The 72,089-nt window shown below is 37.3% G+C and overlaps 1 protein-coding gene and 1 non-coding gene across 5 annotated transcripts; both read right to left on the bottom strand.

Annotated features, from left to right (window-relative positions):
• Window positions 1-43,180: 43,180 nt before the first annotated feature.
• LOC141671357 (heterogeneous nuclear ribonucleoprotein Q) lies at window positions 43,181-49,142 on the bottom strand. Of its 4 annotated transcripts, none has more exons than XM_074477573.1 (9): window positions 48,990-49,142; window positions 47,637-48,078; window positions 47,376-47,492; window positions 47,117-47,257; window positions 46,838-47,014; window positions 44,487-44,691; window positions 43,814-43,992; window positions 43,632-43,717; window positions 43,181-43,544 (listed from the first exon to the last, which is right to left on the bottom strand). In XM_074477573.1, exons 2-9 carry the CDS (start codon window positions 48,012-48,014, stop codon window positions 43,406-43,408), a joined length of 1,422 nt encoding a protein of 473 aa, XP_074333674.1. In that variant the 5' UTR covers window positions 48,015-48,078; window positions 48,990-49,142; the 3' UTR covers window positions 43,181-43,405. The 4 variants fall into 4 exon arrangements, with proteins under 4 accessions (XP_074333674.1, XP_074333670.1, XP_074333672.1 ...); XM_074477569.1 differs by having other exon boundaries at window positions 43,632-43,720; XM_074477571.1 differs by having other exon boundaries at window positions 43,632-43,720; window positions 47,637-48,099; window positions 48,990-49,102.
• Window positions 49,143-53,776: 4,634 nt separating this feature from the next.
• On the bottom strand, window positions 53,777-53,883 carry LOC141675888 (small nucleolar RNA R71). Its single transcript, XR_012556515.1, has one exon. It is a non-coding gene; the product is annotated as a small nucleolar RNA R71 (small nucleolar RNA).
• Window positions 53,884-72,089: the final 18,206 nt, after the last annotated feature.

A 72,089-nucleotide genomic window follows, 5' to 3' on the forward strand; every position in this document is an offset into this window, starting at 1 on the left:
CCATCTCAAGTTCATGAGTCTTGAGCATTCCATAGATTTCATCAAGAGTTGTTTCATCAAGATTGTAGTTGTCTCTTATTGTTGTTGCCTTCAAATCCCAACATTCAGGAAGAGCTAACAGGAATTTAAGGTTTGTATCTTCAAGATCATACTCCTTATTAACCAATGACAAGTCATTCAAGAGTTTGACAAATCTATCATATACATCAGTCAATGACTCATTAGTCCTAGAGTCAAAGTGTTCATACTCTTGAGTGAGTATTGTCTTCCTGTTCTTCTTAACTGTTTCAGTTCCTTGACACCTTGTCTCCAGTGCATCCCATATCTCCTTAGCAGTCTTGCAGTTGATTACCCTGTTAGACATTACATTATCAATGGCACTATGCAATAAGTGTCGTACCTTGGCATCCTTAGCAATAGATGCTATATCTTCAGCAGTGTAATCACTATTTTCCTTTGGTACGGTTTTTGCTGCTTCACCTACAACTACAACAGCGAGCTTGGTAGGTTTGTGAGGCCCTTCCTTGATTCTATCAAGGTATTCTGGATCTGTTGCTTCCAGAAACATGGTCATCCTTACCTTCCATATGGGATATTCAGATGGTCTCAATATGGGAACTCTGATAGTCTCATATCGACTCTGAGTTGATGTCTTTGATGATTCCTCAGTTTTGGTAGGCTTAGTTGGAGTTTCTGTGTCAGACATGATTGTGTTTGGATCTTTAACTGTATGTGTGTTAACAGAAGGCTCTGATACCACTTGTTAGGTCACACTTTCACTGTAGAGGAGGTGAATACAGTGTTTATTACAATCAAATCAAACTTCAAGAACTTATGTAACTGGAAAACAAACTTTATTGAAACAATAAACTCTGTTACAATCTGGAACTGTTATCTCTCAGTGATGAACAAAATATCACGAGAGCTGCTAGGGTTACAGTAAATAATATTCTCGATAATGATAACACTTATAGTGTAAACCCTATGTCTGTGTTTATATACTACACAGTTACAAGATAATCGCTAATTGATATGGAATATAATTCTGCTTCCTAATATATATCAATCAGATATCTTCTATTCCAAGTATTCCATTCTTCACAGAATTCCTTCTTCATGCATATCTCTTCTTATGTTTATCTTGATCTTCTTAACTTCAATCAGCTACTGTCCTTATCTGATCGTCCTTCAGCACTTAAGTTCTGATATCTATCTCCTAATAACATAAGTACTGATATCCCTTAAGTTCTGACGTCCAGTATAAGTACTGATCAGTTAAGTACTGATTTGTTCTGTTCAAATAAGATCTGAAATCTAAACATAAAACATATTAGCCATGACATTATCAAATATATCTAACATATTCAAAAATTCATAATGACTTCACAAAAAGTTGGAACCGTTAAAATTCCACTATTTGATAAAAAAAATTATATTATGTGGAAGAAGAAGATGCTCTTGTTTTTCCAAGTGGCAAATCCCAAATATCTGAACTTGTTAAAGAAGGGTCCAAAAATTCTGATGGTTATTAAACCAGAGGTTATAGTAGATGATGTTGTGATTACCAAAGTTAGAACCTATGCGAAAGAGCCTGAAGATTTTACTCCTGCTGAAAAGGAAGAAGCCTCCTTGGATGCCAACCTTCAATTAATTTTAGTTGATTCCCTTGATCCCTTGATGAACAGACATGTGATGAACTGTAAAAATTCCAAACACATGTGGGAAACTATTGAGGTGATTAATGAAGGCACAGAGGAAGTTAGGGAGAACAAGTTAGAGATCCTAACCTCTGAGTATGAACATTTTAAATCCAATCCAGGAGAAGGAATTACTGAGGTGTTTGAGAGGTACAATGCATTGATCAACAACCTGAACATAAATGGAAAATATTATTCAATCAGGGAGATCAACAAAAAGTTCCTTTTAATACTGCCAACTCATCTTGAACATAGAATCACTACCATAAGAGAAGCTAGAGATCTGAGTGAGATTTCTTTGGATAGACTCTATGGTGTGTTAAAAACCTATGAGTTGGAGCAAATTCAGCAGAAGGAAGTGTACGGGAAAGATAGAGTGGTCAGCACATCTACTGCTCTAGTAGCTGAAGGTCAACAATAACAACAACAACAATCTCAACAGTCAGAGAGAATGGTACAATATTCCAAGGCTGAGGAAAATGTGTTAGTAGCAGAATATGATCCTCCTACTACAAATCAATCCAGTGATGATTTTTACTCCATGGAAGAGCTGGAGAAATTGGAAGATGAGTCAATGGCCCAAATTGTCAAGAGATTCTCCAATGTCAGATTCAAGAGAAATCCCAAGTTCAAGTACAAGTCCAACTACAACAGATTCCAGAAAGATGGATCTTCATCCTCTAACACCAGCAGTGGTGGATACAAAATCGAGATGGTTGATCGGAGCACCATTTAATGCTTTAACTGCAATGAGTTGGGACACTTTGCCACAGAATACAGAAAGCCAAAGCAAGTAAGGAAGAACTCTTATGATTCAAATCATAAGAGTAACTCTTAAAGGGCTTATCTGGCAAAGGGAAGAAGCTGGGATGATACTGATAGTGAAGATGAAGAAGATGGGAATCTTGCTCTTATGGCTATTGATGGAAATACTTCATCGTCAAGAAAAGAGGTAAAATTTACTGATGCTGAATTAGTTTATCATCTAGGAGGTTCCTTAGATTGTGCTCGTCGTGATAATGAACTGTTAAGTCAGCAGATCAAAGACTTTGAGAAAGAGGTCAATGAATTAAGACTTGTGCACATTAATCAAAACAAATTAAAAGAACAAGTATCTTTTCTAGAGAATGGAGTTAACTGTTATAAACAACTCGAAACTATTCTCAAAGACAAGATCACCGGTCTTGAGACTAAGGTTAAAGCTTACTTTAATTCTTGTTCGAAGGCTAAAGAGTTCTACAGTAAGCAAGCTGTTAATCAAACATCTGGAATAGGTTTTGATTACAATGCTGCTATTGGAGAATTAGGCATAAACTCCCCTCCTCATGTTCGTGCTAAAGGTAGGGAAGTACCACATGTGCTTAAGGGTGTTGATAAACCCCTCTATAAAGGATCAATTGTTGAACCATTTGATGAGACCTCCTTTATTATTCAAGAAGAAATACGTGCTGAAGATCTTGCTAATGAGAAGGTTGTTTTCAAGTCAAGGGTGTCGAATGTTCCAGTCAAAGTTGTGAAAGCAACTAAGACTAACTCAGACACATATGAGTTGGATAACAAAAATGCCATGTCTACCATGCATAATTTTCCTGTTGTTAATCCCTCTCATAAAGTATGTGGTGTTCCTAATTGTGTCTTGTGCTTTCAATTTGATGTATGCTTATTTTAATGATAAGCATGTTTCTAGTGATAAGACTACTCCTCGTCAGCATGTGAATAATAGGAAGCATGATATGTCTAAGACTGCTAGTCCTTCTAAGGCTAGAAAGGAGACATTTGTGCCTAAGCCTAAACAGAAATTTGTTAAGGCTGTTTACAAGGTCAAATATCCAGTCATTTAGAAAGTTGAGAACAGTAAAGTTAAGAATGTTGTTTTTCCTGAAAAAGGTCAATTCTACAAGTATGCCTGGCCCAACCAAGTTTGGGTTCCGAAGAAGGTTTAATCCATTTGTATTGCAGGGCATTAAATAGGTGGAACCGACAGTGTGGATTCTTGACAGTAGATCGTCAAGACATATGACCGGAGATAGAGCTATGCTATTAAATGTGGTTGAGAAAGCTGGCCCAGTGGTTACCTTTGGAGATAACAGCAAAGGTTTAACTGAGGGATATGGCTGTTTGTAAGCTGGTAATGTTATCATTGAACTCAAACTTCTTTCAACATTAGTGGTTTCTTATTTCATTTAAAATCTTTTGAAATCACTACTGTACATAATTTCTCTCAAAAGATTAAAATGTATAATTTTCATTCATTATAGATCTTAAGTATATTTTATCTCTATATTACCATATGTTCTGTGATACAGGTTCAGTCTCCAATGGCTTTCTTTCATTGACAGTCATGAGGTTGAAAACCCATAACTTCTATCCCAGACTGTAAAGACAAACACAGTAACAGAACCAACCAACACTCTCTTACCACTAAAATGAAGTATGAATGAGCGTGAGGGAGATAGTGCCTTAGTGCACCATATAAGGAAGGTTCTGAAGTCAACCCAGCAGCTCTGTCTCCTACATAGATGAGTAGTATTTAAACCGAGACAACTGCTAGCCCCCATACATCTTCTCAAAAAGATGTAATGGATGAAAAGGCACAAAAACAGTTACTAGATTCATCCTCTCAACAGGGTGCGTCTATTGAAATTTGCCTGTCGGCCAGGGTATCCGTTGTAGTGTCACCACCTCAAATATAAACAATTCTTGATGCACAAGGAAAGGTTACACACACAAAGGAGAAGTTGACGGAGATAAAATTTTCGACCATTTTAAGGTCAGATTTGATTGTTCAAGGTTCTTTAATGGACCAATTGCCTTTACAGGTGTTAGGAGAGGATACTGATCCAAAAGCCATATGTCAGTGGTCAGTGTCTACCTCCCCAGGCTTAAATCCCCTGGATGCATCTGCAGATAGTGGATCTGACATAGGCGCAGATCGACAACTTGTTGATAATGATTTAGATATTACCTGATGAGTCACAAGGAAATGTCGTCACAGACATTCGAAGGGAACTTTGATCTTTATGCTAAATTCGTTGGATTATTGTTTACCTTCCCAGAATTCAAATCTGGAACCCTAAAAGGGAAACTAGTAACTTGTAGATTATGACTCAGATTCATCTGATGAGTTTAACAAGGATGGGGATTTGCGAACTCCCATTGCACCACCTGTGACCTCCTTAAGGACGACTAAGGTGATTTTCCTTGCAGGTACAGCTGAATTTTGGAGCTATGAGAGGAGTGATACACTTGTGAGAATGAGTATAAACACGAGTGGAAAGAAGAGTGAAACACATGTGAGGTACACTAAATAGAATCACACACTCACAGTAAGGAAGAAAGAGAAACTACTTGTTATTTCTTTTCCAATCAAGTGAAATATGAGAACTCCTTCAGACAACGGCATACATTCATTCTCTAAGGGGGAGATAAAAGCTTAAGTAATAGTTTGGAGGATTCCTTAACTAAGGGGGAGAAATAGCAGGGAGGAAAGAAATAGAAAAAGGTAAAGCACATGTACACTACACTACACCATTGTTGTTTGTAACTATGGATCCTATTGTACGGGAGAGGTGGTAAACACAAGGTGATTTCCTAGTAAGGGAAGAAGCTGTTTTCCAAAAGGGGAGTACCATTGGTTTTTATCTGCATATCCTATTGTACGGGAGATGTGGTAAACAAAGGTGATCTCCTTTAAGCAGTCAATTCTCATAGGGGAGAAGCAAGAGAGATATGCGCTTCTCAACAGGAAATGTGGTTGTACAAAAGAAGATGAAACTACTTGAAGATATGTTCAGTCTAGAGGAACATCTATTTGGAATCTGGAAAATGTTAAATATTATCCAGAACTTTTCTACTATTTACTTTGCATTTCTGTTTACATTTTTTTCTTATTTGTTAGTTGAGTTATCCTCTAGGTATTTGTTGTTATTGTCTAACAAACAAATAGGGGGAGATTGAAAGGCATATGTCATAGCCTATTTGTTTATTCGAGGATTTAACTCAACTCAAATAAGAATATAACAAGTAAATAGTGGATCTACCATCAAAGAGATCTCACAAAGTAACATCTGTCAAAGGATTCAGAAATAATGTTCATCTACAGACTTGAGGAATTAATTCAATGGAAGAAGTTCAAGAAATTGATCAAGCCTCAGTGATATAAATCAAGATTGTGGATTTAATCAAGTGACTGAGATCTTGTCATGGTATCAGATAATTACAAGGATTTAATCTGAAGAAAATCAAATTATCAAAGTCAAGACATGAAGAAATATCACGAAAGTTAGTCACTCATGAACCAGACAGTACATCAAGTGTCAACATTGAAGTGGTGGAATTGATTCATAATTGACAGTGATTTTCAGAAGATTTTCAGAAGAATGGTTGTTGTTGAAGAGTAGTATTAATTCTCTATTAGTTAATTAAGTCATATAGTTTAATTAAGAAAATAAATTATATATGCAAAGATTAATTTATTGATTAATTGAATTAATTGAATAATTAATTCTGAATTAATATTATGAATTTTCAGAATTTATTTTGAATTTATATTCAATATTAATTCAGCATGACAATCAATTGAACTGGTATGACAATCTGGATTGTCTCACCGAAAGTCATACCAGTTCATTCAATAGTCTTGCCGAAAGTCATGCTAGTTCAGGAGATAGTCATACTGATTGTCTTCCTAGTACAAATGATTGTCTCACCGATTGTCTTGCTAGTTCAACAGATTGTCATGCTGATTGTCATGGTAGTACAACAGATTGTCTCACTGAAAGTTGTACCAGTTGTGGGATTGTCATGCCAGTTCATTTCAGTTCTGTTGATTATTATTTAAAAGACAGAAGCAGCAGACATTCATAAAAAAATTCACAACAGAAATCAACCAACCAAGAACAGCAGCCGCAGAACAAATATTTCATCTCTCTGCTGAATTCAAGATCATTCATTTCTAGTTTTAAAGTTAAATCCAACCAACTAGAAGTCATTCTCTTGTTCTTGTGTAACTATCTAGCGGATCAAAATCCCTAGAACTTAATCTCAAATTGCGTTTAGCATTTGATTCTTTTTATTGCAAAAATAGAAAAAGTTCATGTCGAATTTATTCTAGATTTGTGATAATTAATTTGAGATTAATCCCTTGTAATCGATACCGTTGTTGTAACATCTTTCAAGTTTAATAATATTTTTATTTAACTTGAATTTTGTTTCAATTTTTTATTCTGCACTAAATTCGATTAAACGGTATAGTTTGTATTCAACCCCCCCTTCTACAAATATATTGGGACCTAACACTAAAGGAGCATCAACCAAGATCACTTGGGCGCATCCTTAGACTTAAGACGCGTCTTGCCTCCAGTTTTACCCGAGTTTTATTTAGTTTCCCTTTTGCCAATCGTGTTCTTGTAAATGTAAGTATAGGACTATTTCTTAGGGCGCGTCCTGTGATTAGGACGCGTCATAAAGCCAAGCAAATCAACAAATAAACAGCCCTTTGGAAAATTTTAAAGTTTTTTATTAATAATGCGCTCTAGTGTCAAAAGTGCACCAGTCCCACGAATACTAAGCTCTGTTGGGAATTTATTCGAAAAAATGATCCTTCAATCAGTTCTAAGGTAAGTAGTACATGCACTACCCCCTAGGCTAGGAGGAATTTATTTTACTTCTAGTCTATAATCTGGGCATAACCCTAAGTATATAATAAAAAAGATATGTAAGGGGCCAAAGCCGTGCCTTTCTGATAATACTTTCAGAGATGTTCCGCGTTCCACGCTTGCGGAACCAGCTTCCCTTCCATATCCTCAAGATGATAAGTCCCTTTCCACAAGATTGCTTTTATCTTATATGGTCCTCCCAATTAGCTCCAAACACTCCATGTTGGGGATTCTTCGTGTTTACACTACACCATATATGGCCTCTCCCAACACTTTTTTTGGTGTTACAAGCAAAAATATTACCTTACATCCCCCAAAACTGATCTAAGCTAACATATTTTTTTAACGTTGCAGTAGAGATTAGAAAATGTTACCATAGACAGGAGCAAAGTGTTATTGTAACAAAAAAAAAGTTAGCGTTGATATCAAAAATTGTGTTACCATAGAACTGAAATTTTAGGCGGTTCTTTTTTTCCATTTGGACAATATTAGGCGGTTCTTTTTGGGATCAAATTTTTGGGCCGGCCAAAACTAACTAATAGCCCGTCCGCTCATTTATTTTGTCCTTAGTATAAAAACACATCTCAAAAACACACACAAACACTCTCGTCACTCTCTCACACATCAAAACATATACAAACAGTTGTGTTCATAAGTACTGCAGAAGATGAATTAGGGTTTAGAGTCTTCTCAGTTGGGTTATAGTTGTTAGGTTTGAGTTGGGCTTGAAGTGAATTAGGGTTCAAAAATTGGGGCTTTTCTCATTCAAGTTTAGGGTTTGAGTAATTGGGATTTCTTTTCAATCAAGCTTTTCTTAGCCGGGTTTATTGTTGTTCTATTCAACATTTAGTCAGGTATGCCCTTATTTTCTCAGCCGGGTTTATATCTAGTGTTATGGTATAACGTTTGTTACTTAATGATAATTGGATTATTGTGGTTTGTTAGGTGGGTTTTGTAATTATTGTTATGTTTGATTTTGCAAGCTGAGCTTGGGAGGCCGAGTTCATTGCAACCTGATAAATGGAAGGTTTTTATCAATATAGCTTGTAGTTGCTTGATTGTTGGAAGGACGTGATTCTTTTTTGTTAACATATTTTTCTATTTCTTTGCTTATGGATTTAGTTTAAATGCCAAATTAATATTATTAGTATTCTCAATTTCAAAACTACTGTTATAACTGTTCTCATGATTAATGGATCGTTGTTTTTTTCTTTTTGCTAATTAATAGTTAAGACTTACACACCATTTTGACTCTTGCTACAGAAACAGATGAGAAGTTGTTTTCTGCACATCATCAATCTCCTTCTAAAAGCATCAGTGCCATACAATCAGATAAAGAGCTGTCTGTGTTAGATCAATCTGTGGCTGAATGTTGTCCACCTAAACATAAAGAACTGCAGGTACAAAATAAACTTGTATACAATATTTTACTCATTTTATGTCATTAGCCTGTGAAGCCATTTTCTAATTTTGAATTCTAAATATATTAACCATGAGGATTTATAGGATTTTACCATAAAATTTAGATAATTTAGATCTTTATCGTTAAATAAGAAGATGGTGTAGTAGTCTCTTTATCGACTGTCAGGGAAGCTTACAAACCACTTGATATTAGTAATGAGGCTATAGATGCAACATTTCGCCAGATATAGAAGGACCGGAAGCTTGGTCCTGCATTTTTTGGGGCTCATTGGCCTGCTGTAGACAAGTTCCTGACTTTGAATGGGCATATCACTATGTTAGAGTTGTGTCAGGTTAGAATTAGTATCGACTTTGTGTCATTTTTTACTTTTATTTTTTCCTCTTGCTTTATGTAATTTGGTCTCTGTTTTTATATTAGGCCCCACTCGTAGAACGTTACTTGCATGACTTGATTCGACATGAATTGAGTGTTTTGCACATTATTACATTAGTTCCATATAGCCGTAAATTGTTAGTAAATGCCACTCTCAGCAATGATCGTGTAGGGGTAGTTGTCATTTTGGATGCAACAAATGGAGCTGGCTTAGGGTTTAATAATAGGTTATGCGGTTAATTATGGTGTCAACTTTAATTGTGTATTTAAGTTATATATGTTATGGTTTAACTTTAAGTTATATTTTTTGTATCTTTGCATGAGAGCAAGCTCATCTGTCTTAGTCTAAGGATCATGAAGATTTAATTATTTTAGTCTAGTATTGTGTGTGTATGTGTACATTTACCTATATCCTTATGTATTGGTAAATGTTAGTTCAATATAAAAGATGAGAAATTGGTAGAGTTTATGATTTCAGAATTTGAATTTGGTGTTATATAAATCTTTCGGTTGGAAGAGTAGAATTGACCTTTGGAAAAAAGCACATGTCTATTTGGTTAACAATGAATATATATCTTGAATTGAGTGTATGACTTTTTGGTATTTGAATAGAAGTATTTGTATCCTAACCTCCATAGCTTAGAATGAAACTAGAGCTGTATAAGGAGGTAGCTTGATTTTGGAGGTAGCTTGATTTTGGAGGTAGCTTTTGAGGGTTTTATGGGTACAAAACCCATAAATTCATTAAATTCTTCTTCTATCTAAATTCTCTTCCTACCACTAGAAATCCTGACTACTGTTTTTTAATGTTGTTTTTTGTCAATTATATCGGGTCATAAACTAGCTTTTGCTACTGTGGCAGCTGAGTCTTTCTACGGGTTATCTTCCCCTTTCTGAATATATTCAAGTTATTGATCCCAATATCCCAACCCAAACCAAAGTTCAAACAGATGATACGTCGAAGGTACGCTTTACATTCCAGATACAAAGTATGATAATCATAAATTCATTAAATTTTGCATGATATTTTTGTACATTTATTTGTTCTTACAGATCATGACTTATTTCTTTTGCCATTTGCTATTGATTATCCTGCCATTTGCGACTATGTGGATATGTTTTGTTGTCTAGCCTTTTCAGTGTCTAATAGTTTTATGAAGAATGGACTAGCTCATAATTTACATTATTTTTGAACATTCTATAATAACCGTATTACGTGGCTGTCTATTTTCTGGCTATAGATTAACTTATCTAAATTTGGGTAGATGATATATTCAATCTTCAAACATGTTCTGTTTAATTTTTTTATGATAAAAAGATTAATATATGTTTTGCATTATTGTTATTATTCTTACTCTTTGCTTATTTAGTTTTATTCAGACTTTTACTGCATACATGAATAAATACAGATATGGGTCCCATCAAATCCACGAGGTGCAGAAAGGTTACCCCCGGGCATTGTTGTACCAGAGTCATACTTTTATCATCTTTCTTATTTCTAAATGACACCAGCAACTTTTTTTAGTCAAAGCACTTACTTTATTTTATTTCTATTGCAGGCTGGGACATTTGATCTCGTGGGAATTATTGTTTATGAGATAGATCAGACTGCAGACCAAAGTACAATTTACAATGGTACTAAAATTCTTAGGTGTATTATATGAGGCGATAATGACTATGGTAGCACTATCTAATACTTTCAGATTTGGTGGCCATAACTTGTTAATTTATTGCTCCCTACCAGTAAATATGAACAAGCATATCAACTTGACAATACTAGAATAGAACATCAAGCTAGGAGTCTTAAGGACAGAATTACAAGAATGGAATCTGACCTCAAATCAGTTGAGTCCCACACAGTTGAGCTGCAGAAAGCACAAGTGGAAGCACATGAATTGTTTTTGGCAAGGCAGGAACTTGTTGGAAGATAAATTTGATGTTAGAACTGTAGATTATTTTTGTTTAATTAGAAATATGGTCAAATGTTGTGGCTTTTGGATGAATTTGCAAACTTTGTTTATTTTAGTTGACTTAAAATTTTGTATTGTTGTGTTGTATTTTAACTTTAGATTTGAGTTTTTGAGTTAAATATGTATTTAAGTTTTGAGTGTTACAAGTGTAATTAGTAGATATTTTTATGTTGGTAAAAACATGAAAAAATGTTACAATAAATACATAAGTGTTAAAAAAATGTTACAATACGATATAAAGATGTTACCAAAAGATTGAACTGTTTTATCATCCGGTGTTACAATAGCATATATGATGTTGCGAAAGAGTTTATCGTAACATATTTTTGATGTTACTAGATTTTTATGGGTGTTATAATAGAACTATGGTTACACATGCCTTTTATAACCATAGATACTGAAAGTGTAACCATAGGAGGTCTATTGTTACATTTTCAGCTATGTTACCAAAGGTTTAAAATATGTTGCCATAGACCCCTATTGTAGCACGAGCAAATCCAACACCATGAAATTTTCAAAAAGTGTAACCATAGCCCAATTTTTTGCTTTAGGTAACATTTTTTAGCAAGTTTTACACTTTTTTTGGGTGTTGCTAGAGGCCATATATGGTGTAGTGTTGGCATCACCTTCCTAAGTACCAAATCCCCTACCTTCAACAGCTGTCCCTTTACCTTCTTGTTATAATACCTTGCGGCACATTGTTGATACGCTGCAAGCCTCAGCTGAAAATTTTCCCTTATTTCTTCCAAGAGATCCAAATGAAGCCTTTGATTGACCCCCGCATCTTCTTCCGTGTAACGATCTCTGCGAAGCAATCCCGAACCAACTTCCACGGGGACCATAGCTTCATAGCCGTAAGTCAGCATAAATGAAGTTTCTCCCGTAGTAGATCGTGGAGTAGTGTTGTAGGACCACATCACTTTTGGGAGTTCTTCAGGCCAATTCCCTTTGTGCTATTCCAGCTTGGCTTTGAGGGTATGCTTTATTATTTTATTCACAGCTTCTGTCCGCCCATTGCTTTGAGGATGATAGACCACTGCAAACTCCTTCTTTATTTTCAAATCCTCACACAGTTGTCACAACTCCTTTCTGTCAAACTGCTTTCCGTTGTCAGATACAAGCTAGTAAGGGATTCCAAACCTGCACACGATGTGGTTAAAAACAAAGTATCTGATTTTCTTTGCGGTGATAGTAGCCAACGACATAGCCTCTGCCCACTTAGTAAAATAATCAACCGCGACTACCGCATACTTGACATCCCCTTTAGCCTTAGGAAGTTCTCAATAAGATCTATTCCCCACATGGCGAATGGCCACGGGCTTACCATTGATGTCAAGAGTGTTGCTGGCATAAATGAGTAGTTCACAAAGCGCTGGCAGTGATCGCATGATCTGACAAAATTAGCGGCATCTTCTTTTATCGTAGCCCAATAATACCCTTGGCGTAAAACTTTCATTGACAACGAGCCACCCCCGAGTGATTACCACAAATTTCCTCATGAACCTCCCTTAAAATATAATTTCCTTCTTCTTCATCGACACATCTGAGCAGCGGTTGGTTGAAGCCTCTCTTATACAGAACTTCGTCATACACCACATACCTTGCAGCATGGTAGCGGAGTCGACGAGCCTTGTTAGTCCCTAACAATATAACAAGAATTACAGAAGGGGGGGTTGAATGTAATTCTGGCTACTTTTTGAGATTAATAAAAAATGGTTCTAACTTAATAATATATGAGTGTTTGATTTGCAAAGTACGGAATGAAGAGTTAGATAAATCAAAACACAAGTAATAAAAACACAAGACTTTAAAAACTTTCTAGTGGATTTGAATGTATCCACTAGAGATATATCTATATATATATATATCAAGAGAACCCTGTGAAGCTTGAATAGCTCACAGCTGCTTACAAATATGAACAACTAAACTTACAGAGAAATGCTACAGGATACAGCTTACAATTGTTTCTCTGAGAATGTATTTTCTTAGTCTTCTTATTGTTCTACTTGCAACTCTTGGTTTATATATCACCAAGATTACATAGTAATAAGACAAGATAATAAAACAAAACCTATCAAGTCTAATACCATGCTACTTCACTACTCTATTCCAGCATCTTTGAATATCTTCATAATAGCATGGAAATGGTAATGCTTCTTTGTTCTCAAAAACCTAGCTGAATAGGCTGCAACATTCCTTTTGCAAACACTCGACACATGTGACTGTGTTATCACTGTCAACAGATGTTTGAATTGATCATCCGTCGGGTACATGATTATCATCAGTCGGGTTGCCTTGTTGATCATCCATCGGGTAGCTAATTATCATCCGTCGGGTTGCCTTGTTGATCATCCGTCGGGTAGCTATTTGACACTTGACTTCATTTTATTTATACAGAATTACAAGACATCTTATATTTACAATTAATCAACCTATTCTGCATATCTAATTTAAGTCAACATGACTTATATGCTACTACAGAATCTATACAAAGGTGTTTGCAGAAATGTGCTACATGACTTATTGTTACATAAGCTACTCACTCGATGGATGTCAAATCATCATCCGTCGGGACTATATTCAGTCATCCATCGGGACTATATTTGATCATCCGTCGAGTGCTATATTTTTCACTAAGTTAAATCTACTAAGGTGTTTTGTTAATGTAATCATCAAGTTCACAACATATTCCCAACAATCTCCCCCAATTTATGTCTATTAGAATTTTAGCCATAAATTAAGAGAAACTTGATGATAACAAAATACCCTAAAAACACAGATTTAAAAGGTAGTAGATAAAACCAATAAGTGCTGCATTATTTACTGAAAAATTTACAAGACAAAGTGTTTAAAGATTTGCTCACAATCATTTTCAAGGTGCTCCTCTAGTCTGAGCAAATTGATCTATTTCCTTGATTGTCTGGATTTCTTCCCAAGCCTCTTGTTGTTTTCTTCTATTTGATTTTGGAGTTGTCTGTGGAATTCAAGTTCATCAGATTCTGAGAGATCTAGCATTCCTTGTATTTCCAGAAGAGTCTCATTGCTAGAGATGCTCAACTGGTCTTCTAATCTGAAGAATATTCTAACTCCCTTATCATCCATGAATTCTATCAGCCAGTAGGGCCTTAGATGCACTCTACTCCCTGTGTAAGGAATAGTTAAATTCATTGGGAGTGCATCTTTGGCTCTAATACTCCTCAGTTCTTCAATCTTCTTTAGAACTAATCTTCTAGCTGTCACACTAAATCTAAAGTTCTTTTTGAATGATGGATAAACTTTTATCAATACAGATTGGCTCTCTTGAAGAATCCTGTGAAGTGGCCATTGTATCTCTTTTCATCCCTTGTACTTGAATACTAACCTTTCAGGTAGATTTTTGTAAGCATCAATTCCTCTAACTTCTTCCAGTTCATCTAGATAGAGGTTTAGATCAGAGAATTCCTTGATGTCACAGATGTACATGATATCTCCCTTGTTGACCTTGGTTTGAGCTTTGGTTAGGGACTTGGATCTGAGAGTTGAGGGCTTCACTTTCTTGACTACTCTGGTTTTTGTCTTCTTTGGCTTCATGAAATAAGGTAGATTGAGTTCAGGAATTGGTAGACTATCCCAGTCTATTGGCTCATCCTTTGGAATGATAGGTTCACCATGGAAATTATTGGATGGATCTATCTTGAATTCTTCATGTGCCACAGAGGGCATGGATGTTTGAGTTGTTGTAGAAGTAGACTTTTTGGGAAACTGATCTTCCAATCCTTCTTCATCAAAGTTCACGTTTCTCTTGGAGTGAAGTTTGTATCTAAACCTTCTTTTCTGCTGTGACTCTTCTTGCATTTTCAAATCCTTAGATCCAGTGGTTTCAGATGGTTGTTTAGGAATTTATTGTGTAGGTTTCACAGCTTGCAACTTGGCCAAGATAGCAGCTTGCTCCTTCTTTTGTTTGAACTTTTTAGCATCTAGAGCAGCTTACTTCTTTTCTTGCTTCAATCTTGCCTTTTCTTCCCTTATTGCTTCAATAAATTGAGGGTGTCCAGCCACCACACAAATTTCCTTACCATTTCTGAAAACCTTGGCAATTCTTCTTTTCAATGCTGAATCAGCTGGATCCTTGTAGAATGCAATAGATCTTGACAACAGTTTCTTCTCATCGGACTTTGGTGTCTCATACACTGTGTCCAAAGGGTTCTTTAGTGAAGATTTTGGATAGTTCACCTTTGGCTTCATGATTAGATCTGCCTTTGGGGATTTGATGCAGGATGTCTGGCCTTTTTCCAGATAGTTCATGCTCATATCATTCACAGAAATTTGCCTGACTTGAGAGTGATGAATAACTGATTTTTCTGGCTTCTTTGCTAGACCAAACTTCTTTTGAATATCCTCATCAATTTTCTCCCAGTTTATTGGACTAAACTACTTCTTCTCAGTTGCTCTCAAAGTGGCTGTTGCTTCATTAATTAGATTAATTCTATCTTTAGCTGGTGGCTTTGTGAAAGAAATTGTTGGCATAATTGCTTTACTCACTTGAATGTTGAGCACCTTTTGTTCCCCCTCACTCTTAGAGCTCTCTTTTTCCCCCTTTTTGTTATCATCAAGCTGAGTAGAGGAGGAGGTCTGTGCAGCCACCAGTTTCTGAAGCAAGTATGTTTGTTGAGCTTGGTGTAGATGGATTGCTGTAAGAGAAGCTTTCATAGGAATCATTCTTTTGTCCAAGGAATCCACCTTGGTTGCAAGATCAGAGTTTTTCCTGAGCTGTCTTTTGATGTCTATCATTGTTGTCTCTGGAAGTCTAGCTTCCAACTTGTCAGACATGTCTTTCTTGAGTTGATCAACTTCATTTTTGATGAGGGAGACATTTTGACTTTGTTGGTAGCCTAATATTTGCTGTAGTTGGAGAGATGCAAGATGTGCTTGTAGAAGCTTCTTGGTGCTAGCATTTGTGGATGATTGAAGTGCAGATTATGTTTGGCTGATAAGTTGGATGAGTTTTGTCTTTAAATAGTGTTCATAACACTTCTTTGAAAATGCCCAAGATGGCATGCCTAATCTTGAACTAGGGCCTACTTCTCCCCCTATGTCCAATGGCTCTTCTTCACTATCTTCACCCTCACCTCCAAAGAATTCTTCTGAGCCACCAGTCTCATAATCAACATCACCAGCTGTTGAAGGTAAAGCTGTGATGGCATCCTTAGCTCTTTGCATGGATTGTGTGGTGTGCACCAAGTTTAGCATCCTTTCCGCATTGTCATTGCCCTGTCCAGCTAGAAGTTGATATGCTAGAACAGGGTGAGTAAATGCCTCAGCATCCAAGGAGATGGAGTCTACAACAGCTTGACTTTGCTGAAATAGTTCCTCCCTGTTAGCATCCTGGACATTCATTAACTCACTTGCAATGACACCCACCCTTATATCTCCTGTACCTGCATTTCTCTCATAATATTTCTTTTCTTGCATCAAGGTCTCACCTTGGCTCCCTGAAAGGAATATGTCCTAAGTCCAATCATGTATTAGGATTTAGGAATAACTTTTATGTAATCTGTTTTGATTTCATTGATATTAATAAAGACTTGTTTTGTTTTTATTACGGGCTTTATCTATTTAAGTGTTTAAATAAGATATACCATAGTTTAGAGTAAAGCTTTTTATGGATTATGATGAGATCATAATAGTGAGACCTAAAAAGATGATAACTCTAAACTTAAATAGTTCCTGGTCGTAGGATTACTAACTGGTAATTAATAATCCGCAGAGATCGGTACATACTATGCTTGCTTCATTATGAAGGATGTCTGTTCTCATAGACATTTGTGTGGTGACACTATAGCTAGTATGTAGGTGCTTATTATGGAATAAGTTCACTGAACATGACTCGCACAGCTGAACAACTGATGGAGTTCACTCACGTGTCAGCAGTTGTTCACATAGTGATAGTTGTACAAGTATCCTTAGACTTGAGGTCATCATAGCACTGAACTATGCTTTGGTTTAGTTCTTAGTCTCCAGGGACAATTATTAGGGCTCTTCTGGGTATAGGAATTTGTACACGAAGATAGTGTATGATCAATAAAGGATCTACCCCTTCCAGTGAAGGAAGCGAATGTTCAAGGCTGATCCACTTATGCTAGTTCAGGAATCTCTGGCCAGAGTGAATGAAATTAGAAAGGAGTTTCTAATTTGCATAGAACTACGCATAGTAAATGGTAAGCAAGTGATTGAATTAAATAGGCTTGACACGAGATCCATGCCTTGTGTTTAATCAGGACATTGTAGGGTAGAAGGAGTTTATTGTACGGTAACTATTCACTGAATAGGTTCTTGGTATTCTAAGCAGTGAATTCATATTATCCGGATAGTCGCGATATGCTGAGAAGTATCCCTCACGATGTAGAATAAATGTGATTAATTAATTAATCATATTTAATAAATTAGAGAATTTATATAAATAATGATAAAATAGTTTTATTATTATTTATTTCTACTACCGGCTTAATATTGAACCTACAGGGTCACACCATAAAAAGAGAATGATTTAATGGTGGAGGAATTAATTAATAATGGCTAATAATTATTTATTTATGAAATAAATAATTAATTGGCAAATTTAATAATTGATTAAATGAGATTTAATTGATTATAAATTAATTAAGAAAAGTTCTTAATATTATTAATTAAGGATTTAATTTTTGGAAATTAAATCAAGAGAGAGAATTATTTCTAAAGTGTTTAAAAAAAGGATTAATGATTAAAAGGTGTTTTAATTATTAATGAGAATAATAAATGGGATAATAATAATAATATTTATGGGAAAATTTCAGCTGAAAATTTTGCCTATAAATACACTATTATAGACCCTATTTTATTCTAACCCACACAAAACCCAAAAAGTTTGGAAAACCCAATTCTCTCCACCTCCTTCCTCCTCCTTAACATCGTTTTCTTGGTGGATACCGGTGGAGTGCTTCACACTTGAGGAGCAACTGCTAAGGATCTCTGATCGTTGTCTCCGAATTATTTTAAAAGGTTAGATTCGATCCCTCGAATTTTTATTCATGATCTGTATGCTTTTATTTGGATTTTGCATGTGTAAAAGTGTTTTGCCATGCCCCCGCTGCGTTAAAAAACCAACATTGGTATCAGAGCATAGGTTGTACGCATATAGATCTGTGGTAAAAATTTCAGAATTTTATGTGCTTGTATGAATTAATTATGATTTTTATAAGTTATATCATGGATTAATTTTGTTTGATGAGAAATCGTTTCTCAGAATAATTTTGAATGTTGATCTGGGTTCTACAAGTGTTGTAGATCGTCTGGGTATTTTTTTCATAATTTTATGATGTATAGATTTTTTATTATGAATTTTTGAAGTTGTTTCAATTAAAATTCGTAATTTAATAAGTAAATATATGTATATATATAGTATATATATATATATATGTTTGTATGGGCTGTATATGTTTCTGTTGTTGTCTTGCTGTTCTGTTGATTGCTGCACGGAGAAGGACAGAAAATGTCAGGCGGCAAGTTTTCCGAGAAGAAAGCAGGCGGCGGCTGCTGAAAAAAAAAATAGGGGTGTAACGCATTCCGGGAATGCGTTACACACTAGTGGCGCATTCACGGAATGCGTTACACCCTTTAATGGCTTAAAAGGGGTGTAACGCATCACCGGAATGCGTTACAGGGCTTGTAACACGTTCCTATAATGCGTTACAGCCCGTCTGTTGATTTTAAAATTGATTTTCTGGGAGTTTCGTAACTCCGTTTTAGGCGTGCAATATACCGTTGGATTCATTTTTCCGAGACGGATCTAATGGAGTGATCAATTTTAGTTTATATAAAAGTTTTAAACTGTTTATATTTCCATGAAGTGTTTTAAAGCTGTTTTTAACTGTTTTAACTGCTTTTAAATGCTTCATGTGATACATAGAGATGTATAATGCTTAGACTAATGTGCTAGATGATGTAAATGCCTACCTTGATGTTTATTCATGTTGATATATGTGATATATGCTTAGTTTATCATGCGATGATAGATTTAGGTGAACTTAAATGAACATAAGGCGCTTGTTAGACAACCTAGTATAGTGAAATAGTTTCATAACCTTAATAACAATATTATGAATACAATAATGAGATTCTTGTGTTTATGAAACACGTAATTGAATATGAATTTTCGATATGAGAAAAAGGATGATTCTGTCAACAACAGATTTCTATCTGTAAGAAAGGGTTATTAAGTGACGCCTCTTGACAATGCTCCACCCGATCTAGGAATCATCTGATTATTGATTATTGATTTGAAATATTTAATTTAAAAGGAAGAATTTCTTTATAATATGATTATGATTGTAACGTAATATAATCCCTCTAAAATTAAATAATATCAAGTAGTAATTGGCCAATGACAGAACGGGCTTGTGTCGGTCATAGCCTTCCAACATGATAGAAAAGTAGTTCTTATTTTTGAATCATTGTCGGTTCATACTACAGCCGAGGGCTTTGATTTCGAAATAAGAAATACTTGTCTATTACATACAGATGTGTACATTGAATAAGAATCTAAAGGTCGGTACGTGCTACAGTCGTGGGCCTTTGGGGACTGATTCAACTGTACGGAATGTTGGGTTAGACTTGACTTAGAATATTGAGTTTGTCATGCTACAGCCGAGACTCAATTATTCAAGAGGCTAAAGTTTGATTAGGAAATAACATGAGATGTAATTGACAAGAGTTGTCTGCCTATTGAACATTACATGGCGATTTGTGCTACAACCGGGGTCGTGTAATGGAATGTAGGATCCCTATTCCCACTAGCATTATGAATGCTTAATTTTTCACGTAGGGGGTTGAATAAATTAGGAAAACTAGTGGGAGCCACTTATGAATAAAGACCCGATTCATATAGTATTTTGAAATGAAATCGAATATTTGCTAAGTGTTGTTATGTGTTTATCATTTACAGATTTACTTTATACGTTATGTCTTCTGCACTATCACTCAGGAGCATACTAGATGCTCACAAATTGACTGGTCCTAATTATGCTGACTGGCTTCGAAACTTGAGAATTGTTCTCAGGATTGAGAAGCTGGAATACGTGATTGACTCACCTAAGCCTACTGAACCTGCTAGTGATGCACATAATGATGAACATGTTATGTATCGTAAGTGGATAGATGATGCAAATGTTGCTCAATGCATCATGCTAGCTTCCATGAACATTGAGCTACAGAAGCAACATGAGCATATGGATGCTCACACTATCCTCATGCATCTACAAGAGTTGTATGATGTGGCGGGGAGGACAGCTCGATATGAGATATCGAAGAAGCTGTTCGGTTGTAGGATGTCTGAGGGATCATCTGTGAATGACCATGTACTTAAGATGATCAATTTGATTGAACATCTTGGACAACTTGGTTTTGCCATGGATGGGGAGCTGGGCCAAGACTTGGTCTTGCAATCACTTCCGAGTTCGTTCTCGCAGTTTGTTGTGAACTTTCACATGAATAAGTTGGATGTCAGCCTGCCTGAACTCCACAACATGTTGAAGACTGCGGAATCGAATTTTCCCTTAAGAAGAGTTCTGTTCTTCTAATTGGTGAAAGTTCCAATCCTAAGAAAAGGAAGAGAAACTCTTCCAAGAAGAAGAAAGTAGGTGAGAAAACGCCGGTTCCACCAAAAGCTGAAGACCCCAAGAGCAAAGCTGTTTGCTTTCACTGTAACAAGGTGGGGCACTGGAAGAGGAACTACAAGGTTTACCTTGCAGAATTGAAGAAGAAGAAGGGTAGTGAGACTACCGCTTCTGATTCAGGTATGTTCATGATAGAAGTGAATATGTCATTAAATCAAATTTCTACTTGGGTATTAGATACCGCATGTGGTTCTCAAATCTGCAATTTGTTGCAGGGACCAAGGAGAAGTAGAACTCTTGAGGAAGAGGAGGTGATTCTATTGATGGGAAATGGAGCAAGAGTTGCTACTGTAGATGTGGAATCATTTCATTTAGATAGGCCTACGGGCAAGACTATTGTTTGAAATAATTGTTATTTTGTTCCCTCGATTGTGAGGAATATTATTCCCATGTTAGACTTGGCTGGATTTTCATTTATTATTGAGAATAATGAATGTTCTATTCTTAGAGATAATATTCTTTATGGACGTGGTGCTTTAAATAATGGTCTGTATATATGTGACATAATTTACTTCAGATTGAACAAACTAATAAAAGAAAAGGGATGATGAAAATCTCACTTCATTGTGGCACTGCAGTCTCCATTTAGTAGACATGGAGAGAGGGCTGCAAATTTGCTAGGAATGGTACACACAGATGTATGTGGACCAATGTCTACGCAAGCCATGGGTGGATTTTCATACTTCATTACTTTCATAGATGATAGATCTGGATTCGGATATGTGTTTGATGAAACACAAGTCTGAGGCCTTTGAAAAGTTCAAAGAATATAAGTATGAAGTGGAGAAACAACCATACATAGTATTATAACTCTTCGATCAGATCGAGGTGGTGAATACTTTAATGGAGTGTTTCTAGATTATCTCAAAGTAAATGGTATAGTCTCCCAGTGGACTCCTCCAGATTGGTATCTGAAAGGAGAAATCGAACTTTGTTAGACATAGTTCGGTCCATGATGAGCTATGCAAATCTTCCAGTATTCCTATAGGGTTATGCATTGGAAACCTCAGCATATTTACTGAATAAGGTGCTTTCCAAATCTGTTCCTCAAACTCCGTATGAGATATAGAAAGAAAGGAAACCGAGTCTTAAACACGTTAAGATTTGGGGATGTCCAGCTTATGTCAAGTAAGTTGACCCAAATAAGCTGGAATATCGATCCGTAAGATGTAGATTTGTGGGATATCCTAAAGAGACTTTAGGGTATTACTTTTACACCGATCATCGGGTGTTTGTCTCCAAACATTCTACCTTCTTGGAAAAGGAGTTTATCCTTGAAGGAAACAGTGGGAGCAAAATTGAACTTGATGAAGTTCAAGAAGCACAAACTACTATAGATCGAGTGGAAACACCTGTTCTGACTGAACAACCTTTTGTGGAACAGCCCATTCATAGGTCAGGGAGAGTGTCTCGCCAACCTGAGAGGTAATATGGCCTGGTCATTGAGAATGACAATGAGTTGTCGCTCATTAATGATGACGACCCTGTGACTTATAATGAGGCTATGAGTAGTGTTGACTCAGAGAAATGGCATAGTGCCATGAAATCCGGAAAGAAATCTATGTATACGGGATACAAAAGAATGATTATAGCAGATGGCCAGGTGGAGACCTTTAAGGCCAGGCTTGTGGCAAAAGGATTCAAACAAAGGCAATGGATTGACTTTGAAGAAACCTTTTACCTGTAGCCCTGTTAAAATCAGTTCGGATTTTGCTTGCAAATGCTGCTTACTACGACTATGAAATCTGGCAGATGGCCAGATGGTTTTCTTTCCAAGGGAAATGAAAACCTAGTGTGTAAGCTGCTGCGAACCATATGTGGTTTAAAGCGAGCTTCTCGAAAGATGGAACATTCGTTTTGATGAGACAATCAAAGAGTTTGATTTTATCAAAAACGCAGATGAACCATGCGTCTACAAAAGGGTTAGTGGGAGCGCGGTAACATTTCTTATATTGTATTGAATTAGAGTTGACACACATAACAACATAGCAGACCCACTCATAAAGCTAGTTTATGAAAGTCACTTTGATCGTCATAAAGACAAGATGGGTATTAGATACCAGAGTGATTGGCTTTAGTACAAGTGGGAGATTGAAAGGAATATGTCCTAAGTCCAATCATGTATTAGGATTTAGGAATAACTTTTATGTAATCTGTTTTGATTTCATTGATATTAATAAAGACTTGTTTTGTTTTTATTACGGGCTTTATCTATTTAAGTGTTTAAATAAGATATACCATAGTTTAGAGTAAAGCTTTTTATGGATTATGATGAGATCATAATAGTGAGACCTAAAAAGATGATAACTCTAAACTTAAATAGTTCCTGGTCGTAGGATTACTAACTGGTAATTAATAATCCACAGAGATCGGTACATACTATGCTTGCTTCATTATGAAGCATGTCTGTTCTCATAGACATTTGTGTGGTGACACTATAGCTAGTATGTAGGTGCTTATTATGGAATAAGTTCACTGAACATGACTCGCACAGCTGAACAACTGATGGAGTTCACTCACGTGTCAGGAGTTGTTCACATAGTGATAGTTGTACAAGTATCCTTAGACTTGAGGTCATCATAGTCATCTTGTGTACAATGAACTATACTTTGGTTTAGTTCTTAGTCTCCAGGGACAATTATTAGGGCTCTTCTGGGTATAAGAATTTGTACACGAAGATAGTGTATGATCAATAAAGGATCTACCCCTTCCAGTGAAGGAAGCGAATGTTCAAGGCTGATCCACTTATGCTAGTTCAGGAATCTCTGGCCAGAGTGAATGAAATTAGAAAGGAGTTTCTAATTTGCATAGAACTACGCATAGTAAATGGTAAGCAAGTGATTGAATTAGATAGGCTTGACACGAGATCCATGCCTTGTGTTTAATCGGGACATTGTAGGGTAGAAGGAGTTTATTGTACGGTAACTATTCACTGAATAGGTTCTTGGTATTCTAAGCAGTGAATTCATATTATCCGGATAGTCGCGATATGCTGAGAAGTATCCCTCACGATGTAGAATAAATGTGATTAATTAATTAATCATATTTAATAAATTAGAGAATTTATATAAATAATGATAAAATAGTTTTATTATTATTTATTTCTACTACCGGCTTAATATTGAACCTACAGGGTCACACCATAAAAAGAGAATGATTTAATGGTGGAGGAATTAATTAATAATGGCTAATAATTATTTATTTATGAAATAAATAATTAATTGGCAAATTTAATAATTGATTAAATGAGATTTAATTGATTATAAATTAATTAAGAAAAGTTCTTAATATTATTAATTAAGGATTTAATTTTTGGAAATTAAATCAAGAGAAAGAATTATTTCTAAAGTGTTTAGAAAAAGGATTAATGATTAAAAGGTGTTTTAATTATTAATGAGAATAATAAATGGGATAATAATAATAATATTTATGGGAAAATTTCAGCTGAAAATTTTGCCTATAAATACACTATTATAGACCCTATTTTATTCTAACCCACACAAAACGCAAAAAGTTTGGAAAACTCAATTCTCTCCATCTCCTTCCTCCTCCTTAACATCGTTTTCTTGGTGGATACCGGTGGAGTGCTTCACACTTGAGGAGCAACTGCTAAGGATCTCAGATCGTTGTCTCCGAATTATTTTAAAAGGTTAGATTCGATCCCTCGAATTTTTATTCATGATCTGTATGCTTTTATTTGGATTTTGTATGTGTAAAAGTGTTTTGCCATGCCCCCGCTGCGTTAAAAATCCAACACTCCCCACCCTCACACCCTCACCTTCACCATCTAAGGTGGGACTCCTCACACTCACTTTTGTCAGTCCTGAAGAAATGGACTGCATTGGATCACTCTTTTTCTCTCCTTTTTCCTGGGAGCAACCCATACTCTCACTCATATCACTACCTTCACTCAATCTTAATTGTGATTGCACAATTACTAAGTCATCTGCACTTGTAACTATAGTTGAACTTTGGAGTTGTGCAGAGACACCCGATGGATGAGAAATATCCATCGGGATAGTAATTTGACTATCCGAAGGATGACTGCTGTTAGGCACATCCGTCGGGACGAGAGAGAAGTGGCCCGTAATGGCCCAGCGTGGTGGCGTAAGTGGCTAAGTCGGTTGCGCACCCTATTTAATTCACTTAGTCCAGCGTAACTTATCAAAGACCTAGTTAGTCTCTGCGGATCCGGTACAGATAAATTATGTGATAGCCCGATCAGCTATCCCAGATGAATTGTGTGATAGCCCGATCAGCTATCCTAGATAAAATTGTGAGATGGCCTGGCCAGCTGTTTCATCATTGATCATCCAGTATATATCTGAGCAAGATTTTGTGGATCCCGTAACAGAACAAATGGTTTTATGGTTCCTGTAATGTAAAAGTGGTTTTGGAAATGAAAATAGCATGCTAAAATTTAACTATGGTAATTTGCACAGCACACGACTGGTGTTATTATTTTACAGAGCATGCTAGTTGTTGATATCCAGTTTATACATGTTTTACTTATTTTTGTAAACGAGTTATGATTGCTCACCCTTGAAAAATATTTTGTATATATATACACACACACATATATATATATTGAAGAAGCCTAGGAGATCCATCAAGTGAGTAGAAATGAATGAGTTTGGAGTGGAGACTATTGTGGACTCTGTGCAGATTGATGAAAATTTTGGCACAGATGTCACAACAGTCTCGGAAAGAAATGGCAAGTGAGCCAACAAATCATCTAGAAGATGATACTCACTTGCATGAATTTTTGGCTTCTCCAACAGAGTTAAAGATGGAGAATATGGTTGTGATGTTTGAATCATGTCAACATCCAAAGATTGTGTGGGAGAATTTAGTGTTTGAGGTGTTTCAATTTGTACAGATTTTGGCTGTGACTCCACATTTGTTGGAGCCACATCAAATTGACTTTGAGACGGTGCAGTGACTGGGTCTTTAGCTCCAGTTTGCACTGTGTGTGTACCCTGTGCATCCCCAAGGGTTTTAGATTTCTTCTTTCTTGTGTAGGTTTGTGGTGAACTTGTGTCCCTACCCCTTTTGTTCTGTGCTCCTGGTTGAGAGCTTGTTTTAATAGTTACATCCTTTTGGGAGGATGAAACTAGAATTGAACTTTTATCCTTATTAACAACCACAGTTTGTTGGGAAACTGTGGTGTGGCTTGGTTTGGATACACTATACTCACCATCCTTATCCTTAGGGCTTCTTTGATTTTCACCTTGTCCCTCACCTGTCTTTCCCACCTTCATACTCCCCTCTTTGTGTTTAGTGGATCTGGCATCTTTTGAGAGACACCAGAGGGGGCTTTCTTTTTCTTTGGTTTTGAAACTTTGGCTTTGGTAGCTTGGGTAGGCATCTGTCTGGTCATTGACACAGATGCCACTGCTACACTAGAAGGCAAAGAAATAGTTGAGGTTGGAAGAGTAGAGACAGTTGAAAATTACCTCACTTACCTGAGGTGCCTCCATTACTGGAAAGTAGAAGAGTGGCACCTCTATGTGGTGATCTGCTCTATTTAGATCTGCAATAATTCTCCTTTCTTGAACCCAGCAATCTAACTTATTGGTTGGGTTCTCAAGCACAATATCCTCAGAGAGGTGGTTAGCAAGCATCATGAAAAATCTAGCATAATTAACATTCTTATCCCTCTTATTAAGCTCCCCTATCTTAAACCCCAACTTTAACAAGATAAGATCACTAAAATTAAAGTATTTATCAGGTACTAGCATGTTGAGCATGGAGATATTAACATAATCAAAATTGCTAATTTTACCAGAAAATACTTTAGTAACTACATCACACAGATAGCTCCATTCTTTCCTAAGACCCAATTCCTAATTTCATTTAATTTAGAGATGGTGAATGCATAACCCATGGAGTTTAACATGTTAACAATATCAGTGTCTGTGTGTGGAGTAGTGACAGTATTATCAGGAATCTTAAAGCATGCTTTAACAATGTCACTATTAACACAGAATTCCTTACCTTTAATAGTGAAAGTGATGGTCTTGTCAGTTGAGTTGTACACTACAGTCGTCCATATTTCCTACACAACCTCACAGTAGATAGTGGGAGACTCCAACATGGCATATTTGAGCTTACAGCCTTGCACAAAATCCATCATTTTGTGGTAGTCGCCAGACTGTTGAATCCCCTTGTTCACTAGAGCCGTGAAATTATTCTTCTTATAGATAAAGCCAGTTTGAGACATGATTTTGATGACTGGTGCCATTGTTAGAGAGTAAAAATTACACAGAGATAGGGTAATTGCTTTTGAGAAAGAAAGAAGTTAGAGTAGATGAATTGAGAATGATAAAAGAAAAGAAATGAAAATAAATTTTGCTTTTATACTATCTCAAAAATAATTGTCAAATGTAATAAAGTAAAATAAAGTGACCAATAAAAATTGCCCAAAATAGTCGTTTAAAAAATAAACTGTAAAAATTCCATCACTTATCCGTCGTGTTATGCTTACAAACTGTAAGTAAACTCGATGGATAATGTTTAGAAAATCAACGGCTAGGAATGTGACAATTCGACGGATGAGGATAAATCAGTTATCCGTCGAGTTATAAAAATTTCAGAAAAATAATTGATTTTATTAACAAATTGTATTCCGACGGATGATCAAACTTGATGGATAATGATCATCCATCGGGATGAAAATTTTGACTTGGCCAAAATTTCATCCAACACTGAAAAATCAATTAAATTTCTGGCTGCTTTACAACTTGCAAAATATCTAAAAAGATTCAAGAGTAATTAAGCATACCTAACTCACTTACCAACCTTGAAAAGGTGGATACATCCAGTGGCTTGGTAAATATAACTGCAAGCTATTTTTCACTTGGGACGAAATGTAGTTCCACAGTACCATTCATTACATGTTCCCTTATGAAGTGGTACTTGATGTCTATGTGCTTTGTTCTTGAATATTGTACTGGATTTTCAGTGATGGCAATTGCACTTGTGTTATCACAGAAAATAGGAATTCTTTCCACTTGCAGACCATAGTCTAGCAATTGGTTTTTCATCCACATAATTTGTGCACAGCAACTGCCAGCAGCAATGTATTCAGCTTCTGCTTTAGATGTAGAAACTGAATTTTGCTTTTTACTGAACTAGGACACAAGCTTGTTTCCTAGAAATTGATAGGTTCCTGTTGTACTTTTTCTATCAATTCTACAACCTGCATAATCTGCATCTGAATAACCAGTTAGATCAAAACCAGAATCTCTAGGGTACCAAATACCAAGTTTTGGTGTACCTTTGAGATATCTGAAAATTCTCTTAATAGCAATTAAATAAGATTCTCTAGGATCAGCCTGAAATCTAGCATAAAGACATGTAGCAAACATTATATCTGGCCTACTAGCTGTTACGTATAAAAGTGAGCCAACCATGCCTCTATAACTTGAAACATCCACAGACTTTTCAGTAGTGTTAAATTCAAGTTTAGTTGCAGTGGCCATGGGAGTTTTTGCAGATGTGCAATCCATTGGTTCAAACTTCTTTAAAAGATCATAAATGTATTTATTTTGACTAATGAATATTCCATCACTAACTTGTTTAACTTGCAAACCAAGAAAGTAAGTTAGTTCTCCCATCATGCTGATTTCATACTTACTTTGCATCAATTTGGCAAACTTTTTGCAAAGTTTTTCATCTGTAGAGCCAAAAATAACGGCGTCTACATAAATTTGAACAAGTATGCTAGAGCCATTAACATTTCTAAAGAATAAAGTTTTGTCTACAGTACCTCTAGTGAAGTGATTCTCTAAAAGAAACTTTGACAAAGTGTCATACGAGGCTCTAGGTGCTTGCTTCAATCCATAGAGTGCTTTCAAAAGATAGTATACGTGATTATGTAGATTTGGATCTTCAAAACCAAGAGGCTGGCTGACATAGACTTCCTCCTCCAAATCTCAATTTAGAAAAGCACTCTTGACATCCATTTGATAGACCTTGAAATTGGCATGGGCTGTATAGGCTAAGAAGATTCTGATGGCTTCAAGTATTGCAACAGGAGCAAAGGTTTCATCAAAATCTATTCCTTCTTGTTGACAGTAGCCCTTAGCAACCAATCTAGCTTTGTTCCTGACTACTATGCCATTTTCATCCATCTTGTTTCTGAATACCCATTTGGTGTCTATTGGATTCATTCCTTTAGGCTTGGGTACCAGCTTCCAAACATTGTTCCTTTCAAATTGGTTTAGCTCCTCCTGCATAGCTAAAATCCAATCAGGATCCAACAAAGCTTCTTCTACCTTCTTTGGTTCTTCCTTAGATAGGAAACTGCTATATAGACATTCTTCTTGACTTGCTCTCCTTGTTTGAACTCTAGAAGATACATCACCAATGATGAGCTCAAAGGGGTGATCCTTTGTCCATTTTCTTTGTTGAGGTAGATTAGCTCTAGATGAAGAGGCCTCATTGTTGTCTTGATGTGTGATTGAATTTTGATTATTATAAACTCCACATGAGTTTATAAATCTATGATTTGAGAAAGAGGGATTTTTTGTAAGTGATCTATTCTGACTTTCAGCTTCTTTTGATGACCCGACGAATGGTGTATTTTGAGTTCCGACGGATGAAGCTGATTGTCTCCCGATGGATGATGCAGATTGTCTGTCGACGGATGAAGCATTATGTAACTCGATGGATGTTGAGTTATTAGCTTCATTGATTGTAGATTTTTCTGCACTATCCTTAGTTGTAGTTTCTTGATCACTTTCATCATCACTGTCATCACTAACCATCTCCACATTGTCGAATTTTAGGCTCTCATGGTAATCTCCATCTTGTAGTCCTTTAATCTTTTTATCATCAAACACAACATGTATTGATTCCATAACAATGTTGGTTCTCAGATTATAGACATTGTATGCTTTATCAACAGCATATCCAACAAAAATTCCTTCATCTGCTTTAGCATCAAACTTCCCATTTTGATCAGTTTGATTTCTCAAGATATAACATTTGCAGCCAAAGACATGAAGAAAATTTAGAGTTGGCTTCTTGTTCTTGAACAATTGGTAGGGAGTCATGCATTTTGCTTGATTAACCAGAGAAATATTCTGAGTGAAGCATGTAGTATTTACAGCTTCAGCCCAGAAGTATGTTGGTAACTTTGATTCTTCAAGCATTGTCCTTGCAACTTCAATAAGTGATCTGTTCTTTCTTTCTACTACTCCATTTTTTGTGGAGTTTTTGCTGCTGAAAACTCATGCATAATCCCATTCTCTTCACAGAATACTCTCATAACAGAATTCTTGAACTCAGTTCCATTGTCACTTATGATTCTTCTAACTTTGAAATCAGGATTATTGTTGACTTGCCTTATGTGGTTGATGATGATTTCACTAGCCTCATCTTTAGACTTAAGGAAATATGTCCAAGAGAACTTTGAGAAATCATCTACAATTACTAGGCAAAATCTTTTCCTTGAGATGGACAACACATTGACTGGTCCAAACAAATCCATGAGTAGCAATTACAAAGGTTCTTCAATTATTAAATCAAGCTTCTTTCTGAATGATGCTTTGATTTGTTTTCCCTTTTGGCAAGCATCACACAGTCCCTCCTTAGAAAACTCCACTTGAGGAATACCTCTAACCAGTTCTTTCTTTACAAGCTCATTCATGGTCTTGAAGTTTAGATGGGATAGCTTCTTGTGCCATATCCAACTTTCATCTTGACTTGCTTTACTGAGAAGACAAGTAACAGATTCTACATTTGATGAGTTGAAGTCAGCTAGGTACACATTTCCTTTTCTCACTTCAGTGAGAACCACTTTGTTGCTCCTCTTGTTTGTCACAACACAGGTTTCTGAATTGAAGGTTACTGAATTGCCTTTATCACAAAGCTGGATGATACTCAACAAATTATGGTTGAGACCATCCACTAAGGCAACCTCCTCAATGATAACATTGTCTTTTGAAATCAAGCAATATCCCACAGTATAACCCTTGCTGTCATCTCCAAAAGTAATACTTGGGCCAGCTCTTTCCTTGAACTCTGTGAGCAGGGTAGAATCTCCAATCATGTGTCTTGAACAACCATTATCCAAGTACCACAGATTCTTTCTGTTTCCCTGCACACATTAATATCAAATCAAGTTAATTTTGGTACCCAAGTTTCCTTGGGTCCTGCCTTGTTATCTTTCTTCTTTTGTTTCTTAGGTTTGATCTCATTTGACTTGGGGATATCAGATTCATCCTTAGTCATCTGAGTTGGACCTTTGAAACCATTCATCAAAATAGAATTATCATGCACATTTTGATTAACAGGAAATGGCATGCTATTTGTAAACATGTTATTCCAGTAGGTCATGCTAAATGGCATTTGAGGCATACTAAATGCAGCATAATAAGGATTAGGTGCAAATGGTATATTAGAAAATTATGCATTCATATTCTGTGTAGACATAGCATTCTTAGGTATAGAAGGCATAGCACTCATGTTAGGAAAAGAAGGTGGTACAGTCATGGAAGTAGGCATGGCAGTTTTGCAATTAACAAACAGATGATTAACACTTCCACACTTAACACAGATTTTCCTTGGAGCATACTTATCAGGTGTGTAGTTGTTATGTTTTTTAATCCCTATATTCCCATTTCTATTGTTTTTCCTTTTAGCCTCTGTTTTAACCTCAATCTTTTCTAGTCTGTCATTCAATTGCTTGATGGACAGATGACCAACATTCACTTTCTTCTCCTTATTCACTTGACTAGATTCTCCTGAAATAAAGTTTTTGGAAACTGATCCATATTTTTCATTTAACTTGGCAAGTTTGGCTTTACTCACAGGTTTGCTCACAACCGACGGATGAGGATTTATGTCACTCGACGGATAATTTTTTTGACTGTCCGACGGATGACTCTCATCATCCGTCGAGTCTACATCTATTAGCAATCCTTCAACCAAATTGGACTCCAGTTTCTCTTTACTCTTTATCCAGGCTGCATCACAGAAGGACTCAATACCTTGAACTTTGGTGATTTGAGCATGGACATCTCTAGATGATTTCCATGCCTTAATCACCTCCTGTTCATGATCAAGCTGCTTCTTTAAAATTTCTTATTTCTTCAAGGACTCAGTTAATTCCTCCTTAGCAATCTTAAATTCTATTCTCAATTTTTCAAATTCAATAATCTGAGACTCTAGCACATTATTCCTCTCACTTAAAAACAAATTGTTTTCTTTGATTTTAGCATTTTCCTTAGTGAGGGACATAAGTGTAACACACAAATGATATAATTATGTAGACATGTCATTTATTGCATCATTACACTCAACTTTAGATAAATGTGCAAGTTTAGTGGTGATTACCTGATTACTTGAAAAACTTGTCTCTATTTCATCAGACTTGGCCATTAGGGCTAGATTGACATAGCTGACATCCTCATCCTCATCTAGTCCATCTGCTGCCCAGTCATTTTCTTGTGTGATAGAAGCCCTTTCCTTTTGTTTGAGCAACTCAAAATACTTCTGTTTATAATCCACAGGCTCAAACTTCTTCTTACTGGAATCTGACTTTCTACACTCACTGGCAAAGTGCCCTGCCAAGCCACATTTGAAACACTTGAATTTTGATTTATCCGCCATGTTTCTATTTGGCTTAGCTACTCCAAAGTTCTTCTTGAACTTGAGCTTGGAAAATCTTCTGGAAAGAAATGCTAGATGTTCATCAATATCATCCATATCATCTTGGCTCAAAGAATCTTCATTTTCTGCTACCAGCCCCTTGCCCTTGTTTTCACAGACCTTTGAAGTAGACTCAACAGCTTCTATCTTCATCTCCTTCTCTTTCTCTAACTCAGCAACCAGTGCAATTGACCCTACTTTCTTTCTCCCTTTCTCCATTCTTTCATCTTGCTCAATTTCAAGCTCATAAGTCTTTAGAATGCCATACAGTCTCTCTAGTGTAAACTCCTTGTATTCTTGTGAATTTCTCAGGGAGACTGTCATTGGTTTCCATTCTTTTGGAAGAGATCTCAGGAATTTGAGGTTAGAATCTTTGGTTTGGTAGACTCTTCCATGTAGCTTCAGAGCATTTAGTAGCTTTTGAAATCTACTAAAGATATCAGTAAGAGTTTCACCTTCTTCACAGCGGAAATGCTCATATTGCTGAATTAGTAACTACATCTTGTTTTCTCTAACTTGTTCAGTGCCATCACAAATTATTTGAATGGTGTCCCAAACCTCCTTGGTTGTCTTACAATTGATGATGTTGTCAAACATGTCACCATCAACTCCATTGAATAAGATATTCATGGCCATCTTGTCTTTCCTGACTTGTTCAATATCAGGATCTGACCATTCATGCCTTGGCTTGGGAACTGATGGCTCATTTCCAGTTGTAGCTCTCATTGGTACATGAGGACCTCTCTCTATGCAATCCACATAGGCCTCATCTTGAGAAAGTAAATGAAGATGCATCTTTACCTTCCAGTGATGGTAATTATCTTTGTCCAGAAAAGGAATCTTGACTCCAACATCCTTCTTGTTCATCTTGCTGTTTATTATGATCTTTAAACTCTTTGTGCTTTAAGAGCTTGCTCTGATACCAATTGTTAGTCCCTAACAATACAACAAGAATTACAGAAGGGGGGGTTGAATGTAATTCTGGCTACTTTTTAATATTAATTAAAAATGGTTCTAACTTAATAATATATAAGTGTTTGATTTGCAAAGTGCGGAATGAAGAGTTAGATAAATCAAAACACAAGTAATAAAAACATAAGTCTTTAAAAACTTTCTGGTGGATTTGAATGTATCCACCAGAGATATATATATATATATATATATATATCAAGAGAACCTTGTGAAGTTTGAATAGCTCACAGCTGCTTACAAATATGAACAACTAAACTTACAAAGAAATGCTACAGGATACAGCTTACAATTATTTCTCTGAGAATGTATTTTCTTAGTCTTCTTGTTGTTCTACTTGCTACTCTTGGTTTATATATCACCAAGATTACATAGTAATAAGACAAGATAATAAAACAAAACCTATCAAGTCTAATACCATGCTACTTCACTACTCTATTCCAGCATCTTTGAATATCTTCATAATAGCATGGAAATGGTAATGCTTCTTTGTTCTCAAAAACCTAGCTGAATAGGCTGCCACATTCCTTTTTCAAACATTCGACGCATGTGACTGTGTTATCACTGTCAACAGATGTTTGAATTGATCATCCGTCGGGTACATGATTATCATCCGTCGGGTTGCCTTGTTGATCATCCATCGGGTAGCTAATTATCATCCGTCGGGTTGCCTTGTTGATCATCCGTCGGGTAGCTATTTGACACTTGACTTCATTTCATTTATACAGAATTACAAGACATCTTATATTTACAATTAATCAACCTATTCTGCATATCTAATTTAAGTCAACATGACTTATATGCTACTACAGAATTTATACAAAGGTGTTTGTAGAAATGTGCTACATGACTTATTGTTACATAAGCTACTCACTCGATGGATGTCAAATCATCATCCGTCGGGACTATATTGAGTCATCCATCGGGACTATATTTGATCATCCGTCGAGTGCTACATTTTTCACTAAGTTGAATCTACTAAGGTGTTTTGTTAATGTAATCATCAAATTCAAAACATATTCCCAACAAGCCTTGAACTTATCATCGGGGAGTGTTCCTTTATGAATGTAGTCAAGAATGGGTGTCATCCATGTTTCCTTGGGAGCCTCATCTACTTGCATCGCCTCTATCTCCGGGATACTAGGAATTTCCTGGATCTCTAAAGGTATGGATCCCAACAACACAGCCTCCTGCTGTGACCCCATTTTCGCTAAAGCATCCGCGTTGCTGTTCTTTTCCCGTGGTATACATTCCAACCTAACCTCTTTGAACTTTCCGATTAGGCGCTGCGTACATCTCAAGTACAATTCCGTTCGCGGGCCTCGCGCTTGAAACCCCCCATTCACCTGATTCACCACCAGCTCTGAGTCAATCCTCGCAATTAGGTTTCGTACCCCCATTTCCAAAGCGATCTTTAGGCCATTAATCAATGCTGCATACTCCGCATCATTATTCGTTGCATAAAATTTGAAGTGAATTGCGCTCATCAGATGATGGCCTTCTGGAGACACGAGTACTATGCCTGCACCTGCTCCTCCATTGTTAACTGCCCCATCTACATGTAAGATCCACCAGGGATGTGGGAACTCTTCTAAATATTCTTCATTACGAGGGGGCTGGAGCACTACCAAAGCCTTATCATCAACAGAAGAATCAAAATCCAACAAAAAATCGGCTAAGGCTTGTCCTTTAATTACTGTATGGGGCATGTATTCCAAGTCAAACTGTCCCAACTCTACGGACCATTTCAACATCCTCTCTGATGATTCTGGCTTGTGAAGGACTTGCCATAGCGGATATGTTGTGCGGACTTCAATTCTATGGGCCTGGAAGTATGGCTGTAACTTCCTTGACGCAAGGATCAAGGCATAAACCAGTTTCTCCATGCTTGTGTAGCGAGTCTCAGTGTCGTGTAATCGCTTGCTCACATAATACACTGGTGATTGTTCCCCATCTTCCTCTCTTACTAGAACAGCGCTGATTGAATACTCCGACACTGCAAGGTACAGTATTAGAGATTCTCCATCTAACGGTTTTGACAACATGGGAGGGTTTCCCAGTTGGTCCTTGATCCTTCTAAAAGCCTCTTCACATTCTGATGTCCATACGAAGTCTTTCCATGCCAACTTAATCGCCTTAAAGAATTCCTTGCATCTGTCGGACGATTTGGAAACAAATCGATTTAGCGCGGCGATCCTCCCAGTTAAGCTTTGCACTTTTTTCACATTGGTGGGTGATTTAATATCCAGCAGTGCCTTGATCTTTGCGATGTTAGCTTCAATTCCCCTATGGTTGACATTGAATCCAAGAAACTTGCCCGACTTCACGCCGAATATGCACTTTTGTGGATTCAACTTCATGTGAAACCTCCTTAAAATGTTAAACATTTCCATCAAGTGCTCGATATGGTCATTCGCCTCCTTGGATTTTACCAACATATCGTCCACATATACTTCCATGGTTCTCCCAATCTGGTTTTTGAACATCATGTTCACCAACCGCTGATAGGTCGCGCCCACGTTAATCAATCCAAATCGCATTCCTATGTAACAGTATAGCCCCCTATCAGTGATAAAGGATGTATGCTCCTGATCGGGATCATACATGGGAATTTGATTGTAGCCAGAGTATGCATCCATGAAACTTAGCAAGGCATGCCCTGCCATCGCGTCAACCAACTGATCAATTCATGGGAGCGGGAAACTATCCTTTGGATAGGCCTTGTTGAGATCTGTGAAATCTACACACGTCCTCCACTTCCCGTTCGACTTTTTCACGAGCACTGGATTTACAAGCCACTCGGGGTAGTAAGATTCTTTGATCAACCCTACTTCCTATAGTCGGTCCACCTCTTCTTTTAATGCTATCGCCATTTCCTCGCTCACTGGACGACGCTTTTGTCGTATGCCCGTGCAAATAGGGAAAATGTTTAACCGATGACACATTACCCCGGGGTCGATTACCACCATATCCGAATGACTCCATGCGAAGATATCGAGATTTTCAATCAAAAAATGAGTAAGTTTTTCTCTCATTTCATCACTTAGCTGAGATCCCACTTTCAAAACCTTGCTTGGGTCATATTTGTCGACCGGAACAGATATTGTGTCTTCGGCCGACCCCGTTTTCTCGGTGGGCATAGGGATCCTGGGATCCAGATCAAAATCAAAGTCCCGGGGGTCCTCGACGCCCATTCTTGCATCCGTGGGCGCGTCTCCATGCATGGGAGCATCTACCTCGGGACAAGGCATGGTCTTGTGCAACGCAGGTGTGGAGGGTGCGTCCTCATTTTGAGGAGCATCAACCTCAATTCCATTTTCACTTTTCAAGGGCGCGTCCTCTTTTCGAGGAGCATCCACCTTGAGGCTACTTTCGAGACTTTAAAATCTCACTTCTTTCTTCCAACTTTTCTCTGTTAACCTCCTTTTGCATGATCTCTTCTATATGGTTCACCACAACTTCTTCCACACTACGGATCCTCGAAACATTCCCCAATGTCAAAACATGGGTCTCGGTAGTATGGGTTTCTTCTTCCTTCGGGTCTTCTACAAAATAGTGGGCATGATCCTCTCCACTTGGTTTTGTATGAATGTCCTCTGCATCCTCAAATGGAAGACCTTTTCCCTCATATCTTCTCCTACGGAATTCCTTAACAGCCTTGTGATAACAGTCGCGTGACTCATATTGCGACCCTCTCATACTGCCCACTCTGTTAGGTGTTGGAAATTTTATCATCAAGTGATGTATCGAGGTTATCACCCTGAACGCCCGCAACCAAGGTCTGCCCACAAACACGTTATGCGCGGAGTCCTGATCCAGCACTTTGAAATCTATCATTTGAGTGACAGACAGAGCTCCTTCCTCAAGTGTGACAGGAAGCCTAACCGAACCCATAACTCTCATTGTTTCTCCAGTAAAGCCATAGATGTGTGCATCTTCAAAATACATGTCGCTATCCGGAAAACCCAATTTTTTGTATGTGTTGTAATAGAGGATGCTCGCAGAGCTCCCGTTTTCCAAGAAGACCTGATGCACGTTTATTGCCCCAATAAGCATAGTTATCACCAATACATCGTTATGGGGATGATGTACCCATATTGACTCCCTCTCCCTGAACGTATTATCAGCAGATTCCCCTTTGAATATTTTTGGAGGTCTATCTTCCAAGCTATGAATGTTGGTGAGTGGCAGGTGTCGTGCTTCTCTTGCATTTTTTTCCAACGCCCGAATATTATCACCAACAAAGAGGCGTCCTTCAAAAATTGCCCTGATACTACCAGCTCTTTGGAACTTAACCTCCGCTGTCTTTTCAGCGTCCTCCTCCCACGGGGGTTGCCTTTCATCTTTCCCCTTGTCATCATTCCCCCTGCGTCGTTTCACCTTGTCAATCCATTCTCCCAGGTATCCCGCCTTGATCAATTTTTCAATCTCATCTTTCAGGTGATGACACTCATGGGTGTCATGACCTGTAGACTCATGGTAATCACAATACTTCTTCTTGTCTTTACTCTGCCATGAAGTCAGACGGTCTGGTTTCTTGAGGATTCCTCTGTCCTTATTTTCCTCGAAGATATGATCAATAGACGCTGCTAGTAGAGTGTAGTTACTTACCCTCCTTTTATAGTTCGATGGAGGGCTCCATTCTCTCCGTGTGTTCACGGTGTTCACCTTATTAGGGCTTCTGGCATTTCGCCGATAATCCAGACTCATGAATCTATCTCTTCTCTTGGTTCGCCCCTTGGAGTTGTGAGTACCGTCATTCTTCTTTGTTTCAGCAAGCGATTGATCAATCGCTTTAAAGGATTCTTCCTGCGCAGGTACATAAGCTAACGACACTGGGTCCTTTCCTTGCAGGTTTTCCAGAAATCTGTCCCCACGCGCAGACCAGCTATAAGGAGTATTTTCAGTGTCTCATCAGTTGTGCCTCTCACCAAGGTGGATTCTGCATTGAACCTTTTAAAGTATGAGATCAAGCTTTCTCCTTCCTTCTGTTTCACATTGGCCAGTGTGGTAACCGGTGGCGTATACTTCACTGCAGCTTGGAACTGAGTTAGAAACAAAGTTTTCATCTGTTCCCAAGATGTGATCACCCCTGGACCAAGTTTCTGGAACCATTGTTGAGCGCCCTCTCTAAAGGTGGCCGCCAGGAGACGGCATCAAGCCAAGTCAGGTACTTGATATACATCCATCTCAATGTTGAAACGCCCCAGAAATTCCACAGGGTCAGAATTCCCATGAAAATGCAAATCATTGGTTGTATTCCTGTATCCTGCGGGCAACTGCGCTTCCCTCACAACAACAGCAAAAGGGGAAGGAGCTTGCGCAGTCGCCGTTACTCTACCTCCTTCAAGATGGTTGAGCAACCTCTTAAGATCACTCACATTAAACGTCCCTACTCCAGGAATGGTTTGAACGTTAGGTTGTTGGGGTTGCTCCGCAACTTTTTGCCCTTCCCCTTGATTACCCCCCGGGTGTACCGGTGGATCTCGCCGCCCCTCGCCTTGAGGCTGCGGCTGTGGCACGTTACCATCTTGATTTTGAACATTCCCCCGCACGCGAGGTTCCTCCTGACCGCGTCACGGTATTTCCTCATTGTTCTGCAACCTTTCTTGCATTCGTATGCCGTCCCGGTCATGAGGACGCGTCCTGGACCCATTGCCCGTAACACAGTGGGAAGCTACAGGGACAATGACAGGAGCTCCTTCAGAGGAGGGCGCGCCATCTCTCCTACCATTGTAGGGTGCCCTTCCATGTTGGTATCCCATATTTCCTCGTTCATTCCTTTGATAGCCTCGATAATAATTCCCGAACCTTCCTCACGGAGGGGCACGCTCGTGCTCACTGTGCCGCACCCTATCATCCATTTGGTATGTAGGGGGCACACGCGTTGTGTCACAGGGCATCGCTTCTCCAACATTTCCTTCCTTTTGCCACTCTAGCAACAGCATTCTCAAATCGTCATCCTCCAACCTTATGTCAAGCCTTCTTTTTAAGGTTAATAAATCTCTTCCTTCCTCACCTTGATTCTGAGTATTTTCCGCACGACAACGCTCGTCCATCGTACGGCCAGACCTATGGGGGTGTGGCACAACCTAATTGACAAGATGAGGCATTTCTCTACCGTCCGTGTCCTCATCAACAAGCTCCACAGTAGGTTCTAGATCATCAGAATATTCCAAGCATCGCGGAGTGATTCGTGGATTTTCTCCGCTGGCCTGAGCATCTCTTTCAACTACGGGCGCCTTCCCCACGGCGTGGCCACGACGGGAAAATGACGACCTCTCCTTGTCCTGCGACGCTCCACCGTATTCAGCCTTGAGTGAAAACTATTAAGAGTATCCCCCATGCAGTACAACTGCTTAAAGATATCAGCATTGCTGATGAGAACTGGAGTTGTCCCCCCCACATCCGGAGCTCTCGGTGGATCTGCCATGTTTCTGGGCACGTAGGGTTCATGGCGAGTGTAGCCTCCCTCGCCTTCTCCTTCAGATCTGCTGTCACTTCCATCATAAGAACTTCCATCATGATTATAAGACATCTTTTCCTCCCAAGATTACGATCTTAATCAGCACCCCTCCTTCTAGCGCCAATTTGTTGACGGAGGAATCTGGTAACAACAAAGATTGAGGTTTATCGCCGGAATTAAGATCTACGACGGTGGTTCTTCACCGGAAAATCAAGCGGTGTGTGGTGGTTTGTGGTTGTTTTAGGCTGAGATTGATCATAATAAGTGGTGGCTCCCTTATCAGCTCTTAACTTTTTACCCCTCTCAATGTGCCTACGTACCCTTTATATAGGGATTAAACCTGACGTAGTTCTTGTGGAACAAGAAATCTAGTGGGCTTAGACTTCTTATTCCCAGGCCCGGTGGAAGCCCATCCAAAATCCATCTTCCGCTAGCTTTAGAAATGTCCAACTATGAGGCTCAACCGCAAAGGCCCAAGGCTCGTCCGTAATCGTAGGACTTCACGGATAGTGCATCTCCCTGCGCAAGGATAACACTCCGCTACAGCTATCTCCCTTGATTTACGGACGCAGGTATAGCCACGGTTCACCCCAAGTGCTGGACGCATCCCTGTCCCCCGAATGAGGATAACCCACCAGATAACAGGACAGGTGATCCCAAGCTCTTGGGTGCAAAGTGCAGGATGACTCCAAAGTTTTCCAACGAGGACACCCGTTGAATACAAGAACAGAGCTCCCAAAGCACACACCAAAGTTAATCCCGCCTCCCCAACGAGGACACCCGTTGAATACATGAGGAGGCCTTCAATCATCAGGCATACCCCTGGAGGCCTTCAAGCTTTTCACGGACATCCCCCTCCTTGACCGTCTCAAGGAGGAAATTCATCAAAGATTACCTGCAACAAATACGTTAGTAAAAATAATCTCCACTGCTCCTTTCCACGCAAACTTTGTCCTGAAGTCACCCTCGAGAATGCATTTACCACGCATCGGACGCGTCCTAAGACATTGGGCGCGCCCTAACCCCATGAAACTTGTATTTGTTCTTCCAGCAACTACCTTCCCCGACATCCAGCATATCAGGACGCGTCCTTTCTCTCCGAGCAATTCATCCAACCTTCACTGTCAGACAAACATAACTGTCAAATGTTTCCAACATAATGGACGCGTCCTTTCATCCAAATTTTGGGTATAATAGATTACACCGGGTATAATTAAATTTTTAAAAGTATAATAAGGAAATTATTTTTAAAATAATTGTTAAAAAAGGCCAGAGACGTAATTTAGAGAAAGTGAAGTACAACCTTGATTTGTTCCTTGAAGAGGCTCCAAATACTTTAGCGTATTACACTCAAATGATATTTTTAAACTTATACCTGACCCGCTTCTTCTATTGGTTAACATATTTATCACTTTCTGATGAATCCTCAGAGACTAAACATTACAACCATTTCAGAACTGTGATTTTTTCATTAAAAAAAACAAGTTTGTAAATGTAACATTTGATTTTAACAAAGTTGGTGCCTGTTTTAGTTCAGTGGTCTAAATTGTTTTGAAAATGGATTGTCAACCAAGATTAGGCTGAATTACATGGGGTTGAACATCGTTACAACCTTTTGTGTAATGGAGCTACATCATGAGCTACATCATCTGTTATTTATTTCTACTTTTTCCACTGCAGTCTTCCAAAGTTTACTTGTCTCCCTATCATTGTCTTGGCCCCAACGCAGATCAATCTTCTGTGCTTGTATCTTGTGGTTTTGATTTGGTTCAGATGGACCAAACATCACAATTTTCTAGTAGACAACGAACACTCGGAAGGATCCCTCCTCGTTTGCCTGCTTGCGTTCTGCAGAAGGCCTCTTGAGTTTCCAACGTTAGAATCTTGTTTGCTCATGTTTAACACTAAATGTAGATAGTTATTTCATGCTTTAGTCAAAATATATTTCATATAAGACTTGACCCACCACCCATATCCAACCTGATTAGACGGCCATCAGACAATCAACAGCATGTAGTAGGGATCGGATATTATAAAATTTAAATTCAAATATTTTCGGGTTATTTATATCCAAATCTGTCGGGTTTCGGATCCCGATCGGTTATTTTTCGGATATTCAAAATTACGAATAATGTAGTCAAATTTAATATTATATATACATACAAACACTATTAATCACATTTATATGATAGCTAAAATTAAAATATATTAACTATAAGTAGTTACCACATTATATTGTACGGGTTTACATGTTCAGTAATTTCTAAGATATGTCGATAACATAATATTTAGTATTTTATCACAAATTATTATTTTTATAAATATATACAAAGTACATCTTACATAATAAAAGGTGATTTTGATATTAAAAGTTATAATTTACTAAATAAGTGTTGAGAGTCTTGATAATAATCTATTATTACACAAATAATAAGAAAACTATGTAATTATATGTATTACATCTAAAATATTACATATAATTTATAAAAAAATGTGTCGGGTTTTGATCGGATTTCGGGTTTGGAATGAATTTCGGATCGGGAATCGGTTCGATATAGTTGAAATCCAAATCCAAAACTTCGGGTTTGGTATATCCAAAATTTCGGGTTTCGGATCGGATATCCGTCGGATTAGATTAATTTGCCATCCCTAGCATGTAGAAAGATTAGGATGGAATTTTTACCATTTCCCCCCATGTGAAGATTGATGTAGTCCTCTCGCTACTTGGCTTGAGTTAATTATATGATGTAAACCTTTCCCAGCCCAGACTGTCTGTTGCGGTTGAATGAGTTACTCAAGTCTTTCATGACCCCTGCAGGTGGGTGGAATCGTCGGCTTGAGGCCTAGCCTGTTCAGGCTCCCGTCACTGGCCTTTTAAATTGTTGATATACTTTTCTTACTTTCTCTCCCTATTCATCTTAATATATACAAAGCTAAAATTTTCAAGTAGCAACCTGAAACTACCAGCATTTATATACTTTTCATTCTGTGCCAAGCTCGAAAGCAACTACTTCTACATTCTTTTTGTGAATTACTACCGCGCTCCTACAAATAACTAATAAGATAACGAGCTCAGGTGAAATCCCATGATCAAAGAAAATAGATGCACGCAAAATCTCAAGGTTTGCTTAAAGCGGACAAGACAAAAGCCCTACAGGTGTCAAGACAAGACAACCTGAACAATCAAGCAGCACTTTGAGTCTGTAAAAATCCTTACATTTCTTCATATCTTTCTAACAAAGATTTGCCTTATGCTACATGCAAAAAGAAATTAGAATATCCAAGACAATGCAAGAATATCTTTATAATAACATAAGATAAACATGCAAACTCGGAGGCCACCCTTCCACCGTCCACAGGGACAGATAATAATTTAAAAATTCCTCACTACCATGGTCCTATGCTATCAATTTTAAAAGACAAACGGATCACTTAGACAAGACAGGACTAAAAGTTTTCCATCAAGCACTGTTGGCTATCCAAGTACAACATATGCCCTCTAAACTAATAGGGTCGATATCGCCGACCTCGATTAGCAACATCGCTGGCACCACCTCGTCCTCGCCCTTGAGGTCCGCCTGTTCCATTAGTTCGGTCATTTCTCCGGGGCGGCATTTGTGGCATCTGTACACCAGGCTGCTGACTGTAGAATACCAAAATTAGTAAAAGAAGCTATAAATATATAACAAGACATCTAAAAGAAGAGGCTAGTAAGGAAATGACAACTTACAGAACATAGCCAATTCGGCCATCTGGTAGAACCATTGGCACCATCTGCATTCCTGCAGGCATTGGTCCCCTTCCATATATCATAGGCTGCTACGTATGTACAAAGATCATGTTAAACTTTTTTCAATAGAAAATGAAGAAATAAAATTATGACTAGAAACTAAAATATGTTCACTAAGATACCTGCTGGTATCCTGCAGCAACACCATATCCTGCCCCTACAGCGGCATATGGATTAGCAGGGAAGCCACCATAACCAGGGTTGGGGATATAATTTGGAACAAGTCCAGAATTGTGGATATTTGCCCCTTCAGACTTCCTATCACTTTGGGGCTTTGCAAGGACCACTTCTAACACCTGACCTGCAGATCAATAAAATGTTATTCAGCTGGAACCAACTTCATGAAAAGCAATTTCATCAATGTACTTTGACTTTTCATTTAAGCTGGAAAAAGGAATAATAAACACGGAGGATGTTAACCAGTCCCTACATCAAGACTGACAACAGTGTCGTACACCTTTAAATTAAAATGTCAATCACCCTGATATTTTTAAAAATAAGAATAGAAAAACCTAGAGTCTCTGTGATAAGCAGGAAAAATCAACATTATCAAATTATAACGGACCCAATATAGAAATCTTCTAGAATTTGACGATATCATATCAGAATATTCAAAATTTCTGGTCTGGAAACACAGCAGCTGACACTCCTAGATAATCAATCAGCAAGAAAAGACAATTTTATCCACAAAACATAACAAATTATCTAAAATTCTTATCAAAGCTTTTGAATTCAGTACTTTCTGCTACTAAGTTTATTTGCAACCAAAGTTAGACGAGTATGCTAATATAATACCATTAATTTCATATTTCTCTGCATCGTTGACAGCTTTCAATGCACTTGACCTTTCTGCAAAATGAATAAACCCAAAATCTCCTTTTCCGCCACTTTTAGAGGGAGGCATGACAACTTTCTTAACTTCACCATGGCGCTCAAATAGCTCCTTTAACTGCTCTGATGGTGTGTTCTCAGGTATGTTCTTCACATAAAGGGCCTTGACCTAGTAAACCAAAACATGAAACAATCCCCGACTTCCGTGAGAACAAAAAAAATATATTGTTTAAGACACAAGGACTAATACGATAACCCTAGTTTATTCACAAGACAGATTTGGAATTTTTTACAACAGATTAGTTCTCAAGATATAATCATATATCACAAAACAGGTCTAAATTGGGATCCTGCAAAGTCAGTTGACCTTACGTCTATTTTTTATTCTGTAGAGCTGTCAATACATGGAAACTTTTTGTAATACCCATAATCCAGTGTCATATCGCTAGTCCCGAATTATATGTCATATTCTTCCTCAATAAACAACCAAATTTTATATTTGGTGACTTTAAATTCCTCGTCAATATGCCTTCCTTTCATATTTCTACGACTTATTTTATTAGTTATCACATTTTAAAAACAAGACCACATTCATTTGAACTGAAAAAATCAACTGAAACATGTATACAATGTAGATAATTTGTACAGAAAGAAAATAAGAGTGTACAAATTGAGGGAACATCAACTTATCTAAATTCATCCAAATTTTACCTACTGCTGGAATCAAAACCTTCAATCTTACAATCTCTACGCTCTACCTACCTTCAGATTCTTGATCGACCTCCAGTTTGGGAACCGCGGATGACCTCTTGATGATGATATCAGGATGGGGCTGTTTGGGTTTGGGGAAAGACTTATATATACAAGGTATTGAAATTAGGGGGAAAATGCGAAATTTCATCCATCCATAGTGAATGCAAGCTTAAGTCGTCGAGAAAATAAACGGCAGTCTGGAAATTACAATGGCTTACCCTTCTAATTAATCTTCATACGAAATTTTTTTTTATTTATTACTGAATAAAAAAGGGGATGTCAACCAAGATGATAATATTTTACAAAAAAATAAATACAATTCGAGTATTCCAAAAACTAGTGCCCAACAATGTTTAAGGGAACTATAATCTATAAGTCCATAACTAAATGCAATACATTTCACAATGTACCTATAGACTATGATTACAAAGAAAACAAGAGGTGGAGATAATTTTTAGGAACATAAATACTTTAATTTTTTGAAAAATAAAATAATAAATGATTCTTGAAACATGCAATTCTTATGCCATAATAGGACTGACGAAGTAATGATATTATGCAAGACACGTCTACCACATATGTGGAAATTCAGAAATACCAACAAAAAGTGACTTACGTTAATGACGATTTTACCAACACAATAGTAAAATTAAAAAAAAAACAGTTACTGAGGCTATTTTAATTTAGTAAGTAAATATATCATACTACTTTTTTTATAACTACATATATTAATTAGTAGTATATATGAACTATAAGAAGAACAATAATACCTGAATTAATCATGATGCAAAATTTATAAACTAAACATATTAAGACTGGAATTTTGGAGAGGTGGGGTTATATGGAATAACTCTCTACATACATAATTCTAATATAACATTTTAGAGCTCACAAGTCAATATCTAATATACAATATGTTACTCGGACTTGGCTAGAAGTGCCCAACATGGATACATGTCCAAATATCGTACTCCGCGACATTTTGAAAAATGTACATGTTTTTGGCCTAAAAAAGTGTCCAAATCCGAGTGTCCATGTCCGAGTATCGAGTGTCTGACACGGGTACTCGAAGGTACAATAAAGAGTCCGAGTAACATATTACATATATCGATTGAACAAATTGCTGGGCTATTGTTAAAAAAGAAAGGGCACTAATTTCAGAATTGCAGGGGACACGGTCTCATCTTCTCATCATAAGGTAGCTACTCCCATTTCAAGTGCTTTTGGAGCCACTGGTTTTTACTTTTTTCCAGAAGTAACCTATAACTTATAATACACAGATACATTTCTTTTGGTTGTTAGATTCCATCTTGTTACTTGTAACCAATTTCTAGGAGAATATTAGCACTATAAAACAACGAATCTAAAAGAATATTTCTTCGGTGCGAGCAAATGTTAACACTAATTAAATCATAAATCTACTAGTGAATTTATGCGTATGTTGACAAAATATACACCACATAATATGTTTTGTAAGAACTGGTAAAAAAAAATTTACAATCTACAAAAACTGAACCACAAAGACAAAAATTTATTTATAACTAAAAACAATGTACAATTACCTGAGCAGAAGAAGAATGATCAGGGGTACTCTTTGGATCAGCCCAAGTCACTGTTGGAGTGTTTCCTTCCAGTTTAAAGTCAGCACTCGACATTTTCTGTCTCGAATAATCTGCACATGAATTGTTGAAATACTCGACAAAAGCAAAACCTCGATTACGGCTTGGAGTTTGAGGATCCTGTATTATAAAGATAAGTTAATGGGTAGGTCATGTGATTGCTTTAGGTAAATATGCAGTTTATGACATATTTTAGTTCATCTGTAATAAGTCAAAACGCACCTTGATAAGCTCAATGTGTTCTGCCCCAGGCCCAACCTCATCGATTAATTTTTTAAACTCATCTTCAGTCAAGTTCTTTGGAACATTGCCAATAAACAATCTGTATTTAGTTTCAGACAGTGAACACCTCAAGGTCCTACCCTGCAGGTAGAAACGTACAGTAGGACAATATTTCAATGAACTGGTAGTAGGGAATGAGAGTAAATAACATACGAAGTTTGCAAAAGACAGATAACTTTCAAAGATTAGTCCTCTCTACCTTATAATCTTTACTATGCAACTGTTCGATTGCCTTCTGTGCGACATCCTTAGTCTTGAATGATACAAAAGCAAAGCCTTTACTTTCACCAGTATCTTTATTCTTCATCAGCCTTATCTGTGAAATCACAAATAGATTGATAATTTGTATAAGGATAATCAATGCAAAAGTGAAACTATAGAAACCAGAATAACTGGTTGTACCAGGATCCTCTTTCATGTATATTCTAAAATTTAATCTTTTCATTTGAATAAAACAAACCTCAACAATGTCGCCCACAGAGTCGCAGAGATCTCTCAAGTCTTCTTCGGTAATATCTCTTGGAAGAGCGCCAATGAATACCTCAGAACCATGAGGAGGAAGAGCAAGAAGTTCAGCGCGCTTTTGCTTTTCTTCATCATCCACAGGTTCAGATGGTTTATCTTCATCTTCAACAGATTCATACGCATTGTTGCTTGAACGGCTTCTGTCATCTTCAGGTGACTCCTTACCAGAATTTTGACTTTTCAAATCTTCCTGTTCGTCCTGAACATCTTCATCACCTCCTTCCTCCAACTGCTCTTCAACATCATCATCCATCTCTTCATAATTGTCATCATCAAAATCCACGCGGTCCTCAACTTCTGCACCGTCTGCCATCTATCTATCTCAACTCTGTAGCTCTTCTTTTACAATAGCTGCACCCTACTTCAGCCAAATTCTCCTGCAGGATTAAAATAAGAAACTAGTAGGTGTTTAAATCTAAGCTGCAAAGGTGCCTATCAAGAAAGTAATGTTCTATTCAGTTGGAAAGAATGGATAAGGTGAGTGTCAGTAAAGAGTGAAGGATGGCTTTTCTACGGTAAGGATTGTGAAGAAAATGAGTGAGGAACACTGCAATTGGCGGTACTGAGGTCCAATCAAAACAGGTAAGACTGGAAATGGATAAGTTACGCAAACTACAACATTTTTCCACATACTGAGTACAAATTTCAATTTATTCCCGGATATTGCAATATTTAAGATACGGATCTTATAAGAGAAAAATAAGGGGAGCCAACCCCTGACATATGTGTACAACTGACCCTTCACCCTGCTTTATGAGAGACATAAACAAGTATCTTTAAAAATCTGGTTTATATTCCAATATGTAACCGAAACAAAGGTCCACACAACAATTTAAACCAAAAGACACCCAAGAGTGATAAAACTTGTATGTAATTATAATTAACACGAAAAATCTCAAAAAAAAACAGGAATCTACGAAACAAGTAGCTGAGACCAATATATAATTACCTTAAAGAAGTGTGAAACCAAGTGGAATAGCAACCCCAGAGAGCATAAACCACCACAGTCAATTAATTTATCATTGTACATGATGTTACACATATAAAAAGGACAATAAAATCCCCAATCGTGTTTCATTTTAAAGCTGTAAGTGTGTATTTATGTATGTATGTATGTATATCCCCAAATGTAAAAAAGTTAGATCTAAAAAGAGAAGGCAGCCTAAATAGATATAGACGGTGAGGTATAGATGTATGTATATGTAATATATATATATATATATATAGAGAGAGAGAGAGAGAGAGAGAGAGGTAAAGGGAGTTGAGAGGGATGATAACTTTAGCGTACCGGAAAGGGAAGGATAGAGAGGAGAGAGTCTGTGTGCTCTGCGCTTTTTTTATCTTTTTTGCAATGTCTTTCTTGTGCATCCCTCCCCTCATCTCTTGGATTGTGTATATACGAGATTGCAACCAACCTGCCCCCCAATTTTTGCAAATTCGGGTGGGTAATGGCCCGGGTGGGTTGACTCCCTCGTGGGTGTTGTGTTTTTTTGTGAAACTAGTTTATAGCCTGTGCTTTGCACATGAATAGAGCCGGCAATTTCGTACACGACATAATAACACGACACGAAAATGACACGAAAATAACGGGTTTGGTTCGATATTTTTGATATACGAACACGAAACTACACGAACACGAAAGTACACGGATGAATTTGGTATCGGTTTTGGATTTACACTTGGGTACTGTAGAAAATAAGAGTCTAAACCTGTACCAAATCAGAAAACTTATTCAACTTGAATCCAACCATAGATAAGAGTGCATATTTATACATCAGTGCCTATTCTAGAATGATCTTTTACTGCTGGTTCATGAATTATCGGAAGCTGGACAGTTTCTTATTCTTTATTACTTATTACAGCAGACTTTTCAATTATCTAGCTATATCATCGCTTCTAGTTAAATCTGGAACATTCTGGACTCTTCAGTCGACATTGGTTTGTCTTCCAACATCCCCCCTCAATGTCGACGACCTGTTGCATACACCAAGTAAGGAGCGAAACTTGTTTATCTTTGTAACTGGCAAGCTCTTGGTGAAAATATCTGCAACCTGTTGTTCAGTGTTTACTGGACTCAAATCAATTTCTCCACTTAACACCTTCTCTCGAATATAATGATGTTGAACCTCAATGTGTTTTGTTCTGGCATGAAATACCGGATTTGAAGCAAGTCTTATTGCACTTTGATTGTCGCAAAATAGCACTACAGAATAGTCAACACTTGTACCAATATCTTGAAGTATTCCTAAGAGCCATGAACATTCTTGAGCTGCCATTGTTGCAGCTCGATACTCGGCTTCTGTAGATGACAAAGCAACAGTTGGTTGCTTCTTACCACCATGAAATGGCTCCGGATCCCAAGCTAAAAGTGTAACCTGACGTAGACCTTCTTGTTGACGGATCCCCGGCCCAATCCGCATCTGTGAATCCAAATAACTCTTTAATTTCTTTAGCTTCATATAAAATACCATAATTCATTGTACTTCTGACATATCTAAGAATGCGCTGAACTGCTTACAAGTGTGGTCTTCTTGGTCTTCTCATGAACTGACTTACAATTCCCACTGCATAACAAATATCTGGACGGGTAATGGTTAGGTACATGAGACATCCAACTAACTTCCGATATAAACACGGATCCCTCAATTCATCACCATATTCTTTTCTTAATTTTTGATTTACTTCCATTGGTGTAGAAATGAGTTTGCAATTCTCCATTCCAAATTTATTTAGCATATCCTTGGTATATCTCTTCTGGCACAAAAACAACCCCTTTGGAGTTCTTTCAATTTCCAGACCAAGGAAATGTTTCAGTTCTCCAAGGTCTTTCATTTCAAATCTTCTTTGAAGATTTACACGTGTTTCTCTAATTTCTTCCAAAACATCACCAGTAATTATAAGATCATCTACATATAATAGAATGATAGCAACTTTTCCTCTAATTTTCTTCACAAAAAGACTGGAATCACCTGCTGATATATGATAACCACAAAATATTAGAAATTCTGCAATTTTTCCGTACCAAGCTCTCGGTGCTTGTTTAAGTCCGTAAAGAGCTTTTTTTTAACTTGCACACGTATTCGGGATTTCTTTGATTAACAAATCCTGCAGGCTGTTCCATGTAAATTTCTCGATCCAAGTCTCCATACAGAAAAGCATTTTTACGTCCATTTGCCAAAGTTTCCATGACTTGCTAGCCGCTAAAGATATTAACACTCTAACCGTTGTCATTTTCGCCACCGGTGAGAATGTTTCATCGTAATCAATTCCATATTCTTGAGAAAATCCTCGTGCAACTAGTCGTGCCTTGAATCTCTCGATAGAACCATCATTCTTCCTTTTTATTTTGTATACCCATTTACAAGAAATAGGCTTTACTCCTTCTGGTCTTGGGACAAGCTCCCAAGTTTCATTTCTTATAAGTGCCAAAATTTCTTCCTTCATTGCACCCTCTCATTCATGAATTCCTTTAGCTTCTTGATACGTTCTAGGCTCATGTTATTGTATTTAAAGATGCATAACTTTCAGCTAGTGATATAACATCAACGTAACTAGCATGTGCATACCTAAGATTAGGTCTCCTTATCCTTGTAGACCTCCTTGTCGCTGGTTGTTTATTGGGACATTGATCTTGGGCATTGCTTGTATCTTCTCTCGCGTTAGAATTCGGTTCATCAACCTCAGGCATTTCTTGTCCAGATTTGCCTACAAGTGAGTCATCTTGAAACTCCATAGATATGGTTGTTGTGTTATCATACATCTTTTTCTCCGAAATTATCTTGTTATCAGGTGACCACCATGATGATGCTTCATCAAACACAACATCTCGAGATACATAAACTTTATCTGTCAAAGGATCAATGCACTTCCAACCTTTCTTCCTTTGGTCATAGCCGACAAAGATACACTTTGTTGCCTTCTTCTCTAATTTTGTTCTTAATTGTTCAAAAACAAACACATAACAAACACAACCAAATACTCTGAAGTGTGATACATGATAAGTGGCATTTTATACCACTTAGAACGTCTTAAAATGGCTTAAATTGGTGTCTTGAAATCAAGTATTTTGTGTATTTGATGCGTTTTTCTAGTGTTTATGCATTTCAGGGTTTTAGTTGCATTTCGGGGGAGGAATCATCAAGAATAAGCCTTGGCATGTGTTCACCATTGCGAGAGGAAAGAAACGGGCAGATTACGGCGAAGAAACGGAGCGAAATCAGAATTTTTCCAGTAGAGGTCTGAGCGCCCGCTCAGCATTGCTGAGCGGCCGCGCAGGGTCGGAAAAAAAAAATTATTTTAGGACTTCTACTTCTGTTCGGTTTCCACTTCTATGTAATCTGAGTTTTATGGGACTATTATATAAGTAGATTTGAGACGTTTTCACACGGGTGGATTGAAGAAGATTATGTTTTTACGTAAGGAGCGAAGGAGATAAGGAAGAAGACCGATTTAGCACACCGCAACGAAGAGGAAGCATATATTTTTGTGATTCTTGTTTTGTTGTAACGTTGGATGCTAGTTTTCTTGCTTTGAACTTATTTACTCTTGTGACGTACTCTGTTTTAATATAATTAGTTTAGTTATTATTTTCTTGTGTTTGTTTATCATGATTTCATATGAACCCATGATGACGATAAGTGCTATTGTGGGCTAATCGTGATCATTGGGTTGCAACGGATTTATTATGGAATTCTTTAGTTAATTGTTTAATACTTTAGTGTGTGATGATTGCATGATATCTAGTATTGGTTGTGCGTATTCGTCTTATGTGCGTCGCGAACATATAAGATAGGGTGTTAATCTCTTGTGAAGCGACGGTGGATCCTGGGATTTAGAACTTGCCATGCTAGCATAGGTTCATGTACGTTGTGCATGATTAGTGGGTAACTCTAACAGTTTTATTTGCCCTATGTAATCAAAAGGAATAACTTGTGCTTAAATCGTTGTGTTGTCAATTTCTGTAGACATATGGGAACTCAACATAATTGATGACTATTCAACTTCTATCTTAATTGTGGATGCTTGGTAGAATGGTATTAATACAATGAAAGTTGGCTTTTATCAGTTTCGTGTTATTCGATTAATATCATCACTGTCACATGCTAAAGGTAATAACAATGGCTATAGAAGGAAGTAATAATGAAGTTGTGATCTCATGAGTGTTTTATTATTGATAAATTGAAGTGTTAGTTAAGTGATTAATTAAGTAGTTAATTATAGTTAATATTTAATCAACAATTTTAAGTGTTAGTATCTTAATATTGAGAAGTAATCATACATTGGTGAGTGAGTTTAATTAGACAATAATTTAGTCTGAGTCTCTGAGGGAACGAACTAGAAAGTATTCTATATTACTTGCGAACGCGTATACTTGCGTGAATATTAGCGCGTGTTTTCGCCCTAACAAGTTTTTTGCGCCGCTGCCGGGAACTCGGCGTATTTGTTTAGTTTATGTACTTACCATCATTGGTCATTAGGACTCAGTGATTAGGACGTAGTAGTTACTTATTTTTTTTTCCGGTTGTGTTTCAGGTAATTTAGCAAGCGTTTATGCAAACTCGTTCTCGTGCTCGCAAGAGGACTTTAGATACAGCTGAGGAGACAGACGAAGTTCTTGATATTCCGGAGAAGTTAGATTTTGAGGATTCGGATTCAGGAACTGAGCAGAAAGAACCAGTAAACATGGGAGATCGTATTGTTCAAGCTGATCCAGCTCTTATGGATTTTTCTCGGCCTAAAATTGATGACATTCAGTCAAGCATCCTTCATCCGGCTATTCAAGCTAACACCTTTGAAATCAAGTCGGGCGCTATTCAGATGGTGCAGAATTCTGTTTCTTTTGGAGGAGCGGCAACTGAAGACCCCAACATGCACATAAGGAATTTTGTCGAGATCTGCAGCACTTTTAAGTATAATGGCGTGACTGATGAGGCTATCAAGTTGAGGCTTTTCCCATTTTCACTGAGGGACAAGGCTAAAGACTGGTTACATTCTGAACCAGCTGGGTCCATCACTACGTGGCAAGATCTTGCGCAAAAGTTTCTGGTGAAGTTTTATCCGATGGCAAAGACTGCTGCTATGAGGAGTGCTCTTACTCAGTTTGCGCAGCAGCCTACAGAATCTATATGCGAGGCTTGGGAACGCTACAAGGAAATATTGCGAAAATGTCCACATCATGGAATGCCGGATTGGATGGTGATCACTGGTTTCTATAATGGTTTGGGGGCCCAATCTCGGCCCATGCTCGATGCAGCAGCTGGAGGCGCCTTATGGGCTAAAAGCTATACTGAGGCGTATAATCTTATAGAGACGATGGCTGCAAATGAGCATCAAAACCCAACTCAGAGGATGACGTCAGGCAAGGTAGCAGGTATTCTAGAAGTTGATGCAGCCACCGCTATTGCAGCCCAGCTCCAAGCACTATCAATAAAGGTTAATTCTCTGGCTACGTATGGAGTTAATCAGATAGCTATGGTTTGTGAGCTTTGTGCAGGTTCTCATGCTACGGATCAGTGTTCTCTTATCAACGAATCTGTTCAGTATGTGAATAATTATCAGCGACAACAGCAGCCTGTGCCAGCGACCTATCATCCTAACAATAGAAATCATCCAAATTTCAGCTGGGGGAATAATCAGAATGCTATTCAGCCACCATATCAGCAAGGAGTGAGTAAACAGTTTAACCCACCTGGATTCCAGCAACCACAGCAGTATGCTACAAGGCAATCATATCCGCAACAGGGAAGTGCAGCTGCACCTACTAGTGCTGATTTTGAGGAACTTAAGCTGTTGTGCAAGAGTCAGGCGGTTTCTATCAAGACCTTGGAAAATCAAATCGGTCAATTAGCCAATGCAGTGCTCAATCGTCAACCTGGCACTCTTCCCAGTGACACGGAAGTACCAGGTAGGAAGGAAGCTAAAGAGCAAGTCAAGGCTATTACCTTAAGGTCTGGAAAAGTAGCTGATGCTGAAAAGGCAAGAGAAGTACAAGCTGAAATTAGAGGTGAAGAATCTAAGCAAAAGGAGAAAGTGACGGAACCAAGGAAGACTACTATTGAACACACTCTGCCTGAGGCTAATACAGGGGAGAAACAGCTCTATCCTCCACCACCTTTTCCTAAGAGATTGCAGCAACAAAAGCTGGATAGACAGTTCGGGAAGTTTCTGGAGGTGTTCAAGAAACTTCACATCAATATACCTTTCGCGGAGGCTCTAGAACAAATGCCTAGTTATGCGAAGTTTATGAAGACTATTCTTTCAAGGAAGGTGAAACTGGATGACCTTGAAACCGTTGCTCTCACGGAAGAATGTAGCGCTGTTCTGCAGCAAAAGTTACCACCAAAACTGAAAGATCCAGGAAGCTTCACCATTCCTTGCACTATTGGAAATCTGACGTTTGACAAGTGCCTTTGTGATTTGGGAGCAAGCATTAATCTGATGCCGTTGTCGATCTTTAAAAAGCTGGATCTGCCTGATCCAAAACCCACATACATGTCGCTATAATTGGCTGACCGTTCCATTACTTACCCAAGGGGCATAGTTGAGGATGTGCTCGTCAAGGTGGATAAGCTCTTCTTTCCAGCAGATTTTGTTATTCTGGATTTTGAGGAAGATAAGAAGATTCCCATAATCTTGGGAAGGCCTTTCTTGGCTACTGGCCGTACCTTGATAGATGTGCAAAAAGGTGAACTTACTATGCGGGTCCAAGATCAGGATGTGACCTTCAACATATTCAAGGCAATGAAATTCCCTACAGAAGATGAGGAGTGCTTAAAAGTGGATGTGATTGATTCTGCGGTTACTTCGGAACTCGATCACATGCTAATGTCTGATGCATTGGAAAAGGCCTTAGTGGGGGATTTTGACAGCGATGATGAAGATAGCAACGAGCAATTACAATATCTGAACGCTTCTCCCTAGAAGCGAAAGCTGGACATACCATTTGAATCTCTTGGTACTTCTGACCTTAAGAACGCTGAAGGGAAGCTCAAACCATCAATAGAGGAAGCACCTATCTTGGAGCTCAAGCCATTACCTGAGCACTTGAGGTATGCTTTTTTAGGTGATTCATCTACGTTACCTGTTATTATTTCATCTGACCTTTCAGGTAGTGAGGAAGACAAGCTCTTAAGGATTTTGAGAGAATTCAAATCGGCTATAGGATGGACCATAGCAGACATCAAGGGGATAAGTCCTTCATATTGTATGCATAAAATTCTGCTAGAGGAAGGTAGTAAGCCAACTATGGAACAGCAGCGAAGACTGAATCCCATCATGAAGGAGGTGGTGAAGAAAGAAATTCTGAAATGGCTAGATGCAGGCATCATTTATCCTATTTCTGATAGCTCGTGGGTGAGCCCCGTACAATGTGTACCTAAGAAGGGAGGTATCACTGTGGTCGCAAATGAAAAGAATGAGCTCATCCCTACTCGAACAGTTACAGGATGGAGAGTATGCATGGATTATAGAAAATTAAACAAAGCCACAAGGAAGGATCACTTCCCTCTTCCATTTATTGATCAGATGCTTGACATATTGGCGGGACATGAGTATTTTTGTCTTCTGGATGGTTATTCCGGGTATAATCAGATTTGTATTGCACCAGAGGATCAGGAAAAGACTACCTTCACTTGTCCATTTAGCACGTTTGCTTTTCGCAGAGTTTCGTTTGGGTTATGTGGCGCCCCGGCCACCTTTCAGAGATGTATGATGGCTATATTCTCTGACATGATTGGAAATAACGTCGAAGTGTTCATGGATGACTTCTCCGTCTTTGGACACTCATATGATGAATGTTTGAATAATCTGTGAGCCGTACTCAAAAGATGCGTGGAAACTAATTTGGTGCTCAATTGGGAGAAATGTCATTTTATGGTGCGTGAAGGCATTATCCTTGGGCATAAGGTCTCTAGCAAGGGTCTGGAGGTGGACAAGGCCAAGGTGGGAGTCATTGAAAATCTTCCCCCACCTAATTCTGTGAAAGGAATCCGTAGTTTTCTTGGTCATGCGGGTTTTTATCGGCGATTTATCAAGGACTTTTCAAAGATATCTAAGCCGTTGTGCAATTTGCTTGAGAAAGATGTGCCTTTCAAATTTGATGATGAATGTTTGGCAGCATTCGAGACTCTCAAGAAGAGTTTGATCACTGTACCAGTTATTACAGCACCAGATTGGACAGAACCGTTTGAGATGATGTGTGATGCAAGTGATTATGCGGTAGGTGCAGTTCTGGGACAGCGCAAGAAAAATCTCTTCCATGTGGTCTACTATGCGAGTAAGACTTTAAATGGTGCCCAATTGAACTACACCACTACTGAGAAGGAGCTTTTGGCTATAGTCTTTGGTTTTGAGAAATTTCGATCTTATCTGCTTGGTACGAAAGTAACAGTATTCACTGATCATGCAGCTATTCGCTATCTGGTTTCCAAGAAGGATTCGAAGCCGAGACTCATTCGTTGGGTGCTTTTACTTCAGGAATTTGAGTTAGAGATCAAAGATAGAAAAGGTACTGAGAATCAAGTAGCTGACCATCTCTCTAGGTTGGAGAATCCCGATTCTACTTCACAAGATAGGACGTTAATCAATGAATCTTTTCCGGATGAGCAGTTGTTTGCAATTCAGGAGGAAGAACCATGGTTTGCAGATATTGTAAACTATCTCGTCAGCAATATAATGCCTCCTAATTTGATATCCGCTCAAAAGAAGAAGTTTCTGCATGAGGTGAAGTGGTATATGTGGGATGAACCATATTTGTTTAGACAGGGAGCTGACCAGATCATCAGGAGATGTATCCCGTTCTGTGAGACGGAGGGGATATTACGAGACTGTCATTCTACGGTTTATGGTGGACACTATGGTGGTGAGAAGATGGCAGCTCGTATTCTGCAAGCAGGTTTTTTCTGGCCTACTCTGTTCAAGGATGCTCATCAGTTTGTTTTAAGGTGTGATCGTTGCCAAAGAATGGGAAATTTGTCAAGGAAGGATGAAATGCCATTAAATGTGATGCTTGAAGTCGAGGTCTTTGATGTATGGGGAATCGATTTCATGGGGCCTTTTATCTCGTCTTGCAATAATCAGTACATCTTGCTGGCAGTCGATTATGTCTCAAAATGGGTCGAAGTTAAAGCTTTACCGACAAATGATGCAAAGGCAGTGCTAAATTTTCTTCATAAGCAAATTTTCACAAGGTTTGGAACACCTCGGGTAATCATAAGTGATGAAGGATCGCATTTTTGCAACCGTAAGTTCACTTCTATGATGCAGCGTTATAATGTGAATCATCGAGTAGCTACTGCCTATCATCCACAAACAAATGGTCAAGCGGAAGTGTCTAACAGAGAGATAAAGCGCATTCTAGAGAAGGTTGTTTGTCCGTCAAGGAAGGATTGGTCTTTAAAGCTCGATGAAGCTGTTTGGGCTTACAGAACAGTATACAAAACTCCACTTGGAATGTCACCGTTTCAGTTGGTGTACGGTAAGGGATGTCATCTACCTGCGGAGCTTGAGCATAAGGCCTACTGGGCATTGAAGAAGTTGAACCTGGATTTAGATGCAGCTGGTAAGAAAAGAATGCTTCAGCTTAATGAACTTGATAAATTTCGACTGCAAGCGTACGAAAATAACAAAATGTATAAGGAAAAGGTGAAGAGGTGGCACGATAGGAAGCTACATCCAAAGTTATTTGTGCCAGGGCAACAAGTTCTCTTATTCAACTCTCGGCTCCGACTTTTTCCTAGGAAGTTGAAATCAAGGTGGTCTGGACCTTTTATTGTCAAAACTGTGTTTCCACATGGAGCGGTGGAAATTTTTGAGAATGATCCGGACCAAGCATTCAAGGTTAACGGTCAGCGGTTAAAGCACTACTATGGGGACATGGCAAACCGAGAAGTGGTTAGTGCCATTTTGTTGACTACTTGAGAAGGGTACGAAACGTCAAGCTAATGACGAAAAAGAAGCGCTGCGTGGGAGGCAACCCATAAATTGTTGTTACAGGAACCCTTAGAAGTTAATAACCTATCCAAAAACACAAAAAAATCAGAAAACAGGGGCTGAAAAAAAAAAAATCCAGTGACCCCCTGAGCGCCCGCTCAGCTTTGCTGAGCGACCGCGCAGCAAGCTGAGCGCCCGCTCAGCTTTGCTGAGCGACCGCACAGCAAGCTGAGCGCCCGCTCAGTTTTGCTGAGCGACCGCTCAGGGGTCGAGTACCAGAATTTTTTTTCAGTTCAGAAAAAAAAAACACAAAAACAGTTTTAGCCCATAAACCCACGATTTGTTCCCACTACCCCATCATTTTACTCCTTAATTCCCAAACCCTAATCTAATCCACACCCTATATATACATACACCTATCCTACATATCTCCCACAAAACTTCCTACACTTAAACCCTCTCACAAACATCAAAAAAATCAGTTCTTACACACTTTTATTCACGAATCAATGGTACCCAAGGAGAGGGGGTTTTTACCATCGGGGAGGGATGGTGAGTTGTTGCCCATGATTGCAGAGAAGGGGTGGATAGCTTTTTGTGAGTCACCTGAAGCAGTACCGATGAGCGTTGTTCGCGAGTTCTACGCGAACGCGAAGGCTGAAAAGAATGGGTTTTCTGTGGCCCGTGGGCTGACGGTTGATTATCATCCTGCGGCGATTCGCCGTGTGATTGGACAGCGAGAGAGGAAGCCCGAGGAGGAGAACTGGAATGAAAAGACTGCTGAGGATTTTGACTTGGATTTGATTTGTGCGACTCTCTGTCGACCGGGCACAGTTTAGACCTGCAGGACCGGCACTAATGAGTATCGTCATTTTCCGGTGATCGCCATGAACAGGTATGCCCGTGCATGGAATGTATTTATTTGTGCTAATATTTTGCCTTCTTCACATGCACACGAGGTCACAGTTGAGAGAGCACAGTTGTTGTGGGGAATTCTGAATGAGGAATACTATGTGGACCTTGGGGAGTTTATCTACCAAGGAATTCTGAAGTTTTTGAGGGGAGCGAAGCATATGAACATCCCTTATGCATCTACGGTTACGAAGCTATGCCGAGCAGTGGGAGTGAACTGGCCGGCTCATGAGCAGTTGCAGTTGCCAACAGCTCCGATTGATTCTGGCACTCTGAATGGGATGCAGGAGTGGACCGGTGGTGAGCCTGAGGAGCATGGGCTGGGTTATCGTCTTCCAGGAGGGCGTCCAGCATGAGGTGCTATTATGGCTAGACCAGGGCGTGATGAGGCTGGTTCTGCGAGAGCTCAGGAGGGTGCTGGGATGGTTGATGCCCAGTATAGGAGGCTTTCACGGCGGATGGATGCCATGTATGAGACGCAGAGCAGGTTTGCTCAGGAGCTCACCCTTGCGTTAGGGACTGCTTTTCGAGGCCTTGGAGCTGATATCCAGTGGCCAGTTTTTGGTGAGGACTCTGCATACCCGCCGCCTGATACTCCACCCACTGAGGGTGATGATGATGATGACTCCGAGTAGGTATACCCTGTGTTCCTTTCTACTACTTTCACTGAGGACAGTGAAGATTTTTAGTTTGGGGGTGGTAGTTAAGGAATATTGTGTGTGTGTGTCATTTAGTTGCATATTCATGATAGTTTAGTTTATATAGTTGCATAATTTATGCCATATAGTTTTTTTTATGAATATCATGTAGCTCATGCATTTACCATGATCCCTTTTGCAATGATTTATCGACTGAATTGTGATATTGATGCGAGTGTAGTGATAGCATTAAAGTGATATTAAGTTGTGTAGGTTGATATGCATGCTAGAAACAATTGTAAGTCCACTAAGTCTTAGAGAATGTGTAAGGGCTAGATTGTTGTTATGATTTGGTTGTTTTCAAGGTCAATCTACTTATTATGCTTAGAATTCGATTATAGGTTCTTAGTGATAAAGACATGAAAAAGAAAAAAAATTTGGAGAAAAAAATATGGAAGTTGTTGCTAGTTGTGGCTAGGCGTCAATTGGCTAGTAGTCGGCTCGCATATGTGCGAGTAGTCTAGGATTGAGCAAGATGGAGCGAAACGCACTTGCTCACAAGTTATAAAAAAAAAGAGAAATATTTTTTTGCATAATTGATCAAGAGTGGGCTCTTCGGTATTCGAGTTATTAAGTTCTTAGGGGACTTTGTGCCTAGTGACCTAAGGCTTTTAGAGTCTGGGATCCGCTAACCTAACGCTCGTTACATGGATACCATTGTATAAGTCTTTTGTGAACCTCACTCATTGCACGGTCAAATAAGCATTTGAGTTGTAAATAAAAAGCATGATTCCGTAGTAAGCTCCAGAGTTCTTGTAGTGTTGTATATCACTTTGTGCCTAGAATTTTTTATTCTTTGTATCATCGTAGGATTGCCTTGAGGATAGTCTCGTCATAGTAATTGGTCTAGTTCCGAAGCATATCTGTTAAGCATTTGCACACACCACGTTTCTGGCTGTATGTCCGTTTGCATGAGTTTATTGATCTTTAGTTGTCTAACTGCATTCGTGGAGATGTGACAAATTGGTTGGTTAATTGTAGTAAGGGGGATCACTGCATTTTCATATAGATTGCATTCATGCATGTTTTTATTTGTTTTTGAGTCTGTGACGCTTGAGGACAAGCATCGATTTAAGTTTGGGGGTGTGATAAGTGGCATTTTATACCACTTAGAACGTCTTAAAATGGCTTAAATTGGTGTCTTGAAATCAAGTATTTTGTGTATTTGATGCGTTTTTCTAGTGTTTATGCATTTCAGGGTTTTAGTTGCATTTCGGGGGAGGAATCATCGAGAATAAGCCTTGGCATGTGTTCACCATTGCGAGAGGAAAGAAACGGGCAGATTACGGCGAAGAAACGGAGCGAAATCAGAATTTTTCCAGTAGAGGTCTGAGCGCCCGCTCAGCATTGCTGAGCGGCCACGTAGCAAGCTGAGCGCCCGCTCAGCTATGCTGAGCGGCCGTGTAGGGTCGGAAAAAAAATAAATTATTTTAGGACTTCTACTTCTGTTCGGTTTCCACTTCTATGTAATCTGAGTTTTATGGGACTATTATATAAGTAGATTTGAGACGTTTTCACAAGGGTGGATTGAAGAAGATTGTGTTTTTACGTAAGGAGCGAAGGAGATAAGGAAGAAGACCGATTTAGCATACCGCAACGAAGAGGAAGCATATATTTTTGTGATTCTTGTTTCGTTGTAACATTGGATGCTAGTTTTCTTGCTTTGAACTTATTTACTCTTGTGACGTACTCTGTTTTAATATAATTAGTTTAGTTATTATTTTCTTGTGTTTGTTTATCATGATTTCATATGAACCCATGATGACGATAAGTGTTATTGTGGGCTAATCGTGATCATGGGGTTGCAACGGATTTATTATGGAATTCTTTAGTTAATTGTTTAATACTTTAGTGTGTGATGATTGCATGATATCTAGTATTGGTTGTGCGTATTCGTCTTATGTGCGTCGCGAACATATAAGATAGGGTGTTAATCTCTTGTGAAGCGACGGTGGATCTTGGGATTTAGAACTTGCCATGCTAGCATAGGTTCATGTACGTTGTGCATGATTAGTGGGTAACTCTAACAGTTTTATTTGCCCTATGTAATCAAAAGGAATAACTTGTGCTTAAATCGTTGTGTTGTCAATTTCTGTAGACATATGGGAACTCAACATAATTGATGACTATTCAACTTCTATCTTAATTGTGGATGCTTGGTAGAATGGTATTAGTACAATGAAAGTTGGCTTTTATCAGTTTCGTGTTATTCGATTAATATCATCACTGTCACATGCTAAAGGTAATAACAATGGCTATAGAAGGAAGTAATAATGAAGTTGTGATCTTATGAGTGTTTTATTATTGATAAATTGAAGTGATTAATTAAGTAGTTAATTATAGTTAATATTTAATCAATAATTTTAAGTGTTAGTATCTTAACATTGAGAAGTAATCATACATTGGTGAGTGAGTTTAATTAGACAATAATTTAGTCTGAGTCTCTGAGGGAACGAACTAGAAAGTATTCTATATTACTTGTGAACGCGTATACTTGCGTGAATATTAGCGCGTGTTTTCGCCCTAACAATACAGTAGGCCTTTTCCTGTACAAAACTTGGTAAGGTGATCGAGAACCAAGTTTTTTTTGAGGTAATCGATTTATGACATGTGCTGCTGTTAGCATACATTCAGCCCAGTAACGGGGTGCGACATTCTTCGCATGAATCATGCTTCTACAAGTCTCACCCAAATGCCTATTCTTCCTTTCGGCAACCCCGTTCTGTTGGGGCGTGTAGGAACAAGTAAACAGATGATAAATTCCTTCTTTGATCAAATACTTCTCAAAATCTTGTGATGTGTATTCTCCCCCATTGTCGGTCCTTAATCATGTAATTCTTTGTTTGAACTCATTTTCTACCCGGCTTTTAAACTCGACAAACTTTTGATATACTTCTAATTTTTCTACCAGAAAGTAAACCCATACATATCGAGAGAAATCATCGATAAATGTGAGCATATAGCGCTTTCCTGAACAAGAAAGTGAACGAACACGTCCAAATAAATCTGAATGAATGAGTTGTAAAGGTCTGGAAGACCGTACCTTGGATTCATGAAATGGTTGTCTATGTGCCTTACCAAATTGACAACCTGTACAAACTCCGTCATGAAGTATATTTAGATTTGGTAAGCCGAGAACAGATTTATCCTTCATCATTGACTCCAAGCGGGAATAGTTTACATGTGCCAGTCGAGCATGCCAAAGATCAGTTGTCTCATGTTGACGTGTTTTATCAACATATGCTGTTCTCGCTGATAATACATATAACTTCTTTACTTTCTTTCCTTCCATTAAAACATCACCATGAACCTCTGCATTTGCTAGTACTGTAACAGTATTTGGACCAAATAACACATAATGTCCTGCATCAGTAATTTATGGAACCGATACCAGATTCTTTTTCATTCCTGGAACATGATATACATTTTCCAGAATATGAGAATTTCCTTGAGTAGTTGAAATTCTCAAGTCACCAACATGTTCCACTGAATGAACTGTATTATCAGCAGTGACAACTGCATCATTGCCATTGTATTTTTGCAAATTTGTGAACTTATTAATATCACCAGTTAGATGATGAGAACAACCTGAATCAACTATCCAATCAGTTGCATAGTCGATTCTTTTATTAGTAAATAGACAATTATTGGCATCTGTTGTCGTTTCTTCAATTGCTGAAGTGAAAGCAAAATCAATTTCTTCTTCTTCATCTTTTTTTTCGGTCACTGCATATGAAGCTTGAACATCCCATTCTTCCTCGTCACTTTCTTCTGCAACATTCTTATTTTTGTCAGAATTTATCTGAGCTGTATTGCCCTCTACCAATTTTGCTTTACAGAATCTAGCAAAATGGTCGGGCTTGCCACAGTTGAAACAAACTTTCTCCTTCCACTTGTTGGTTTCTTCGTTTCTTTTATCTTGGCCATTAGAAGACCGCCACTTGGATCCTCCAAATTTATAGTTATTCTGTTTCCTCCATTGAAAGGCTGGTCTCTTCCTTCCTTTTTCTGAAAACAAAGCTTCATCATGATCTTTCACAGAAAGGTCACTCATTTGCTTAGCAAGTGTCTCCTGATTTACCAGGAGATTTTCAAGTTGCAACAATGTTGGTTGTGTAGGCCAGCCACCAATAGCAGTAATAAACCCGTTGAATTCAGGCCGGAGTCCGCGAATAATGATTCTTCTCATTCGAGTTTCACTGATTGTAGACTCACTATCCAGTTGTGAAATCTCATTGCATAAATTTTTAACTTTCATAAAATATTCTGAAATAGATAAATTACCTTGTTTCATGTTGCCAATCTCGTTCTCCAGTAATTGTAGACGAGCATCATTGGTTCGCGAAAATAATGTTGCAAATGCATCCCATGCTTCCTTCGGAGTCTTTGCATCACGGATGTGCTCCATCAGATCTTTCTGTATAGAGGCCTTTATGACGAACAAAGCTTTTCCTGCACGAATCTTCCACTTCTTCACCTCAGTTGTATTGTTAGACGTCTCTTCAGGTTGAACGACATCATTTCCCATTACAATCTCCCATAGATCCTGCCCTTGAAGATAGGACTCCATGCATGATTTCCAGTAGCTGTAATTGTTGTTATTTAACTTCTCAATTCCAGCCAAAGTGCCCATCTCTGCCATATTAACAATTTCGTGATTGCAACTTGGTTAACACCGATATGACATGAACAGATCAACCTCGCTCTGATACCACTTGTAGAAAATAAGAGTCTAAACCTGTACTAAATTAGAAAACTTATTCAACTTGAATCCAACCATAGATAAGAGTGCATATTTATACATCAGTGCCTATTCTAGAATGATCTTTTACTGCTGGTTCATGAATTATCGGAAGCTGGACAGTTTCTTATTCTTTATTACTTATTACAACAGACTTTTCAATTATCTAGCTATATCATCGCTTCTAGTTAAATCTGGAACATTCTGGACTCTTCAGTCGACATTGGTTTGTCTTCCAACAGGTACACGACACGAAACGAAATTACACGAAATAAATAAATATTTAAATAAATTTATCAAAATTATATGAATACATATATTTTACAATAATATTTTAAATATAATATTTACAGAATATAGATACAAAATAGATTCACATTTAAATTTTATGAGACTTGACTGCACTTGAGTCTTTTTGTCTTATTGACTTAAGACTCGACTAATAAAAACATAATATTTGAATATATATTTTATTTATCTTTATTTTTATTATTAATTTTAAATTACACGAAACACGACACGAAACGTACACGAAATGAAGGTACACGAACATGAAATAAAATGAATCTTTAACGATTCGGATTTGGGTTAGACATTCATGACACGAAACACGAAAGTACACGACACGAAAGTACATGAAACGAACGAATTGCCAGCTCTACACACGGGGATTTCAAAAATTATTTAATAAAATAAATAAATAAATTTATAATTCAAATTGAATAATATGATTACGAAAAATTAAATTATCTATATGATAAGTGTATGGCATCTACATAATATAATAAATTTATTTAAAAACTACTTTCGTTACATATGTTATTTTTATGTTATATATTTTATGAGATTATTTCTATAAATAGATCTGTTAAAATTTAAACTTTACTTCAAATTTGTATTAAGAACTTACCATAAGTGGTTTTCAAAAAAAAAAAACTTACCATAAGTAACACAATTCATATTTAAAATTGTATTGCAAAGTTTCTATATTTAAAATGAGTCAAAATAAGTACATGGATATTTTTAGGGGTGAGCAACGGGTCGGAATCGGACCGAACCGGACCGGAACTGAAAGAACCGAGAACCGAAATAACAATATTTCAAGAACCGAACCGGACCCGTTTATATGTAAGAACCAAACCGGAACCGAACCGTAAATTTCGGTTCGGTTCGGTTCTGAACCGAAAGAACCGAATTTATATTTTATTTTATATTTATTTATTTTTCATATTATTTTATATTCTAATTTTATAAATTTTGACTAGTTTTTTTTATTTATTAAGTGTAACTTAGTAAAAAAAGATTTTTATTAGTGGCAGATTATTTTAAATTCAAATACTTTCTAATATATAAGAAGAAAAATATTTATAAAAATATTCGAAGCTCCATATATATTTAAAGAAACGAGTAATACAATAAATATCATATTTTTCTTAAAATTTATCAAAATATTATAAATAAGAAAACATAATACGTAATATATACATATATTTATATATATTTTTTGTATTTATTCATTTATATACGGTTCAGTTCGGTTCTTACGGTTCTAGTATGTTAAAAACCGAATCGAACCGAGAACCAAAATTACTAGAAAAACAAGAACCGAACCGGACCCGAATTAGTGAAGAACCGAACCGGAACCATAATTTTTGATCGGTTCGATTCGGTTCTCGGTTCTGAACCGGGAAATGCTCACTCCTAGATATTTTATAAATCTAATATGGATACCAAACCTAAAAATGGATAGTCTAGTGGGTCAAATTCAAGTTAGAAATCATATTCGAACCAAAATATGGATACCAAACTTTAGGCTAGGGTTATCTAGCAATTTATAATATATAGATTGGAAAATTATCTGAATTCATTGCGCTTTGCCTTATAAACATATACTTCGTCCGTCCTTTTGATTTGTTATCAAAAGGATTGGACACGGAGATTAAAAAATATGTATAAAATAGTGAAAAAGAGAAAGAAAAGTGAGTGAAGTGGCGGGACCCATTGATTTCTAATGTATAAAAGAGAGATAGTGGGGTAAAAGTAGTGTGAAAAGGAAGAAAAAATGGAGAAATAAGGGGATCCATTGATTATTTTTGGTAAGTTTTGAAATGTAAAGAAATGAATGGGACATCCAAAAAAGGAAAGTGTAAAGAAATGAAAAAGACAGAGGAAGTATAAAATAAGAAAATAAAATTGTATTGTGATTTTTTTTTGAATTTTCAGTTTCGTATTGATCATTCTAATATTTTGAATAAATATAGAATTATAAACATATCATTATAGGTTCGTGATTTTTTTATTAAAAACAATATTTGAAAAAGATAATGATACTTATTGAACGATATAGTTTATTGATATTTATATATATTTTTTATAAAAAATAATTATATTTTAATTAAAAATTAAATATTATTTTGGATCAATAATATATGAATTATGATTATTCAGATTCATTTTATCCTGAATCAATAGCTTACATTATTGTATTTTAACCTAAGACTAATTACAGGCTTTGTCAAGCCTGTAGACATGATTGGGAAATTTGGGATCTACAAAGCCTGGAGGTTGTTCAACATATACCTCTTCTTCCAATTCTCCATTGAGAAAAACACTTTTCACATCCATTTGAAAGACTTTAAACTTCTTGTGAGCAGCATAAGTCAAAAAGATCCTTATGGCTTCTAATCTAGCAACTGGTGCAAATGTTTCATCATAATCAATACCCTCCTGTTGAGAGTAGCCTTTAGCAACCAGTCTTGCTTTATTCCTTGTAATTATGCCATCACCGTCAGTTTTGTTTCTGAAGACCAATTTTGTACCAAAAAATGATATGTTCTTTGGTCTTGGCACTAGGCTCCAGACTTTATTTCTCTTTCAAATTCATTTAACTCTTCCTGCATTGCTTGCACCCAATCAGCATCTTGAAGAGCTTCTTCCACTTTCTTTGGTTCAGTCTGAGATAGAAAAGAATGATAGAGACATTCATTTGAAGTTGTAGTTCTAGTTCTGACACCTGCTTCAGGATCTCCAATGATTAAATCAGGTGTATGTGCTTTAGTCCACTTCCTTGCAGATGGAAGTTGATCTCTAGAACTGGATCCTCCTCCATGATCCATGCTGTCTCCATCAGCATTTTCTGATGCTCCCCCTGTAGTTATGCTCTCTGAGACTTCAGAATTTGAGTTTGATTTTTCAGGAGTTGAAGAATTAGAGCTTCCAAAATTATCAGAATTTGGCTCATAAGAACTAGATGAATCAGAACTTGAAGAGCCAGTGACAGGTTCTGATGCTTCTCGAAAGTCTTGGGATGTGGTAGGATCTTCAGCTTGCTCCCCTTGGACAGGTGCATTTTCCTTTGGAGTTGTTACCACAGTTTCAATGACATCAGAACTTACAGGATCAGGATATAAGTCATCAAAATTTCCAGAATCAGAATTTAAATCTTCATTCTCAAATCTCAGCTGATAATGATTTATTAAAATCTTCAAGTCCAGTAATCTTCTTATCGTCAAAAGAGACATTGATAGATTCTATGACAACCCTTGTTCTTAAATTGTAGACTCTAAAGGCTTTTGTGGAAAGTGGATATCCAACAAAAATTCCTTCATCAGCTTTTAGATCAAATTTTGACAGCTGCTCAGGATGAGTCTTAAGAACAAAACACTTGCAACCAAATACATGAAAGTATTTCAGATTTGGCTTCTTTTTCTTCACCATTTCATATGGTGTTTTCCATGCTTGTTTATGAGTGTAGCATTTTGTGTAAAACAAGCAGTCTGCACAGCTTCAGCCCAAAAATAGGTTGGTAGCTTTGCTTCATCAAGCATTGTTCGTGTAGCTTCAATGAGAGTCCTGTTCTTTCTTTCTACAACTCCATTTTGCTGTGAAGTTCCAGATGCAGAAAATTCCTGTTTGATTCCATGATCTTTGCAGAACTCTTCCATGATTGAATTCTTGAACTCAATGCCATTATCACTCCTTATGATTTTAACAGAATCTTTGATCAATTTATCCAACTATTTGATATGATCAGTTAGAGTAGATGTTGTTGCAGTCTTCTTGTGCAAGAAATACACCCAAATGTATCTTGTGAACTCATCCACTATAACCATAACATATTTCTTCTTTGCAATAGACATGACATTGATTGGACCAAATAGATCAACATGGAGTAGGTGATAAGGCTCAAGAATTGATGACTCAGTTTTGCTCTTGAAAGAAGATTTTCTTTGTTTTTCCTTCTGACATGAATCACAAAGGCCATCTGGAGCAAATACTGTTTTTGACAGCCCTCTCACAAGATATTTCTTTACAAGCTCATTTATATTGTTGAAATTTAAATGAGAGAGTTTCTTGTGCCAATTCCAGCTTTTTTCAATTGATGCTCTACTCAACAGACAGATTGCAGAACCATCAGTACTTGTTGAAAGTCTGGCTTCATAAATATTTCCATGCATGTATCCTTTCAGAACCACTTTTCTTGTCGAATTACTTATAACTTCACAGTGTTCTTCAAATAAATCCACATGATAACCTCTGTCACAAATTTGACTTCTACCCAACAGATTGGAAAGGGTTATCCAGCAATTTATAATATATAGATTGGAAAATTATTTGAATTCACTGGGTTTTGCCTTATAAACATATACTCCGTCCTTCCTTTTGATTTGTTATCAAAAGGATTGGACACGGAAATTAAAAAATATGTATAAAGCAGTGAAAAAGAGAAAGAAAAGTGAGTGAAATGGCGGGACCCATTGATTTTTAATGTATAAAAGAGGGATAGTGGGGTAAAAGTAGTGTGAAAAGGAAGAAAAAGTGGAGAAATAAGGGGACCCATTGACTATTTTTGGTAAGTTTTGAAATGTAAAGAAATGAATGGGAAATCCAAAAAAGGAAAGTATAAAGAAATGAAAAAGACAGAGGAAGTATAAAATAGGAAAATTAAATAGTATTGTGATTTTTTTTTGAATTTTCAGTTTCGTATTGATCATTCTAATATTTTGAATAAATATAGAATTATAAAGATATCATTATAGTTTCATGATTTTTTTATTAAAAACAATATTTGAAAAAGACAATGATACTTATTGAACGATACAGTTTATTGATATTTATATGTATTTTTATAAAAATTAATTATATTTTAATTAAAAATTAAATTTTAGTTTGGATCAATAATATATGAATTATGTTTATTCAGATTCATTTTATCCTGAATCAATAGCTTACATTATTGTATTTTAACTTGAGACTAATTACACCGACAAAATCTAATTAATTATTTTTTATTTAATTTTGCAAGTCTGTTTCAATATGATATTTGTTTTAACCCGGACAAATAGTATATATGATTTTATTTTAGCTAGTCGAATTATATTTTGATAAATTAACTTTTAATAGTATAGATATAGATATCTATGATATCTATATAATGTGCCCGTTTGGAAAATCTTAAAATAAGTAACTTATGATTTAAAATGAATAAGTGATTCATAAGAGATAAGTAGATGAATACTTATAAGTTATATAAGTGTTTGGATAATTTTACTCAAAAGTCATAATTTTTTTACTTAAATAAATTAAAAATAAATAATTTTTAAATATAATTATCTTAATTCATGAATTTTAAATTTGAATAATATTTACAAATATATATTTTTAAAACTAAAGTTAATAAAAAAAGCGGAAAATAAAAATAAGTTTGAGAAAAAGTACATTACTGTTAACATTCAACTTATCAGCTTATAAGTTATTAATTTGACTTTTAAGTTGGATCGACAAACACTCGTCGATAAGTACTTACGGGCTTATAAGTTAATAAGTGGTTTAAATAGAGGACGCTAAACAAGCCAAATAATTAAATTGTTTGTTATAGTAAAGATTGTTTTAAAAATTAATTATATAAAAATTAAATTAGTAGAATAAGTTGACTTTAGTATCAACTAGAATAATATGGACATCAATATAAATTAAAATTGGAATTTGTAGAAGACCTAAATTTAATATTAAATATAATAGTAATACATAGTTCATTATTAATTAGAATTTAAATTGATAAGGGAAGTTCACTTCAATATCAATTAAAATTAGAATGACTGACCGATCAACCAAATTTTTTAAATTTCGTCTATTATATGATAGTATGTGTTAGATATATTTGATAATGTCATGTGTAATATGATTTGTGTATAGTTTTCAGATCTTACCTAACAGGACAAGTCAGTACTTAACTGGAAATCAACACTTATACTGAAGACAGAACTTAAGATATCAGAACTTAAGTTATCAGAACTTAATTTATCAGAAGATATTTATCAGGAGATAATATCAGGACTTAAGATGACTTTCAGATAAGGCAGGCGGCTGATTGAAAGGAAAGAAGATCGAGATTAAGACAGAAAGAAATATGCATGAAGAAAGAATTCTATGAAGAATAGAATACTTGGAAGAAAAGATAACTACTTGATATATTTTAGGAAGCAGAATTATATTCCATATCAATTTGAATTTATCTTGTAACTGTGTAGTATATAAACACAGGCATAGGGTTTACACTTTAAGTGTTATCATTATCGAAGTTATTATTCATTGTAACCCTAACAGCTCTCGTGATAATTTGTTCATCACTGAGAGAGGACAGTTCCATATTGTAACAGAGTTTATTGTGTTGAATAAAATCTGTTTTCTGTTACTTGAGTTCTTATATTCAATTTGATTGTAGTAAATACTGTATTCAACCCCCTTCTACAGTGTGTGTGACCTAACAAGTGGTAACAGAGCAATCTGTTAACACACAAACAGTTTAAGATCCAAAAACAATCTTGTCTGAAGAAGAAACTCCAACCAAGCCCACCAAAACGGAAGAACCTCCAAAAACCATAACCCATAGTCGATATGAGACTATAAGAGTTCCCATGTTGAAACCTTCTGAGTATTCCATATGGAAAGTGAAGATGGCTATGTTTCTGAAAGCTACAGATCCAGAATATCTCGACAGGATTAATGAAGGACCACATATGCCAACCAAACTCTCTGTGGAAGTTGCAGGTCAGCCAGCAAAGTCTGTACCAAAGGAGAAAAGTGATTACATTGCTAAAGATATCTC

This window comes from Apium graveolens, chromosome 7 (assembly GCF_009905375.1).
Source record: "Apium graveolens cultivar Ventura chromosome 7, ASM990537v1, whole genome shotgun sequence".
Classification (NCBI taxonomy): Eukaryota; Viridiplantae; Streptophyta; class Magnoliopsida; order Apiales; family Apiaceae; genus Apium; species Apium graveolens.

Excerpts from the sequence above, each read along its gene's own strand:
- LOC141671357 (XM_074477569.1), bottom strand. The coding sequence starts at position 48,014 with ATGGCAGACGGTGCAGAAGTTGAGGACCGCGTGGATTTTGATGATGAC. Across the intron at positions 47,258-47,375 it reads TGCATAGTAAAGATTATAAG|GGTAGGACCTTGAGGTGTTC; the intron begins GTAGAGAGGACT and ends TTCTACCTGCAG. Across the intron at positions 43,721-43,813 it reads TTGCTGCAGGATACCAGCAG|CAGCCTATGATATATGGAAG; the intron begins GTATCTTAGTGA and ends GTACATACGTAG.